We start from the raw sequence: 72,089 nt of genomic DNA on the forward strand, positions 1-72,089 counted from the left end.
GCATTGAGGGAAAATGGCACGTTGCCCACAAGGAACTATGCTCGGGTCGGGATTTTTGAAGCATTATAGATGGGGCCATACAGCATTGTGGACAAGGCAAGCCCGATGGTCTATGCCATAAAGCTTCCCCGCCGTACTAAGTGGTTCCACATCAACCAGTGCAAGCTGTACAACCCAGGGTCAGCCAACCACAGAGGCCAACCGGGAGGGGTGAACCGTCCTCAGGACAGGGACCCTCCGTTGGCCGCCCCCGATGGTGAAGGGCCCTCAGGGAATGTGGCAGGCTCAGAAACCGTGCCTATAGGGGCGGTGAATTGCAGTACTGGAGGGGCTATCTCACCCATCGTTTGGGATTCGGACGCACCCCCAGTAACCCAAGCCCTGAGAAGGACCCTCCATACACCACGGCCAAAGATACCGTGGTCACCGGCATCTGAACCTCAGCGATTCTACCCTAGGAGAAGGGCAGCCCGACAGGAAAGGCAGAAGGTCAGAAGTACAGAGGCCGCTCAGAGTAGGGACCACCAGCCAGCCGCCTCCAGCGGTGAGGGACTCACAGGAGCAGTAGCCACGAGCTGTCCCAGAGACAAGAGTCTCCAGCTCACCAGCTGCGGGGAAACCCTAGCACCCAGGCGGCTATCAGGCCGCACAAGGCATGGGCCTGACAGGGACTCACCAGGCCACCCGGAGACGGGTGGCGGTTGTACATAGCTCTAATTTTAGCTTAAGGATATTTTAAGGTTTAGTTTAGAATTGAGGGTAATATTGCAGTAATGTTTAGGTGATTATTTTGAGTTTGTCTTGTGTGTCAGCCAGCCTGAGAGCAGTTCTCAAGGGCAGGATCCAGACATTACCAGGAGACCAATTGATGTTGTTTAATTTTAATCTATGTTTTTTTCCTTCTGTAATGTGGTTGTACGTTGCCTATATGCTGGTGAATATAATGTAACTGAAATGAAATGTAACTGTGCTGAAATGCAATTGTAGTGATTGAACCCCCTCCAAGCTGGGAGGGTATAAATGTAAAAAGTTTGTACCTGTAAAGGGAAAAGTGTGCATCTGTGGTGATGTTGCATAAGTGTAATGCATTTTGGATATTAGTTTAGCTAATTTATGGGGAAGGTTATCTCTTGGGAGTCAGGAACTTTGCTCACCTCAAAGAATGATACCATAAGTGATATGGTATCACAAGGGGGAATGTAGAATTTACCAATATCTCGCAAAGATTCCAGGTATCTTTCCCCTACAGAGGAGAAGAATCCCTTTCTGGGCTTTTAAAATGAGTTTAAAGGGGCAGACGAAGCCTGCGGGGGATAAAAGGGGATGCATTCATGGAGACCCCCCCCAGTGTTTGGACTCATAGGAAAGGGAATTCAAAATGGACCTAAATTACAGAAGCTTGAGATCCCCTAAACATCTATTGGAAGGAGCATATCAATTTTAAGATTCTACAACATTTTGGCTGCAAAAAAAAATTTTACCAAATACAGGAGGTGGAGCCAAATTCGTGTATTAAAGACCCCAGACTGTCTGGGGGAACTATTCACCCTCTAAGAGATAATCGAATTACCCAATCAAGCACAATGGAAATCATGGTCAAGAAACTGGACAATTCTAAAACAATGCAAAACCACTGATAGCACATTCTCACACCCTAATCGAGTTACTGCTGACAAAGGAGACATTTGAAAATCAGTGGACAGAACAGTTCAAACAGAGCCCAAGAGATTTGATGGGAGATAACGGAGCTTTTTTTTTGGAATATATCTATCCCCCAGTTTTACAAGGAAAGACCAGCAAGGAGCAGCACGCAGAGGAGCAGAACTAAAAGCTAGCAGAACACAGGAAAACTAGCAGAACTCAAAACTAGCAGAACAAAAAGCTAGCAGAACACAGAAAGCAGGACACAGACTTGAACAGCAGAACACAGACTCAAACACAGACAGACACAAGCAGCCGGAGGTGGGGAGTGAAGAAATGGAGTGGTGAAGGAAACTACAAGAAATCATCAAGGACCGACCGAGCACAAGGCCCACGAAATGGAAGGTTGTCAGCAACCAAAGTGACAACCCGGGTCTCCACAACCAGCGAAACGACCAACCAAAACCAACTCAGCAAAAACCGAAGAATCGACACTTATTTCCACTCTACAATCTACTTCGGAACGACCAACGGATAAGAAATTACCAAAAGGGACTAACTAAAACTATTCCTAACCAAAGAAAGTGGGTACTTACCCCATATATCCAAAACGCAACTTACCGCATCAACGGACGCACCCCAACCGAAGACTACGCAGTCCGAAGTCCTCTCCTCCGACCGGGGTACGGCTCGCCTAGAAGGCCAAGTGCAGCAAACCCCGAAACCGCGATTCACCGGCAACTGTCAAAAGGGATTGGTGAGCATAGCCCCTGAACCCCCCAGAGCTATAACTTCGTTAGTTAGGGGAATTGGGAGGAGGGAGGCTGGGATAACTTGTGTAAATGTATCTGCATTCGCCTTTTTACCTCATTTAGAGTTTGAGCTGTATTCTTTTCCCCACAGACTGTAATTGGACAATTTATTCAATGTGTTGTACCCCTCAGTGTGTATTGGTTTGTGTGTGTTATTAAAGGTGTGCCTTTTACTTCTTTGTAAACACAATAAAGCCATACCTGCTTCCTACCTTGAAACCGATCGTCTGTCCAAGTCTGTCACAGTCCCTTCATAATTCCAGTGTCTAGAACCAAAGGTGTGGGAGCGATTCGGAACCGCTCATATAAGGTCAGAAGGGAAAGCTGACCCCCTGCAAACCACCCCTTACAGCAGCCCTGTAGGTTATGGCACTTTAAGTGCACATCCAAGTATTTTTTGAATGTGGTGAGGGTTTCTATCTCTACCACCCTTTCAGGCAGTGAGTTCCTGACCCCCACTAACCTCTGGGTTAAGAAATTTCCCCTTCTATCTCCTCCAAACCTCCCCCAATTACTTTAAATCTACGTCCCCTGGTTGTTGGCCCCTCTGCCAAGGGAAACAGGTCCATCCTATCCACTCTATCCAGGCCCCTCATAATTTTATACACCTCAATCAGGTCTCCCCTCAGCCTCCTCTGTTCCAAAGAAAACAGACGCAGCATCTCCAATCTTTCCTCATAGCCAAAATTCTCCAGTCCAGGCAACATTCTTGTAAATTCATGTTTATATAGTGACTCGGTTAGTTGTTCAAGGTGCTACTGTTGACTTGCTTAGTCGCTGGATCACCATGACACTTGGACCCCTCAGACAAAGATGGGTAAAGGGAGAGAACTGGACAAATTGAACAATTATGGGGCTAAATTCCAGTCGGAAGCTTCCTTCGGACAAACACCTCCGACCCAAAAATTCTTTGCGAAAGTACCTGTTGATCCCGGAAGCGCCTTCGATTCCGGTTGGAGGCCTTCATTCGATGTGCAGCTTACGGGAAGAGGACTTCCCCGTACGCACGAAAGAGTTGGAATCACGTGGGCCTGGACCACCAATCACTCTGCAGTATTCTCATTGATAATAATGGGAACTCCGTTTCTCTGAGTTCACATTATTATTAATGAGAATAAATCCCTAAGACAAGAAACACATCACAATAAATAAATAAAACGCCTCACAATTGTTAAAATTAATTGAAATTAAAGTTAATTAAATGTTTTAGAAAACGTTTTTTTTTTACTTTTTTTTTACATGTTTTAAGACATTTTAAAATAAACTTACCTTTAACGGACAGGTTTTTTAACATAAAAATGTGTTTTTAAATTTATTTTTTCTATGTTTTAAAACTCTTATGCTGCTTTCACCAGGCATACGAGTTTGAAGGACATTCACTGGGCAAATAGCCCAATCTCAGCCGTGTGAATGTCCTTCCTGCGGGGGTGTGTTTGATCTGTCAAGAGAAATCTTGACAGATCGGAAAAGCTGGTTTTCGGCACATGCGCATCACACCCCGAAAACTGACTTTTGAGAGACTTCACCGTGTCCGTCCACACTTCATACGGACCTGGTGAGGCCGGAATTTTAGCCTCGTATCTTTTGAGATTGCCGCAAATTCTAAAAGTAGGGGACACTGGCTCAAGCTTAGACAAGGAACAGTTTAGATTTAACTACTTTCCATAGTGGGTGGTGCTGTGGAATGGACTGCACAGGTAGACAAAGAGGTGGATAAAGTGGAAAAAATTTAGGGAGTGTTCAATGAATAAAAGAGTGGACAATTGATGGGCAAGTTTTGTGAGACCAGCCTATGTGTTTCTATTGACTGATATGTCTGAACCTCCGCCCACCCCACAAAAGTGCATAAGTTAATTGGTGGATGTGCAAACAGATTTTTTTGGAGCAGAGATGTCTGATTATCAGGAAAAGCAACATTTGTGATCACCAAGAATAACAAATTGTGCAACTCCATTTTAACTTTTTACAACCTTAAAATAAATTCATTATTTAAGCCAAAATGTGAGCTTGGCAATCCCAATGACAAACCTGTAGGTCAGGGATACTCCAGACCATTAAACTGAACCTGCCCACATGATCCCTGAGAGGGCGACAAAGCGTATGGCACAAATAGCCAATCACTATGAAGAATAGTGAAAGCTGCCAATGAGATGAGCCACGGCAAAACGAAAGCGCCAATCACCATTGTCCAGCTTGCAACAATCCAATCAGTAAAGGGGTACGTGGCATTGTGATTGCCGCATGCGTATGACCAGCTCACTTTTCATCGCTACGCATGCGTGGTGTCGATTCGGCGCCACGGCGTGACCGGGCAGGCGCATGCGTGCACGTTTCCTCCCCCGGCGAGGGTTGTATGCAGGCGCAGTAGAAGTGCCTGAGTTAAGATGGCAGTCGGCGAGTGGCTTCGTTATTTGGCGCTGCTGCAGTTCGCCACCACATTATGTTCCGGCCTTTACTTCCATATCGGCGAGACCGAGAAAAAATGCTTCATCGAGGAGATACCTGACGAGACCATGGTGATAGGTAAATGGGAGGGCGGGGACTGCTGGGACCCCCTTGATATGACACGTACACTCTCTCGGGGCAGACAACTGGCCGGGCCGGGCCCCGGGCCTCGGGCCTCGGTCCTGAGCTCTGCTGCCCTGGCCAGGCTCACATATGGTGCTGGCTTGTTAACCGAGCAAGCAGGCAGCATCTTCAGCAGAGGCGGAGGAAAGTTTGCCAAACACTTTTTCGTGAAACAATGAATCTTGTAATTGGATCTCGGAGGTCTGAGAGGTCATTAGGTTTCTGCATTTAACCTCTTTGTATTAGTTGCTGTCTACTAATGTTTTAAAAAAAGGTTTCCTGTAACGATTCACTTTTTGCTTTGGTTAGGTGTCGTGTCATTATTTGTATGGTTCCCTTTATGCTGAAAATGTTTGAAAACCAGTGCTATATATTTGTCACCCTTTATATTCCTGGTGGAGTTAGGAAGAAGCATGAATTCTGGATGGCCTAACGATGAGTGAGTGGAAGACCAGTTTTGGTCACCAAAACATAAAGGTTTAACCCCTGGAGGTGATCTAGAGCGAAGCCACCGGGTTTGCCCTTGACATCAGGGCTAGAATGGTCAAACTTACATTATTCAGATTAGAGATGGTGACCTTTGAGTACTTAAGATAATAGCCCTATTCTAGTCTCCTACCCACTCTAGGCTGGGGTTGCCAACTCTGGTTGGATGCATTCCTGCAAGTTTCATCAGATGACTTCCTGCCTCCAATTGCCCTGCCCAGTCAAAGAGCCTTTTCCCCCCATCTTCAATATTCTTTGAACTAATTGTACTTAATTGGCTATAAAGTGCTTTGAGATGTCCAGTTGTTGTGAAAGGCTCTATATACCCCATGCCTGATACTAGACTCTCAAAACAAGCACTCTACTTGGCTCTGACACGACAAGTCCCAGGTGGGCAGAGGAAATGCTTCAAGGACACAAAGCCTCTGGAAAAAGTGCAACATCCCCACCGGGGAATCCCTGGCCCAAGACTGCTCAAAATGGAGGAGAAGCATCCGGGGAAGTCTCTTCGCTGGGAGCAAGTGGAGGAGCGCGTGACAACCCAAACACCCCACCCACCCATCCCCTCGACCACTATCTGCTCCACCTATGACTGAGACTGTAGGTCCTGCATTGGACTCATCAGTCACCTGAGAACTCAGTGTGGAAGCAAGTCATCCTTGACTCTGAGGGACTGCCTAAGAAGAAAGATAAATCCAAGTTCGTCTTTTCTCTTTAATAAATGGAAGTGTTCAAAGAAAATGGGGGTGGGGAGGAAACACTTTTAATGACTGATTTTTCTCCTGGGTTGTTCACAAGAGATTAATCTTTAATTTTTGCAAACTGCAGAGAAATCCTGGAGGGTTGGCAACCAAACTCTAGCCCTCAACTTCAAAGTCTTATTTCTGCCCTTCTCCTCCCTCTTCCTTCCCCCCACTTCCCCCCATCTCCCACCTCCCCCCCCACCTTCCCACCCCCCACCCACCTTCCCACCCCCCCTTCTCTCCCCCCCCCTTCTCTCCCCCCCCCTTCTCTCCCCCCCCCTTCTCTCCCCCCCCCTTCTCTCCCCCCCCCTTCTCTCCCCCCCCCTTCTCTCCCCCCCCCTTCTCTCCCCCCCCCTTCTCTCCCCCCCCCTTCTCTCCCCCCCCCTTCTCTCCCCCCCCTTCTCTCTCCCCCCCCTTCTCTCCCCCCCCCCTTCTCTCCCCCCCCCTTCTCTCCCCCCCCCCTTCTCTCCCCCCCCCCCCTTCTCTCCCCCCCCTTCTCTCCCCCCCCCTCCCCCCCCCCCTCCCCCCTTCTCTCTCTCCCCCCCCCCTCCCCCCTTCTCTCCCCCCCCCCCCTTCTCTCCCCCCCCCCCCTTCTCTCCCCCCCCCTTCTCTCCCCCCCCCTTCTCTCCCCCCCCCTTCTCTCCCCCCCCCCTTCTCTCCCCCCCCTTCTCTCCCCCCCCCTTCTCCTCCCCCCCCCTTCTCCCCCCCCCCCCTTCTCCCCCCCCCCTTCTCCCCCCCCCCTTCTCCCCCCCCCCTTCTCCCCCCCCCCTTCTCCCCCCCCCCTTCTCCCCCCCCCCTTCTCCCCCCCCCCTTCTCCCCCCCCCCTTCTCCCCCCCCCCTTCTCCCCCCCCCCTTCTCCCCCCCCCCTTCTCCCCCCCCCTTCTCCCCCCCCCCTTCTCCCCCCCCCCTTCTCCCCCCCCCCTTCTCCCCCCCCCCTTCTCCCCCCCCCCTTCTCCCCCCCCCCTTCTCCCCCCCCCCTTCTCCCCCCCCCCCCCTTCTCTCCCCCCCCCCCCCTTCTCTCCCCCCCCCCCCCTTCTCTCCCCCCCCCCCCCTTCTCTCTCCCCCCCCCCCTTCTCTCTCCCCCCCCCCCTTCTCTCTCCCCCCCCCCCTTCTCTCTCCCCCCCCCCCTTCTCTCTCCCCCCCCCCCTTCTCTCTCCCCCCCCCCCTTCTCTCTCCCCCCCCCTCCCTCCCCTTCCCCCCCCCCCTCCGCTTGATTTCTGCATGCTCTTGGCGACGAGATTCGAGGTGCTCAGCGCCCTCCTGGATGCTCTTCCTCCACTTAGGGCGGTCTTTGGCTAGGGACTCCCAGGTGTTGGTGGGGATGTTGTATTTTATCAAGGAGGCTTTGAGGGTGTCCTTGAAACATTTCCTCTGCCCACCTGGGGCTCGCTTGCTGTGTAGGAGTTCTGAGTAGAGCGCTTGCTTTGGGAGGCATGTGACCCGCCCAATGGAGCTGGTCGAGTGTGGTCAGTGCTTCGATGTTGCGGATGTTGGCTTCAACGAGGACGCTAATGTTGGTGCGTCTGTCCTCCCAGGGAATTTGCAGGATCTTGCAGAGACATCGTTGGTGATATTTCTCCAGCGATTTGAGGTGTCTACTGTATATGGTCTGTACTGTTAACTACTTTTTCACTGCCCTGCCTTGGATTTTTCAATACTTCCTCCTGCCCAGTGAAAGAGCGAAGCCAGCATCTTTAGACGCTGTCAGAATCTCTGTTCTCTTGCCACTAACTCCATCCCCCCTTCCCATCGGGCACAGGCTTAGCTGGAATGTTTACAGTCTTCGTGTCTCTTTTGATCTTGAGCTGATTTTCAGACTCCATATCCTCTCCATCACAAAAACTGCCTACTTTTACTTCAATGTTGCCAGCCTCTGCCCATACCTCATCCACAACACTGTTTAAATCATGTCTTTATCACCTCCAACTTGACGACTCCAATACTTTCCTTGCTGGCCTCCACCCTCCCTAAGCTCCCAACTCATCCAAAACTCTGTTGCATGTCCTTATTTTAAAGTCCTAATCCCTGATTTCTGCCAGATGGGCAGTGATAAATTTGCCCCATTTGCCTTTAAATCTCTCCATGGCATTACGGCGCCCTATCTCTGCAATTTATATCACCCAAGTGCTCTTACTCTGAATCCAACCGTGAGCATTTTTTTCCCACTCGCCTTACTAGATTTTTAGCCAAACTTTCAGCCATTGAGGTCCTATTTTCTACCTTTCACCCTTCCACCTATCTGTTTAAAAGATCTCAAATCTCATTTCTTTGACGCCTCTCAATTTCTCCCTTCCTGGCTATGTGTTCCTTTTGCCTGTCTGTGAAGCACTGAGACTTTTTACATTTAAGGTGCTTTACCCCATTCAATGCAAGTATTTATAAAGGTAAATGTGAAACACTACCTCAAGTTGAACCATCACAGTAAGATAGGGAGGTGGTGGTGACAGTGGGATTGTTGAGTGCAGGTTCAAACTGGTGAACGGCATATTTAGAAACGGTTCCAGGAAGTTCTTCAAACGGGTGATAAACATGTGGAATTGGCCATCAAGCAGTGGTGGAATCATACAAGAAGCCATTAGATGCTGTGATGGGAGGATGTTCTGTTCTTTATGAATGGATGAGCTTAAATAGGTTTATTGACCTTCCTGTCTCTATCTACTGATCTTTAGGGCTGAGGCTTTTATTTGTATTGTTGCAGATGTGTTTCCCCGCAGATCTTAGTTTAGGTAGTAAACTTGCAGAATTGGCTTTATTTACAACTTTAAAAAAAAATGAAGTTGTGAAGAGTGAGGACGGTCCATTCAAAGACTGTATCCTTTCATTTGTGAGTCGTGGCTCAACAGGAAACAAATGATGAGATTACACTTATTGAACAAGAATGATGCTTAGATTCTGGTCAGTGTTCTTTTCCTCCCCTCCTTTTTTATAAAAAAAATACCAGTGTGATGTGTAAAATTCTGTGCTGGACACTTCAGCCTGTGCCTTTGGGGGGAAAAAGGCACGGGTTTGTTTAACTTAATGTGCTCCTCTTATCCCTTGATTATAAACTTGTCCATTGGTAGACTGTCCTGCTCGGACACATTTTTGAACTGTCAATTGATCTGGCCAATCTTCAATATTTGGCTTTGGATATGCTCCAAAAACTCCCTTTGGTCCAGTTTGCAGTGGAAAAATACTCTTTTTGGGGGGAGGGGGGTAGGGGGGTAGGGATTTGCTTTCACTTCAAAAATGCATAGGAGTTGGATGGAAGAAGAAACATGCTAGCTTTAGTTTTGAAATAAAATTCTCTAAACAGATAAACTGGAGAGAGCAAATTAAAATTAAAACTTCAAAAATAGAATGGGGAAGAGGCCGCGAATAGAAGTCTTGCTGCTAGTCTTTTATTCCTGTTGGAAATGTTGACATTTTTCCACGACAATTCTGCTGGTAGTGAACTCTGACTGGAGATTGAAAGTGTGTAACAAGTTTGCATGACTGATGATGGTGTTATATTGTGTTTTGTCACTTTGTAATCTTGTATTTTACAATCTCACAGTACATTAAAAAGAAAGACTTGTACTTGTCATCGTTGTCGTCATCATGGGCAGTCCCTTGGAATCGAGGAAGACTTGCTTCCACTCTTAGCATGAGTTCTTAGGTGGCTGTACAGTCCAATACAAGAACCACAGTCTCTGTCACAGGTGGGACAGATAGTGGTTGAGGGAAAGGGTGGGCAGGGAGCCTGGTTTGCCGCAGGCTCCTTCTGCCTGCGCTTGATTTCTGCATGCTCTGTGACGATACTCTGAGCTCAGCGCCTTCCCGGATGCACTTCCTCCACTTAGGGCGGTCTATGGCCAGGGGCTCCCAGGTGTCTATAGCACCTTTCACAATCTCTTTTCAGCAAATGAAGGACCTTTTTGAAGTGTAGTCACTGTTGTAATGTAGGAAATGCGGCAGCCAATTTGCACACAGCAAGCTCCCACAAACATCACTCTGATAAAGACCAGATAATGTGTTTCTTTAGTCAGGTATTCTCTGCCTGATGGTGAGTGCTGTAACCCTGAATGACCATCTATGTTTGCTTTTTTCAGTAAGCCACTTCCTGATGCTGCTGTTATCATAGCCCTGATCTATTGAGTATCATCTTCCTGTTGTACAGGCTGCACGATTTTCGCAGTGCATTTTATCCCCCACGGAGTTCCTGAAATTCTGCAAAGTTAGGGAAATCTGATCACTTGGATAGAAGCTTCCATAATCTGTAGAGCACTTTTGCATAAATCATCGGTTCGTGCAGTTTTGGTGCAGAGTCTAGAACTCCTGGGGGAACAACACGCAAACGTTTAGCTCTAGTAGTGATGCAAAGCTCAGGTGGGTGTAAAGGTGGTTTGCAACAACTGGAGGTAATGAGCTCTGCAGCAAGGTTTTAAACAGGAAAGCTGGTCTATTCTTTTCTGGTTCATTATCGGCCCTGGATTAGGTTCTGTTCAGTTACAAAAGAGCTGTGCTGCTGTTGGTCTAATGTTGGGGAAAGTGCTTGTGATTCCAGCAAACTTCTGGACACCTCCCAACAGAGATGCAAGTCTCCTTTTTAAAATTAAAAATAAAATACTAGCCCCTCCAAATGGTCCAGAACAGGGTTGGATAATTATTTGGGCTGGAGAGCCACTTAACAAGTTTTGTGAGCTGTTGAGGGCTGCACTCCAATGTTCCCATTAAGCTGTGCCGTCGTGCAGTGGTCTGGAGGTCCTGTGCAGGCTGCTCAGCGGCTTTTAATTTAATAGCTGTGTTAATACAGTAATAGCGCAATTAAATTGGTCACCAATTACCTAACGGGCAGAGAATGTTAGTGAATAAATCTGTTAACTAACTTACTAATTACCAGTTGGTATAAATAATCAGTGTTAAATAAATAAATTTGAGATAATTAAAATGCTAATTGGTAAACATCAGTTTTGCATTAATTAGTTCTTTGGTAGCTAATAACTGGTTAACAGGTATCATCCATCAGTCACCCCATTACTGGAGGTTGGGCCTGGCCGTGGGAGACGGGCTTGCACCCTCCCTGCTCATGCACTTACCACTCTCCCCCGGTTTAGGGGCTGCATTGCCGTTGGTAAAAAGGCCTTACCCAGTGGAGCCGTGGCCTAATCCGCGACTCCTGACCACCTCAGCCACCCGTCTCCGTATCTTCGCCTCCCGTCCGCAAGTGGGAACATAGAGGCAACATAGCTTTTTGCTATGTTGGCTCCCCTGCTGCCTTGGAGACAGACCCGCCTCCTGACGTCACATGGGACAGGGTCAGGCTAGGAGTCGGGTATGGCGGACGTTCGGCTTCGAAGCCAGGCCTTGGCGGGCCGGATAGAATCCATTAGTGTGTCGAATACTGTTTGTGGGCCATATATTGCCTGCCACTGGTCAAGAAGGGTGAAACCGCCACCTGGTGTAATGCTAAGCTGTGCAAAGCAGAATAGTCTCTGGTTCAGTTCCTCCTCTGTGCCCAGTTAGCTGATCTCCTGAGCTATAAAGTGGGAAAGTGATCAGTCTGCTTTTGTATAAGTCCTGATCAGTATCCAGTGATGTCTGGTGGCAAGGCCGTCTCTTTTTCTCTCTAACCCTCCCCCCAAACCATCCTGTTTGAATAGCCTGTAGGACTTCTGATTTAAGCTCGCATGTGAAGGCTGGTCATCTGAGCGAGTTACTGGAGGGCCTGTAAACCTTCGTCCCAGCAGCAGTTGGAGCCTTCAGGAGAGGGGAGAAAAATGCTCTTGTACAGTCTAAAATGACCATGCTCTGATTCTGCCTCCTTTTCCTCCCCCTCCTTTGAGACCATTGTGGTTTGAATATTTTAATAAGATGCTGTCCAAATATTACTGGTTAAAAGCTGAAAATGTTTTGGTTTAGTTTAATAAGTTAGTAATTCACATTTAAATTTTACTTTTATAACTCTGCTTCAATTTCCACACCCCTCCTCTCCCAAACATCCTTAGGTTGGAGGGTGGTGTAAGGATTGTGCTTATTTACATGACCAAGATCAGCGGTTGGTCAGCAGGAGGCTTGTTTAAGCAATGAATGTGTCTTTGACCACTTTCCGTTTCTTCCTCTTATCCCACCTGATGGCTGCTGCCTATTGAAAAGTTGGTGTGTAATTTAGCAATTGATAGGATTAACGCTCAGTTTGTTTCAATTGATATTTTCAGGCAATTACAAAACTCTAATGTATGACAAACAGAGGGAGGAGTACCTGCCTTCTCCTCCAGGACTAGGAATGTTTGTGGAAGTGAAGGATCCCGATGAAAAGGTACAATATATTCAAGCTGAGAAAGCCAAACCTGTTTGGTCACTTCAAGAGAACTATCTACTGGTTTTAAGAGATTTTCTCTCTAATCTTAAATGACTTTTTCAAGTGATTTTTGTGCTCTAGGTGAAAGATGTTCGTACTGGGAAATTTAATATTTTTGTACTTTATTTCCTTCCAAGTCGGGTTTGATGCAGCATAAAACCGTTGGCTATTGTGGGGTGAGATTTCCATTTGCTATATCAGATAAACTAATTTTTTCAAGAACAAGATTAACGAAACAAAACAAAAATAACCCCACGGTTGTGAGATTGTGTCATTAGATAATAAATGGGAAGATTATCATTTAGTTTTCAATGACAGGCCAGATGCGAGATTGTTGGTTCACAGTGCATGGGGCCCCCAAAGCTACAGGAGCTCACCAGTCCTTTTAATGAAAGGGCTGTGAAGCATTTTCTATTATATATGCTGCCTCTAGTACCCACAGCACTCTGCTGTCATTATACAATCATCCAGAAATGATTCCAAATACTGTGTACCCACAACCTTTTTTAGGTTTTATCAGCAGAACAATGTTTAAAAGGGGAAGAATGGACCTAAAATCAAATGCAGGACTAAAGATTTAATGTCTCTTTTACTCTCTATAGGTCATTCTCTCAAGACAGTATGCTTCTGAGGGAAGATTCACATTCACCTCCCATATTCCGGGAGAGCATCAGATCTGCTTGCACTCCAATTCCACCAAACTCTCCCTGTTTGCATCGGGAATGCTGGTAAGGAAAGAGCTTGTAAGAATAATACAGCTTCATGGGCGAAGAGTAGGATAAAATGAGTAATAAATATTGATTGAAACTTTTATATAGAATTTACAGCACAAGAACAAGTCTTTTGGTCCAACTGATCTGTGCCAGTATTTATGCTCTACACAAGTCTTCACCCACCCCACTTCATCTAATCCTATCTGCATATCCTTTTATTCTTTTTTCACTCATTTACTTATCTAGCGTCCCCTTGAAGTGAATAGCATAGATGCATTTAACAACTCCATGTGGTAGTAAGCTTCACATTCTAGCCACTCTTGAGTAAAGAAGTTTCTCCTGAATTCTTTATTGGGTTTATTAGTGCCTATCTTGTATTTATGGTGCTTGGGTTTGGACTCCCCATTAGAGAGAAAGGAAGGTGTGCATTTATATAGCACCTTTCAGGCCCTCAGGACATCCCAAAGCGCTTTACAGCTATTGAAGTACTTAAGTGGAAACGTCTTCTCTGTGTTTAACCTATCGAATCCCATCATAATTTTAAAGACCTCTAATGGTCACCCCTCAGCCTTACCATTTCTAGGGAAAAGTCCCAGCCCATTCAGTCTTTCTTGGTTGTTATAACCCCTTATTTCTGATATCCTTGTAAATCTTTTTTGTACCTTCCTTCATACCTCTCTATCCTTGTAATATGGAGACCAGAACTGTACACATTACTATTAAGTGTTGCCTCACCAAGGTTCTATAAAGTTTAACATAAAAGGTAAAGGCCTTTTTTCCAATGTTTTCCCCCGCCCAATAATGGGTAAGATCTGTACTGATTTCAGTGTTGTAACCATGACTAAATACGTTGGTGTGAGTTGGAGTCTCTGCTTTCCTTACCATGGAGACACATCCAATGCATTCTGTAATAATAGTTATACTCCAACAAAAATGTTACTGATAATTTTTATCTCTTACTCAGTTCTACATCGGTCCCTTTACCCAGAAGAAATCTTTGGGCTCCTTGTAGTTGGGTTGGGGGAGGGGGAATGACTATGATTTTACTTAGATATATCATGCATTGCCTTCAAATGTATACAATCCGATACAGTGGGACAGAATGGCCTTGGACCCCTCTGGCTATGAAAATATTTTGTAACCGTATTTGATTACCAGTTAAGCTACCTAGTTTAAAATAGCTTTTATCCAGTGCTGTCAGTGTGAGCCACAATTGTTCATTTAAAAAAAATATATAAAATTCCCCCCCCCCCCCCCCCCCCCCCCTTGAAATGTTTGTCAGAGATGGGCAACGTCTTAATTTTTGTGGGAGTTAAAGGTATCTTGGGAAATTTTATTCTTGTATAACATAAGAAATAGGAGCAGGAGTAGGCCATACAGCCCCTCGAGCCTGCTCCGCCATTTAATACGATCATGGCTGATCCGATTATGGACTCGGATACACTTCCTTGCCCGCTGCCCATAACCCCTTATTCCCTTATCGGTTAAGAAACTGACTGTTTCTGTCTTAAACTTATTCAATGACCCAGCTTCCACAGCTCTGAGGCAGCGAATTCCACAGATTTACAACCTTCAGAGAAGAAATTCCTCCTCATCTCTGTTTTAAATGGGCAGCCCCTTATTCTAAGACTATGACCCCTAGTTCTAGTCTCCTCTATCAGTGGAAAAATCCTCTCTGCATCCACCTTGTCAAGCCCCCTCAATCTTGTATGTTTCAATAAGATCACCTCTCCATTCTTCTGAATTCCAATGAGTAGAGGCTCAACCTTTCCTCATAAGTCAATGCCCCCCCCCATCTCTGGAATCAACCTAGTGAATCTTCTCTGAACTGTCTCCAAAGCAAGTATATCCATTCTTAAATATGGAAACCAAAACTACATGCAGTATTCCAGGTGTGGCCTCACCTATACCCTGTATAAACTGTAGCAAGACTTCCCTGCTTTTATACTCCATCCCCTTTGCAATAAAAGCCAAGATTCCATTGGCCTTCCTGATCACTTGCTGTACCTGCACACTATCCTTTTGTGTTTCATGCACCAGGACCCTCTAGGGGTCAGTCTCTCAAATTCAGGCTGATGTCCCTCACTCATAGAATAGAACAACATAAAAGGAGGCCAATTAGCCTATCGCATCTGCGCTGGCTCATTCAATGAACAATCCAGTTAGTCTGACTCCCCTGCTCTGTCCCTGTATGCCTACAATTATTTTCTCCCAAGTATTTATACAATTCACTTTTGAAGGCTGCTGTTGAATCTGTATCTATCAGCCAGTGCATTCTAAATCCTAATCACTCATGTAAAAATGTTTTTCGTCGTGTCGTCTCTGGTTCTTTTGCTAATCACCTTAAATGTGTGCACCCTCATTATCGACCCTCCAGCCATTGGCAACAGTTTCTTTTTATTTACTCGACCTAAACCTGTCATGATTTTAAACACTATCAAATCTCCTCTGCTCTAAGGAGAACAACCCCAGCTTCTACCGTCTTTTCACCTCCTCCCTCTGCCACCCGCTGCCAATCCTAACCCACTGTTCAGTAAAATAACCAGAGCACGGTTGAATCATATTAAAGAGGCATTGAAAAGTAGCTGTGGGCTCCTAAATGCCTATGTAATTCCCTCCCTATCAATGGTACTGAGCCATACAAACCAGGAAGCTCCCAGCTTTATTTGCATTTCTGATGAGTTAATTGATCGTTGCACTGAGGGCACCTTCAGTAATGTTTTTTCTCCCTGCAGCGGGTTCATTTGGACATCCAGGTTGGTGAACATGCCAATGATTATGTTGAGATTGCAGCAAAGGACAAGCTCTCAGAGCTCCAGCTCCGTGTGAGGCAACTGATTGAACAGGTGGAGCAAATCCAGAAAGAGCAGAACTACCAACGGGTATGTGAGAGGGGCGAGGGCTAAAACATAACTATAGGGGGAGTAAGTAAGGGAGCAGGGGCATAACTATAGGGGGTACGTGAGGGGGGCAGGGACATAACTATAGGGGGTACGTGAGGGGGGCAGGGACATAACTATAGGGGGTACGTGACGGGGGCAGGGACATGGCAACAACCAAAGTAGAAAGTGAGGGCAGGAGTACAATGACCTGAAAGGGAGGGAAGTAAACCTCAAACAGTAATTATGAAGAAAGAGATGGATATGAGGCAGCAATAAAATTGGACAGAAAAGTAGTAGCCTGTGCATCGTGGGAGCGGGAAGGGGTCAGTAAGTTTAGTACCACAAGGCATGGTGCATTTAATCACTAAACTGTTGGGCAAGCTGATCAGTACTAAAACAAAGTAATAAGGAACTGCTAATTTAGCAGTAAATATACAGATGTCTCCAGCATTTAGGATTGTGACAGTTCAGTGCCCCTGTAATAACTTATTGTAGGGAGTGGTGTATGAGGAACACCAGAATGAAAAACGAGGAAATAAATATTATTCCTTTTAGCCAGGGGGCACTTGCTTAATTTGTGTGTTGGTACCCTCAAAAAAAAAACAAGGATATTTGTTTGAAAGTTTCTGTTTGTGCTCCCCCCCCCCCCCCACCCCCTTAATCAGGGGGCATTTGAGTTAACGATTTATGTTTTACAGATTACAACAAATAGTTGAGCCTTTCATGGGGAGTGAAACATTTCAAGAACATTGGATGAAGTTAGAGTTTTATTTCCTATTGCAATCACACTTGCAATTTATTTTTGTATATTTGAGTCTATAACACAAACTGGTTAAGACGTAATAGGGTTTCTGGCGGGAAGTAATGATAGAATCTGACCATGAGGTAGTTGGATTCATATCAGTAGAGCTATAGAACACAGTGCTTCCGAGATTGTAATATTAGTTCTCTGCACATTTCAAATGTGGATGTGGGACTCAAACCTCTCGAGTTACTTTCCCTGCTTATTGTTCAACAAAATATTCAAAAATGTTTGAGTTGCCTTTTTTTGTTTTAAATGCTTTTTTTTTAAGAATGCTTTGTTCTTTTGATGTTTGATTACATCTGTTGTAATGACCTGATCTATAGAGTAGTGTCCTACTTTTGGAAAAAGCTGAAGATGTATTCGTGCAGCTGTGAGGCTTTATTATAAAATGGCTGCCTAGACCCTGCATTTGTTAAACCTGGGATAATGTAATGGACACTGTAAAATATGGCCTCCTGTGCTATAAGTATGTGATTCTATATCCTGAATTTTTTTTTTCTGTTCCAGTATCGTGAGGAGCGTTTCCGGGTGACTAGTGAGAGCACTAACCAGCGTGTCCTGTGGTGGTCAATCGTGCAAACACTGATCCTCATTCTGACTGGAATCTGGCAGATGAAGCATCTGAAAAGCTTCTTTGAGGCCAAGAAACTGGTGTAGGTCATGATTGCAATGACCTGTATTTAATTTGGTTTAAATGCAATACAAAGCTGATCGGCCAAAGGCACGTTTTCAATTACACAATTCAAGTCGTGGCTCATTGGATTTTGCCCAATTCCGTCCCCCTTCCCCCCCCCCCCCCCCCCCCATCCCCCAACCTTCATGACATGCAGTGCCTCCTAATAATGGATCCTGGCAAGTAATGGATATTGTTACCAGTTGGGTTTTTGGAAAGAAGCTTTGACTGCCAAAAAGGCAGCTCTGTCCAACCTACATCAAACGGTTGGAGTTGAACATGCTTTGTTGCTTCTGGGCCCCCAGTATCTTGTTGTCAAGCCACTGTACATCTATTTTTTCATCTGACCAAAACTTTGCTGCAATAATGGAGTATTCAAAGTGGAGTTTTGCAGTACTTTAATGTGCTATGGTGTGTATTCCTTTCCCCATCCACTGCAGCAGTTGAGTTTGTTAAATCCATTGACTAATCTTAACAATTTTTGAAACTATTAAGCGCTAAACAATGTCCTGTGAACTTCCCTTTAAGGCTTAAATAGTCCCTCTCTTGTGTGACCTTTTTCAGTTAAACTATCCCTATATATTGTGCAGTGGCAGCCTCAGTGTGATCATGGAGGTATGATAGTTTTAAGTGTTACCAGACTGGGCCTGTCTGTATGACTAAGCAACAATTAGATTATTTATAATTCTCTGGTTGGAATTGAATTCCTCTGACTTTTTAAGTAGGGTTAGGGCAACACTGCTGAGCAATTTTGTGCTCTGGTTTGCTTGTAATGTTCTCAAATATAATTTATTGAACTGCCATTTGTCTTTGTAATTGGAAATATTGTTTTTGGTCATGTGTAAATCATTGAGGGATAAAGATGTAGGAACCACTGTGGGGATGTCTGTTTGAACTTTGGTAGGAAAGGGCTGGTAACATTTATGGAGCTGCACTTGATTCAGATTGTGTGTAGGCAACTGTAAATATTTGTAGCCAGTCTGCTGGTGATCAGGGATCCAGTAGCACACTGGCAGGATTAGAAATTGGAGATGTTCCTCTCACCCTGACTGCATTCAAGTTGTTAACATTTGGAGCACAACTGCATTAACCCAATAAGCATTTGTACTGTAGGCTTGTAAAGTTTTGAACTTTGCTTTTTATGGATTGATAGAGGTTGGGTGGAAATTTCATTAGATTGGTAGGGGCTTTTCTTTTTCTTCATGGAATGTTTTCTCTACTCTTCCCTCTTTTTTTTTTTTATTGGGGTAGATGAATGAGTGTGGTGGTTACTACTTTCTGATGTTGTCAACAGGAGGTGCCTTCACTATGATAAGCTGACCCCATTGGGTTGCATTCATCAGGTTTTCCAGTTTGAGATTCTGTTTGGCAGAATAGCAGACAGGGAGCTGAGATCTGTACATACTAATCCAGTAGACTAAGGTTCTCCATATGATGTAGGGCATCCTGCTGAGTCTCTGTCAATTGATTCACACACTTGAGTACACCCCATCATTAAACTGTGCTTGATGGGAAACCAATTTGATTGCTCTGGCCCAGATAAAATATCCCAGCTTGCTCGTTTATCATTTCCTTGAATGTCTGGGCATCCATGATCCACTGCCGCTGGCACCTTGGTATCTTGTCGGCAGATTGCTCTAGGAGAAGTGCCAGAAATATAACTCCGTGCAAACTGCTCCAAAAGCTGAGGTAATAGTCCCATCTCTGAGGACTAGTTTCTTTAGGTTGCTTGGCATGATTCCCACTGCTTCCAAACCAAATGCCATGCTGTATTATAAATCATGCCTGATGACTTTTGAGCCCTGTATTTAGTTTGTCGTTCCTACACTCTCAACCTTTTCAACCGTACTGACAGATTGAAAAAATTGAATGTTAATAAATAGATGTGATGCCTCCCCTTTCAAAGAAATAATTTTCCACTCATTATTTTGGAAGAATACCACATTGGGTGGCTAAATCAGTTTGTATTAATCCAATAGAGCAAGGCACTCTAGATAATGTAAAAGCAAAATACTGCGGATGCTGGAATCTGGAGTAAAAACAGAAAATGCTGGAAATCTCAGCGGGTCAGGCAGCATCTGTGGAGCGAAAGCAGAGTTAAAGTTTCGGGTTGACGAAACGTTATCTCCACAAATGCCTGACTGAGATTTCCAGAATTTTCTGTTTTTACTCCAGATAATGTGGTGCTTACTGCTGAATATTGACGTGAACCAATTCACAGTAGTCACGATCATCTCTTAAGTCCTCAGTGCTGGTTTTCTCAACTGCCTCTAGGCAGGACTATCAACTGTGCGCTGCTCCATGGCAACTTTGGTGCTGCAGTGTAACCAGCAGTCCATTAGCATGCAGCAAACTGAGCTGATTGCAGTAGTGCTTATGGGGGATAGAGGGAATGAGTGAAGAAAAGGCTTCATCCTAGAGGTCTACCTAAGTCTGAAACAGTGATGGGCACACTGATGACTTGGACCAGCAGTTGCGTTGAAAAGTGGGTTTGCCTGGGTTGCAGACTTTTACTCTGCTGACTAATTAATTTGCCAGGAAAGATGCTATTGTGTTGCTGCAGGTTAATGGCATTTCATACAATACCTTTTCTCTCTTCAAAAGCATCTGTAAAGGAGCTGTGGATTGTAGAGTGCAAGTTACATGGCGCTGTTCTTAAGTTGTGCTAAAGGCTGGAAAATAGATTGTTTAATCCATTACTTGCACCCTTGATATCTTTAGATAAGAGGTTTTCCTGTAAATAACAGCATATATTTAAGGATTGTTATGGGTGTAGTGTGTTAAAAGTGAAAACAAATTGAGAGCCAAAGTGTGCACTGCTTGGAAACAATCCTAATCTGTTAAATCAGGTAAAGGGTTGGAACATGGACCAGGGGCGACCACTGCAATTGAGCAATGCGCCTGCCTCGGACAGATATCTCTAGAGACCTCTGTTGTAATAACGCACTAGAGCCAGTTCATTGATTACACGTGTTGAAGAAATATAGTGCCTCGGAATGTAAATTTCTGCTTGTTACTTTTTCTTCAAGTTAATGCTTTCAGTTCTTTTATTCCATCCCCTTAATTTCTTTTTTTGGAATTTGTGGACATTGCATAGAGATTACATTGCTTAATGAGATTTGCTCCTCTGTATGTTGCAGTAATTGACATGTACAAGTTCTCTTCGTTACTGCTACCATGGACCACTTTTCATAAGTTCTCATTTTTGAAATAAACTATTTCCACCTTTTTTGTTTTTTTTTAAAGTTTCTCATTCATGCTGACTACCTCTGAACTAGGCACATAAAATCTGTGCGTCTAAAAACAAAACTCTGAATTGCTGCGAGATCATTGTAACTGGGAATACTTTCACGTATGCCAATTGCCTAAATACCCTGCTTGAACTGAGTCCTTACACATGCAGAATAGTCTTTGTTATAGTAGATCCGGGTTTGTCTTAATGGAGAGGTGCAAGTAACACCACTCACTGGGCTTTTTGTTTTGACTGCCCCAGACCTATACATGTTGTGGCTAGTTTTATTGCAGTGCCAGGACATGTGTGCAGGCTGCCCTCTGAACTGTGGTGTTGGGACAGTGCAATTGGATGATGAGAAAATAACTTGCATGATATCAGCAAAAGGAATCTTGGTTGGAAGTCAATTAGCCACTTGCACCGTTGCCCATTTCATCATTTGTTGGGTACATCTATACATTGGATTAATCAAAAGCACATTGTAGCCCAGTGACTGCATTAAACTACGACTGTGTGTTCCCCAATGGCTTACTGCTGAGTCCTGTGATATTGAGCCATACAGACCAAGTACTCCTAGTCAGATCCCTGATCAGAAGTGAATTACCGGACCTTGGCTGGAGTGCATATGAACATGTGAACAATGATGGACAGGTAAAGAGCATCTGGTCCATCGAGCCTGTCCCACACAATTGCAATATCTTGTATATCCCAACAGAAGTGGCCTCAGCACCCCGGGCTACGAAAGGAGGAGCAAAATGTAGCCACGGTTTTTGACTGCTGTCCACTCTTTGCTGGATCCTGCATGTGAATTTTGAGAGGACAGGATCGGGCTCAGCTTCGACGTGTTCAAGTAAATAGCCTCCTGATCCATGCTTTCTAGGTTCACGAATGCAGAACGACTACTTGATTGAGGTAGTGGAGGGCTGTGAACACTCGTGTATCTCTAGAGAGAGGTGGGCAGAAAACTGGGAGGAAAGAAAAGCTGTGATTTGAATTTAAAGTCAAAGTTCATTGATTATTAATACACTGGAATTTAAAAAAAGCAAGTAGATGTGGATTGTATTCTGATTTGGTTTATGTTTGGATGAGGGATTCTGTACAACAGGACGCAGTGGGACCCAGGTGGGTATGTTGGACTTGTGTATCTGCATTTGATACTCATTTCTTGAGCTGACTGCACTCTGATTTGGATGTCTGTTCAGTATTTAAACTTTGCAGTCGGAATTGCTGTATGAGTTTTTAAAAAGCAATAAGATGGCATTTGTAAGAATCATTTTTAAACTGATTTTATTTTTCACTTAATATTTAATAAAAGTGTTCATATATCCATCCTCCATTGTCCTTTTTGTGCCTGCAGACTCCAGTTTTTCAGTATTGCCCTGAAAGCCTGGCTGGAATTGGGGTCCTAAAGTTTACACTGGCTGAGTCCTCGGACCCAACCCTGTTCCCATCAGGAAATGATTGTGGATACTTCTGGTTCCGGGTTTGTTTTTTTTTTAAATGGAGATGCTGGCAAAATGCTTTTGTGTATTGCTGTATGAGACTTGGTTTAGGGAAGTGGGAAGAGTTTAAAATTTAGCCCAAACTTAAGGGAAAAAAAAATCTCCTGTCCCTATAATGCCTTTTACATAAAAATCCTTTTGAGTAATCTTAACCCATTTCCTAATGAGTGCACAACACACAATTGACCCTAAATTAGCATTAACCCGACAATAACTGACTTGGGAGCAATTAATAGTACTGGGTCTGAAAATGGAAGTGTTCCATTCCTCCGGAATGACTGCTTGACTTTAATGAACCTAAAAAAACATCACCAGAATATTGACCACAGGCTAAGAGATTTTAAACTGGTGGTGCTCATAATACAGCACCTGGGCTATTGTGGCCTATCTTGTGAAGATTTGCTGCTTTATGTACATTTGGGCCTTCATTCATAGACTATCTGTCTGTGAGTTGATTGAATTTGGGTGTGGTGCTGTTCACCTTCCTTGCTCACCAGTAAAAGGTTAAAGAAAGGCTATTAGACAAGGTTATTCTAGCTTCAAATAGGCCCTATTGAAACAGAACGATTAGGCATAGCACTTTTTTTCCCTGAAGCAGCACTGGGCATTTGCTTGCCAACTACCCACAGTCATGGTCAAAATCAGGAGTTCACCATTTGGGGCTTGCAGTTTCAGACCTGCTGCATCTCACTTTTTTTTAAAAAAAGTATTTGCAAGTGGCCCTTCAAGTAAGACATCAATTGGGATTGTGGCCTTTATCAAAAAGCCAGTGTGTAATCCTGACTTAAACCATCAAGGGACACATGAGTACGAGTTAGCTGTAACAGTCCAATAATTTGACAGCAAGTGATAGTTGAAATTCTGGTTTAATTTGATTAAACATCTCGGGCTGATCTACAACCATCGAATTAACAGCTTCCCAGAAAGATGCATCCTTTACAAATAATTAGCAAGTATAATTTATTACCATTGAGCCAAATCTAGAACAGTGCTTGTATTGACAGGCAGGTTCACAAATGGCAAGAGACTCGTTCAAATGTGAAGGTAGTGTTTCCATAAGGTGCACTGCAGTTGGCCATGTGTCTTGAGAAGATGTCCTCAGTGTATTCTCTTTATTCTGAAGTTGTGCAGGTTCAAGGAGGGCCCCAAAAAAAAATCCGTCCACTGAACCTGAACCCTTAAAGCTGATGGTGTCTTAATGTACTTTGTATGGGGAGCTTGTGTGTAAGTACATAAAATTTACAGCACAAACAGGCCATGCCCATGCAGCACAACAGATCAATGCCATTGTTTGTGCTGCACAAGAACCTCTCATCAATAACTATCAACAGTAATATTAGATGAAGTGATTTACATATAGACCTGTAAAATTCCATTTAAGTGAAGGTGCAGTCAATTGTAAGCAAAAACCAAGGCAGATAACAGCACAGATAATAACAGCACAAAGGCACAATATCTCATTTATTTTGGATGATCCCTCAGACTTGATGCAGTTTTTGTATCTTGCGTAATCGACTTCTTTAATTGCACAAACGTGATCGGTTCGGCACCATTCATTACACTCCCCCAAGTCATAACTGACCGAATTATATTTGTAATACTTCTGCAGGTGACTCTTGTCCCGGCTCAATTTATCCAGCACGGTCTGCATGGATTCAACTGTGCCATCAGGTACCTGGAATGCCTCTGTTAAGCAGTATTCCTTTTCCCAACGTGGAGCCCAGGTGTTAGCGAAGGTTAAGTTTAAATAATAGGTCGTCATGTCCTAAAATGGAAGGAGGGTGAAAAGAATTGCAGGATAAGGCCAAAGAGTCAGAGTTTTAAAAAAAAAAACCTATTCCATTTCAAGCACAGAAATGCATCATAGCTGCCTTAGTGAGTAAATGCAGCACATTATGCAGTAATAAATGAAACATTGGCCAGAAGCTCCAAGACTCAATCCCTGGTCTGTGCTCACTTGAGATGGGCATTATAACACTACAATTGGTTTCTGTACCCTGGCCTAAGGAGGGCAGGTTTTTAAATTAAAAAGGCAGTGAGGGGTTCCCACTCCAAATTACTATCCAGTGATTCTTGCTGGAGAGTGCATGTGGGTGGAGGTTGGAATCAGGCTTGGCCTTCATGCCGCTCTCTGCTAATGCTCAGTATCTGGACGTGGTTGGGGTTCTGGGCCTGAGAGAACTACCGAACAGAATTCAATGGTCTAGGTGAGAAAATTGGAATGTAAATATAAGCATAGTCAACTGATGGTTCAAATTTATTTTTTTTCAAAGCCTGCGTGGGCCAATAGAAGTGATTCACAAAAGCTAATGAACACTAAAGCAAATGTGGAGATTGGAAATGGAGATTATAGGCAACTGCTGGTCTGGTGCGGTACTAGAACTTGCTTTAATGGATGTTGAATGGAACTGCTACTGCATGAGGAAGGTTTCCCTGTTTGGGAACCTTGGACACCCTCACCAGATGAAAAGCAGTGCAGCATGCCTGTCAGGCAAAGGCAACCATGATCAGTGCCGTGCAGAGTAACTGCAGGATCCGGAAATAGGTATGGAAGAAGGTGAAGGACCTTAAAGCTTTTATTTGTAAACACACATATCTGTATTCCAGCAGGCACACATGCTAGTTGCAACTTGCAACTGAAACCTTTAGCACGCTGACAACTTACATGGGCTTAATGCAGCAAATCATTTTAACACAACCCATATGATCAGTTATTGACACACAGGATGGGCTGCAGATTAGGGATATGTCCATCTTCAATTTACAATATCTCAAGACTACTCTGCTTGTGTGACAAGGTAGAACCTAGTACAAGTGAACAGACCCAAACTGGAGGAGGACCCACACAATACAGGTTGAACCTCTCTGATCTGGAAACATCCGTGTTTCAGCATTAGTTTGTGGAATTGCCACTTTGCGTGGGTGGTGTCCTGATTTCCCGCGCTTCCGCAAAGTTTGTTTACGTTTGGCCGGCGGTCCTTGCTCTGTGTTCTGTGCTATTATTTAGCACAAGAAGATAGCCTAGGAGAGCGGTGAGCAGTACTTGCATAGGGATGGAGTACAAAAGCAGGGAGGTCTTGCTGCAACTGTATAAGGTATTGGTAAGGCCACACCTGGAGTACTGCGTGCAGTTTTGGTCACCTTACTTAAGGATATACTAGCTTTGGAAGGGGTACAGAGACGATTCACTAGGCTGATTCCGGAGATGAGGGGGTTACCTTATGATGATAGATTGAGTAGACTGGGTCTTTACTCGTTGGAGTTCAGAAGGATGAGGGGTGATCTTATAGAAACATTTAAAATCATGAAAGGGATAAACAAGATAGAGGCAGAGAGGTTGTTTCCACTGGTAAGGGAGACTAGAACTAGGGGGCACAGCCTCAAAATACGGAGGAGCCAATTTAAAACCGAGTTGAGAAAGAATTTCTTCTCCCAGAGGGTTGTGAATCTGTGGACTTCTCTGCCCAAGGAAGCAGTTGAGGCTAGCTCATTGAATGTTTTCAAGTCAAAGATAGATAGATTTTTAAGCAATAAGGGAATTAAGGGTTACGGGGAGGGCGGGTAAGTGGAGCTGAGTCCACGACCAGATCAGCCATGATCTTATTGAATGGCGGAGCAGGCTCGAGGGGCTAGATGGCCTACTCCTGTTCCTAATTCTTATGTTCTTATGTTCTTATACTTATGTAGCATGTATCGGTACAGTCATACTGACTTTCCGTGCTTCGGAAAATTCTCTGTTTCGGCACCGGTCGGATCCCAGAGGGCGCCAGACCACAGAGGTCCAACCTGTACTAGGCTTTACTCCCTTTCAGAAGGCCATTGTGGACATCCTTTTTTACAAGAGCCCTGAGGGAAAAGGTGAAACTAGACATTAGTACCATCCTGCTAGGAATCAGTCTTGTGATTTGTCTCTGCACTGCTTCCAGGGCTTGAATGCTTCTCTTGTTCCTGGATGGCCAAAACAAGACATAGTGCTCTGACCAGGTGGCCTGGTCAGCATGGTTTTCTCTAAATTGCACTCATTTTGTTTTGCTATGTAGTTCATTATTCTATTTGCTTTTGTGATTGCTGCTCCACAGTCCTACAACTTTTGAGTGTAGGATACAGGATATATAGACTGGAGCAGGAGATTATTTCCATCCAAGGATATCCAAGAACATAAGAAATAGGAGCAGGAGTAGGCCATTTGGCCCCTTGAGCCTGCTCCGCCATGCAATAAGATCATGGCTCCTCTGATCCTGGCCTCAACTCCACTTCCCCGCTCACTCCCCATAACCCTTGACTCCCTTATCATTTAAAAATCTGTTTATCTCCACCTTAAATATATTCAAAGACCCAGCCTCCACAGCTCTCTGAGGTAGAGAATTCCAAAAATTCACGATCCTCAGAAAAGAAATTCATCTTCATTTCTGTTTTAAATGGGTGACCCCTTATTCTGAAACTATGCCCCCTAGTTCTAGATTCTCCTATGAGGGGAAACATTCTCTCTGCATCTACCCTATCAAGCCCCCTCAGAATCTTATCTGTTTCAATAAGATCATCTCTCATTCTTTTAAACTCCAAGGAGTATAGGACCAACCTGCTCAACCTTTCTTCATATGACAACCCCTTCATCTCAGGAATCAACCTCGTGAACCTTCACTGAACTGCCTCCAATGCAATTATATCCTTCCTTAAATAAGGAGACCAAAATTGTACGCAGTACTCCAGGTGTGGTGTGGTCTTACCAACGCCCTGTACAGTTGGAGCAGGACTTCCCTACTTTTATACTCCATCCCCTTTGCAATAAGGGCCAGCATTCCATTTGCCTTCCTGATTACTTGCTGTACCTGCATGCTAACTTTTTGCGTTTCATGCACAAGAACCCCCAGATCAAGAATGACAGGTAAAACATGTGAACGTACGTTTGAAATGCTCAACTAATCTTTCTTCTAGACATTGATTGTTTCCTGTTCTCCATCTCCTACCAATGTCTCTTTCTCGTGGTAGGAAAGGAAGTACCCATTTTAACCGTACCGTGTTTGACTTTAACTTAACCAGCTTATGGATGTATGGGTAAAATCTTCTCAGCTTCATGCTACAATTCCAGGAAGTCCTTGAGGTGCTGATTACTTTTACGTGATTTGCAAAATAGTATGTGATGTAAATGAGGAAGCCTGTCACTAGGAAAGGTAAAGTTTTTTCTACAGAGCAAAAGGTGTCAAAGAATGTATCCTATGACATGGATGGATTGTTTAGCGGTGACATGTTGCCGAATGATACTTGCAGCAGTTGTTGTTCATTTTGATGAGCTACTATCTTCCTCTTGACTGTTGCCATCTGCGGACAACATGAACCATTCTGACTTCGCTGCTGCAAGAACCAAAAGAACCAATTTCTAGGACATTGAGGCTATTTCTCCACACCGGGATCACTTACTCGTGTCCTCCTATAAGCCTATATCTTGGTAATATTGAAGCCAGAAAACATTTACTTAAATGGACTAGTTGGATGGATGATTATGCAAAGAGGCAGATTATGTTCAATTAAAAAATCTAGGGAAAGCACCTCTGCTTTACTGACGGTGATTATTATGACAACAGAACTGTTGGTAGTTGCTCAGGTGTTGCTGTTGCTGGATTAAGAGTAATGGATCGAGAGAGAGAGACCTGGGACTAATTGTCGATCACTCAATAAAAGTACAGAAGCAGTGTGAGGTGGCTATAGGGAAAGCAAAGAAAGTTTTAGGATTGTATATCTATGACAATTGAGTATAAAGCAATGAACACTACATTTAGTTTATATATCTATACTGTATAAGACTTTGGTACGTCTGCACATAGAGTACTTTATCTAGTTTTGGCACATAGTGAAGGGTAAAGAATATCAAGCTTTTGGGGAAAGTCAAGAGGCGGGCAACCAAAATAATACCTAGCCTAAGGACTCTTAAGTTATGAGGATAGCTTCAAAGTTAAGGTTTTACGAAAAATTATTTTGGTGTTTAAAAATATTGAAAGGATTGGACTTAGGTTGGATAATTTATTTGAGATAAATAGAGATGGTAGAACTATAGGGCATGTGTGTAAAATACACAGGCAAAAAGTGGGGAGGGTGAGTGAGGGTGTCAGTGAAAGGATGAGTGGGTTGGGGAGGGCGAGTGGGTGGGGGAGTGAGGGAAGGTGGGTGAGAGTGAGTGGGTGGGGGAGTGAGGGAAGGTGGGTGAGAGTGAGTAGGTGAGTGCGGAGGGGGAGTGATGGAAGGTGGGTGAGTGAGTAGGTGAGCACTGAGGGTGGTGAGTGGGAGGGGGAGTGAGGTAAGGTGGTTGAGTGAGTAGGTGAGCGCTGAGGGTGGTGATCACCACAGTCTGGTGTGTGTCCCCTGGATTATGATGGTTATTATTGCTCACACTGACTCGCACCATTTTCCTGTACACATTCATTAACACACACTCACTCTTTCACTGATTCACACTCTCTCCCAAATTCCCACTCTTACTCAATCACTCAAATTTCTCACTCAGTCACTCTATCATACACTTACTCTCACTCAGTCTCACTCCCTCAGTCTTTTTCTCAATCACACTTCCCTCACTTTCTGACTCATTTGCACTCACTCTCACTGATTCATTCGCTCTCTCACTCAGTAACTCACCCCCTTTATTCGATTCGAGATCGAGGTACCCCGATCGCAGGGCGAGAGACAATTGTAACCCGACCGGAGGGGGTGCGCGGGGATTGTACTCCTTTTAATTTTCTTTCTCTCTCTCTCTCACGGACTTGATTGCACCCGCACCCCCCGCCTACCCCTTGCCCTTTTGTTCTATGGGATGCCAGAGACAGACTCATACACTCACCAGCAGCACAGCATCAGCAGCCCAAGGTGAAAGTCTGTCCCTTGAATCGGCACTTAAAGTTCAGCCAGGAACTGAAGACCAGGCCTCCCTCCTGCCTGGGACAGACACCCACTAACATCTGCTGCTGGACCAAGTGCTCTTTCCTTTAACAGAAGCAAATAGTTTTATTTAAAAAACAATATAAAGGCAGGTTACCTATTTAATATATGAAAAATTATAACAACTGCCCTGATTATGCTTGGTGCTATATTGCATGCCAATGTGTCCCATGGGGTGTAGTAGGTGTCCTTTCACTGATCTGTTCAGGGCCCTGTGCAATTGCACGGTCCTAACACTGCCCCTGGATTGACTATCTAGTCAAATCAGGGATTCTATTGGTAAAGTCTGAAAACTAGTGGATAAAATGTTTTTCTGGTTTGCTGACAGAAAATCGCCACCAGCTTTTACACAGTGCAGAGAAATGGTGGGATTTATTTGCTACACTAATCATTCGATTTTGTTTGAATCGGACATTAGATATCAGGTGTTTTGATTTCATAAAGAAAAGAAAGACTTGTATTTATATACAGGTAGCATCTTTCATGACCACCAGACATCTCAAAGGATTTTACACCTAATCAAATATCTTTGGAGTGTAGTCACTGTTTTAATGTGGGAAACACGGCAGCCAATTTGTGCACCGCAAGCTCTCACAAATTTACGTTCACCTGAGAGGGCAGACGGGGCCTCGGTTTAACATCTCATCCGAAAGACTGGACCTCCGACAGTGCAGCACTCCCTCAGCACTGCACTGGAATGTCAGCCTAGATTTAAGTGCTCAAGTTCCTGGAGTGGGACTTGAACCCACAACCTTCTGGGTTCAAGTCCCACTCCAGGAACTTGAGCATATAAATCTATGCTCAGGAAATTCTGCAACGCCTGTAGTTTTTTTTTTCTCCCTCTTTTGAAGGCGCGGAGCCTTCCAAGAACGTGGTTTAACACCACCAGCCCTATGGCACCTTACACAAGTCGCCAACCATCAGCCCAAGTAAGTCAGTGTTGGCTGTCCATTCAACTGTTCAAACCGATGTTCAAATGCCTTCATGGCCTCTTCCCTCCTTATTAAAATAGCCCCCTCCAACCCTACAAACCTCCTCCATCTCTACCTCCCTCATACTCTGACTTTTTGTGCATCCCCCAATCCTTTTGCCCCACAGTTGGCGGCTGTGCCTTCAGCCGACTAAGCCCGAAACTTTGGAATTCCCTCCCTAAATCTCTCAGCCTCTGTATCTCACTCCTTTAAGACACTCCTTAAAACCTACCTCTATGAAGAAGCTTTGGGTCGCCTGTCCTAATATCTCTTTATGTAGTTTTGTGTCAAATTTTGTCTGATAACGCTCCTGTGAAGTGCCTTGGGAGGTTTTATGATGTCAACGCTGCTATATAAATGCAAATTGTTGTTGTTGCATTGCTTCTCAGCCTAGTTCTGTTCTTATAATGCACATTTTGCAGCAGGAGTTACTGCGTAGTAACCAGGAGCAGAAACCATAGCTAACCTTTCCCATTGCAAGCCCAGGGACACTGAGCCAAATCGTGGTGCCCCAACCACAATCAGCAAAGGGAAGAATAATCAAAGACAAATCGGGGGCCTTCAGGTCTGTACAGTGCAGCAAATGCCACCCACCAATACAGCTAGGGACCTGTAGTTCTTTACAGATTTCTATCAGTTAATATAAATAGGTTCTAATATCAATATCAGGCCAGATTTCGAATCAAACCAACATTGGTCCCTTAATCTGAACATATCCAGTGAAGTACTTACAGGAACAGTGACCACCTTTTAATGCCAGCCCATAACCTGCTCAACATGAAGTATCCAGCTAGGCCCAAAGATCAGGACACTACATTAGGAGAAAAGAGAAGGTAATTCAGGAAGCAGTTATTAAGGGAAAGAATTTTCATGGGGTTCTCCTGCCACAACTTCAGCGGTAACTCTGGAGAAACAGCGGAAGCAACCACTAATGCTGTTTCACCAGATCATGCTGATCAGCCAAAGTTACAACAGGAGATGAGGAGAACTGTCCCCTTTGTGTAAATTCCAGGTGTAGGTGATGCCAGACTTGAGCTTTACAAAGAGTGAAGGTAATAGTAGGAAGGGAAATGGGTGGGGGGGAGGGGGGTGGTAAGGGAGTTCCACATTTCCAGACTGCAGTACATTATTTCAAAGAACATAGAGATGACATTACAGGTGCTGACCCAGAAAGTTAGTACGTATGAATTCTTACCAAGATCTGGAGAGTGTCTGTATTGTATTCAAAGAGGCGAATCCCAGGGTTTTGTGATCCGTCCTGTAAGCCAGCTAATGTGGTTTTCCAAGGGGTCACCGCAGGGGCAATAAACATGGCACTGACTGGAGAACCTGCAATGAGATACTTCTGCGATTTATTAGTCTACAAGGCCAATAGTAGATTGGACACATATGAAATTTAATGTGAAGAAATCTGAGGAAGAAAGAATAAGGGGGGTCATAAACATTCAATAGCAACATTTTAAAAAGGAATAGAAGAGCATTGAGAGTAAGGGTTCAAATCCTCAAAAGTGAGAGGACAAGGTGATAATACTGTTAAAATAAAACTGGGGTGTAGAGTAAAAAACCACAGTAGTAATGCTGAACCCATACAAATTATTGGTCAGGCTGGAATTAGAATTAGTGTCCAGTATTAGATACTTAACTTTAGGAAGGATGTCAAACCCATGGATACGGTGCAGAAGTGATGATTTTAACAACATCAACAGTTGTTGTCAGAGGTATGTAGCTTATATCATGTACCGAAGAACTCATGTTCTTCATACAGTACTTCTTGTCTTTGTTCTGGATGTAGCAGTTTTGATTAAGATAATATTGCAGTGCTAGAAACAGAGAATGTCCTTGTGGGAACAAAAACAATCTATTTGGTTGAAGTTAAGAAATAATAGAGGAGTTATTATGCTACTTGGTGTATTTTATGTGAAGGAGATAGAGGAGCAGATTTGCAGGGAAATTACTAAGAGGTACATGAAGTATAGAGTAATGATAATGGGAGATTTAATTACACCAATATTAAATGGAGAAGTCATTGTGTTACGGGCAGAGAGTGGGTGGAATTTCTGAAGTATGTTCAGGAGGACTTTCTTGATCAGTATGTTTCCTGCCCAATGAGGAAGGAGGCATTGCTGGATCAAGTCCTGGGGAATGAGGTGGAAAATTTCATAGTGGGGGAGCATCTCGGGAATAGTGATCATAGTATCATAAGGTTTAGATTAGTTATGGAGAAGGACAAGGAGCAATCTAGAATAAAAATGCTTAATTGGAGGAGGGCTAATTTCAGCGAACTGAAGGAGGATCTGGCCCAGGTAAATTGGAGTCAAAGACTGGTAGGCAGAAATGTAATGGAGCAATGGGCAGCCTTTAAAGAGGAGATGGTTCAGATATACTCTAGGTACATTCTCACAAGGAGGAAAGCGAGGGCAACCAAAGCTAGATTTCAGGTTAATAATACAAGGGAGAATAAGAGAATCAGGCTGAATATAAAAAATACAGAGGAGAGGTGGAAAAGGAAATAAGAGGTGCAAAGAGACAGTACGAGAATAGATTAGTGGCTAACATAAAAGGGAATCCAAAGATCTTCTATAGGTATATTAACAGTAAAGGTTGTAAGAGGAGTGGTCGAACTGATTAGGGACCCAAATGGAGATCTATTGGTGAAGGCAGAAGGCATAGCTGAGATACTAAATTAGTTCTTTGCATCGGTGTTTACCAAGGAAGAGGACTTTGCTAAAGCTACATTAAACGAGGAGGTTGTCGGGATATTGGATGGAATAAAAATAGATAAGAGGGGGTACTAGAATAAATTAAAAATAAAGCTTTTTTAGGAAAAATATTGGTAAATATTGGACATGATCTTCCAGGTAAGGTAACAGAGGCAATGGCATTAGTGGAGTTCAAAATACAGCTGGGAGAGTTAAGTACCAGAGTGTTTGCTACTGCTGTTGGGGAGGGGTTAAACAAAATGGCAGGGCGATGGGAACCTATGCAGGGAGACAGAGGGAAATAAAATGAGGGCAGAAGCAAAAGATAGAAAGGAGAATAGTAAAAGTGGAGGGCAGAGAAACCCAAGGCAAAAATCAAAAAGGGCCACATTACAGCAAAATTCTAAAAGGGACAAAGAGTATTAAAAAGACAAGCCTGAAGGCTCTGTGCCTCAATGCAAGGATTATTCGTAATAAGGTGGATGAATTAACTGCATAGGCAGCTATTAACGATTATGATATAATTGGGATTACGGAGACATGGCTCCAGGGTGACCAAGGCTGGGAACTTAATATCCATGGTTATTCAACATTCAGGAAGGATAGACAGAAAGGAAAAGGACGTGAGTTGGCGTTGCTGGTTAAAGAGGAAATTAACACAATAGTAAAAAAGGACATGAGCTTGGATGATGTGGAATCTGTATGGGTAGAGCTGCGGAATACCAAAGGGCAGAAAACGCTAGTGGGAGTTGTGTACGGACCACCAAACAGTAGTAGTGAGGTTGGGGATGGCATCAAACAAGAAATTAGGGATGCGTGCAATAAAGGTACAGCAGTTATCATAGGCAACTTTAATCTACATATAGATTGGGTTCACGAAGTTGGTAGCAATGCGGTGGAGGAGGATTTCCTGGAGTGTATTAGGGATGGCTTTCTAGACCAATATGTCAAGGAACCAACTAGAGAGCTAGTCATCCTAGACTGGGTGTTGTGTAATGAGAGAGGACTAATTAGCAATCTTGTGCGAAGCCCCCTGGGGAAGAGTGACCATAATATGGTAGAATTCTTTATTAAGATGGAGAGTGACAGTGTTAATTCAGAGACTAGGGTCCTGAACTTAAGCAAAGGTAACTTCGATGGTATGAGACATGAATTGGCTAGGATAGACTGGGAAATGATACTTAAAGAGTTGACAGTGGATAGGCAATGGCAGACATTTATAGATTACATGGATGAACTTCAACAATTGTACATCCCTGTCTGGAGTAAAAATAAAAAGAGGAAGGTAGCTCAACTGTGGCTAACAAGAGAAATTAGGGATAGTGTTAAATTCAAGGAAGAGGCATATAAATTGGTGAGAAAAAGCAGCAAACCTGAGGACTGGGAGAAATTTAGAATTCAGCAGAGGAGGACAAAGGGTCTAATTAGGAGGAGGAAAATAAAGTACGAGAGGAAGCTTGCAGGGAACATAAAAACTGAATGCAAAAGCTTCTATAGATATGCGAAGAGAAAAAGATTAGTGAAGACAAATGTAGGTCCCTTGCAGTCAGAATCAGGTGCATTTATGATGGGGAATAAATAAATGGCAGACCAATTGAACAAATACTTTGGATCTGTCTTCACTAAGAAAAACACAAATAACCTTCCGGAAATACTAGGGGTTCGAGGGTGTAGTGAAAAGGAGGAACTGAAGGAAGTCCTTATTAGTCAGGAAATTGTGTTAGGGAAATTGATGGGATTAAAGGCCGATAAATCCCCAGGGACCGATAGGCTGCATCCCAGAGTACTTAAGGAAGTGGCCCTAGAAATAATGGATGCATTGGTGATCATTTTCCAACATTCTATTGACTCTGGATCAGTTCCTATGAACTGGAGGATAGCTAATGTAACACCACTTTTAAAAAAAGGAGGGAGAGAGAAAACAGGGAATTATAGACTGGTTAGCCTGACATCGGTGGTGGGGAAAATGTTGGAATCAATTATTAAAGATGAAATAGCAACGCATTTGGAAAGCAGTGACAGGATCGGTCCAAGTCAGCATGGATTTATGAAAGGGAAATCATGCTTGACAAATCTTCTAGAATTTTTTGAGGATGTAACTAGTAGAGTGGACAAGGGAGAACCAGTGGATGTGGTGTATTTGGACTTGCAAAAGGCTTTTGACAAGGTCCCACACAAGGGATTAGTGTGCAAAATTAAAGCACATGGTATTGGGGGTAGTGTATTGACGTGGATAGAGAACTGGTTGGCAGACAGGAAGCAGAGAGTTGGAATAAACGGGTCCTTTTCAGAATGGCAGGCAGTGACCAGTGGGGTGCCGCAGGGTTCTGTGCTGGGATCCCAGCTATTTACAATATACATCAATGATTTAGATGAAGGAATTGAATGTAATATCTACAAGTTTGCAGATGACACTAAGCTGGGTGGCGGTATGAGCTGTGAGGAGGATACTAAGAAATTTCAGGGTGACTTGGACAGGTTAGGTGAGTGGGCAAATGCATGGCAGATGCAGTATAATGTGGATAAATGTGAGGTTATGCACTTTGGTGGCAAAAACAGGAAGACAGATTATCATCTGAATGGTGACAGATTAGGAAAAGGGGAGGTGCAATGGGACCTGGGTGTCATGGTACATCAGTCATTGAAGTTTGGCATGCAGGTACAGCAGGCGGTGAAGAAGGCAAATGGCATGTTGGCCTTCATAGCTCGAGGATTTGAGTATAGGAGCAGGGAGGTCTTACTGCAGTTGTACAGAGCCTTGGTGAGGCCACACCTGGAATATTGTGTTCAGTTTTGGTTCCCTAATCTGAGGAAGGACGTTCTTGCTATTGAGGGAGTACAGCGAAGGTTCACCAGATTGATTCCCGGGATGGCAGGACTGACATATGAGGAGAGACTGGATCAACTGGGCTTATATCCACTGGAGTTTAGAAGAATGAGAGGGGATCTCATAGAAACATATAAAATTCTGACGGGATTGGACAGGTTAGAGGCAGGAAGAGTGTTCCCGTTGCTGGGGAGTTCCAGAACCAGGGGTCACAGTCTAAGGATAAGGTGCAAGCCATTTAGGACTGAGATGAGAAGAAACTTCTTCACTCAAGAGAGTGGTTAACCTGTGGAATTTTCTACCTCAGGAAGTTGTTGAGGCCAGTTCGTTAGATATATTCAAAAGGGAGTTAGATATGGCCCTTACGGCCAAAGGAATCAAGGGGTATGGAGAGAAAGCAGGAAAGGGGTACTGAGGTTGAATGATCAGCCATGATCTTATTGAATGGCGGTGCAGGCTCGAAGGGCCTGCTCCTGCACCTAATTTCTATCTTTTTATGTTTCTAAGAATCTGATGGACAAATGGCCTTTCCTCATCCTAGACTACTCCCATGTTCTTACAGTTAGAATCTAATGTAACCTGGGACTAGGCCATTAATCCAGCCCATCTTGATGGGATCCAAGTCTCCCCTCTCATCCTGTCTGAAAGGAGCTTGAGGTTATTCTTAACTAAACTTCCTGTGATTGCACAGCTCAGAATTGTCACAGTGTCGCTATGAGAGGCCACAACGATGGCTGGAGTAGGAAATGCAATTGCCATGCCAGTGTATTTGGTGGTTACCCTGATGGTGTAATGTAGAGTGAGCTTTACTCTGCATCCATCACATAACGTACTTGACCTGGGAGTGCTTGATGCTGATACTGGGTGACAAAATAGAAGTGTTCCATTGCTCTTGTGTTCACATTGTGTTCTTCTTAATAAACACAAAACTACACCAAAACAGTAAAGCAAGGAGTGCTGGAAAGCCTTGAATTAAGAATAGCTCCAGTAGTCTCTATGAAAGGCCTTGAATCAGTACTTCACTTACAACAGCTAAATGTTGCATCTTTTGTGTGAGTAGCACAAAATGCTTCAGGATCAAGGTGAATTGTTCATGGTGATCTCAAGGGTTGAGCGGCAGAGTAGCTGGACTGTACAGCCTATATGCTTGCCATTTGTTTTGACTTGTTCCATATAAAAATCTAATTATGTATTGATCATGGTGTAATTTTTATTAAAAAAGAGACTAATCTTACTGTACCATTGTTGTAGAAGATTTTAAAGCTGTCACGATGTTGATGTCCAAAAAATTGTCCCGCTATCGCTTGGCTGTGCTTTTGGATGATTTCGATATACCTTTTGTTGAAATGTTCCTGGAACCAATGTGTTCCCCTTTTCTTTTCAAAGAATCCTGGAGGGATGTGCCCAATGATGTAAACCTGTCACACAGGGTTTCAAATATTAGGTCCAATTGCCTCTCCTCCTTTTCTGAAGGCTCAAACTATCCTGATAGCCCTCAGATTCCTTTTTCCAGTGGCAACCCATCATGCACGGGCCTCGGAAGCAACTATTGACCAGCTACTTAACTTGATGTCCCCACATATAACCTTTTACAAAAGAAGGTCATTGGATAGTGATCAGGAGTCGGAATCTTGGCATAATTTGTCTGCTCCGTAGTGCTCCCACTGCTGTGCCATCCAAGATCGGCTAATTCAGCACAGACCAGGGATTTAATCTGGAAGCTGGTCTATATGGCTCAGTATCACAGCATGTGCCTTCAGGGTTGTCCTTTCAGTTGTTATTTTATTGAGTGCCTAGTTTAGGATATTATCTTTTCAATTATGATATGTTTTAGTTTTAATGAGACTCAGGATCAATGTAAATATGTCACAAACACAAGAACACTGCCCTTCACTTCTGATTTATAGAGTTCCAATGGACCAAACCGTTTCCATGCACTGTACAGAATCACAATGAAGCAAGTCCCTTCCCGGGCATTTCCATTGTACAAAATCCCATTGAACCAAACCTTCTTTCCATGGATGGCCTTTGTATAGAATCCATGGACAATTGGCAAATCCCACAACTGACTTAAAGTCAATTTGGCAGCGAGACTGTATGAACTCTGAGATGTATGTTTGCTTCTGTCATTTATCTCATTGCTGTTTGAAGGAGCTTGCTGTGCGCAAATTGGTAGCCGCGTTTCCTACATTACAATGGTGACTACACTTCAAAAGTAATTCATTGACTGTAAAGTGCTTTGGGATGTCCTGAGGTGGTGAAAGGAACTGTATAAATGCAAGTCTTTCTTTTCTTTCTCAACACTGTGGGTTTCAGTGCATCATTCTGCGGCGAGACCGCAACATCCTATTGAGACAATCTCTTACTTTCTCTCCTGCTGTTGAAGCTCTGGAGAGGATGTCATCAAACCACTGGAATTGGCCGGCAGGGTCACTCAGGTCTGCAGTCAGTGCATTCTTGTTGTAGTAGAAGTTTGTGTTCAGGATGATCATTCGCTGTCCCTCCCGATTCAGCAGCGGCTCCATGTAAAAGGCACCTACACATTAACGTGGCAAGCAAACGGTTCCTGGAATCATCATGTACATCAGAGAAAATGTAAAGGGGCCGAATTTCAGCCACGCTACTGGCGCACCAACTATTTCTTACATGGTTTTACCGCCAGGAGCAACTTTGGATCAATTTTAAGCACATTGAAATATTTTTGATGTCGAACTGGAAGTCGATCATAGTGGGGGTGGAAGTGCGGCGTTATGTCCTGCTGAGGGGCGGAAGTTGGGGCGGGATCAAGTCTCCGCCGCTGTCACTCAGCGGTGGAGCGGTGGTGACATCACTGCGCGTGTGTGTCACCACGCTCTCTCCCCTCCGTTACAGGGGAGAGAATCGGGGATTTTTTAGCTTCGGCCTCTGGGCCACCAGGGAGGGTTTCAGCCGGGCCAGCAGCCTGGCACCCAAGAGGGGCCACCTCGTTGTAGTCAATAGGCCTCGCCAATCCAAATTTAGCTCCGGGATTTTTTTGGCCTGTTCCCACTTCCGCCCCGTTGCTGCCGACCGCCGCAAGTGTGTCATCAAAATGCGCACTGCCGCTCTCCTGCACCTCCAGAACACTCCGACCCAAATTCACATGGTGCCCCCGACACACGGTGCCTCTGTCAGTGCACCTTCTCCTGACAAGGGAGGGCGCACTCCCGTGGCTGCAGGCAAATTATTGCCCCGGGTTCGGCCGGGCCGCAAACAGGCGGTAACGGACCTTATTCGGACCCTGAATTTCAGTCCCAAAGAGTTTCACAGGAAACAGACAAGGGTTCACATAGGTCAGTGATGAACTCCATCAACCCGCAGACAGTAGATTGCCATTATTCAGTATGCTTAAAACCCGCCCTCCTGGAGGCACAGACTCTTGCTGAGTTATGGTTCCCAGGGCACCAGTAGCCCTCTTGGTACCTCACCCGAGTGACCATTTTTTTCATGCGTGAGCCTAGATAAAGTGTCCTTGCAGGCTATTTGGCTCTGGAGAGAATCAGAGCTAAGTCTGATTTTGCATTCATCTGATGGCCATCTGCAGGAGTCACCGCAGAGCAGTCAAGAGTAGAAACGCCGACCTATTTTTCTTTCTCTTCCCTAGCTGAGATGCCGAGTCCAAATAAAGTGCCCCACGGACATCGTCCTGGTGTGCATGGCTTAATTTAAGAACATAAGAATTAGGAGCAGGAGTTTGCCATATGGCCCCTTGAGACTGTTCCACCATTCAATATCATGACTGATCTTCTACCCCAACTCCACTTTCTCACCAGATCCCCATATCCCTTAATTCCTCTGGAGTCCAAAAATCTACCTTTCCTCAGCCTTGAATATACTCAAGCACTGAGCATTCACAGCACTTTGGGGTAGAGAATTCCAAGATTCACAACTATCTGAATGAAGAAATTCCTCCTCATCTCATTCTTAAAAGGCCGTCACCTTATCCTGAGACTACGCCCTCTAGTTCTAGACTCTCCAGCCAAGGGAAACAATCTCTCAGCGTCTACCTGTCAATCCCCCTCAGAATCTTATATGTTTCAATGAGATCACCTCTTATTCTTCTAGTATAGACCCAATGTACTCAATCTCTCCTCATAGGACAATGCTCTCATCCCAGTTTCTCCCTGGGCTAACCATTTCAAGGAGTGGAGGGGGAAGTTAGGGGCAAAGCTTAATCCCATCCCATGTTTATCCTGAGACTTGTTATTGCAAAACACACCCAGCAACAAAGGCTGTGCAGGTAAATAGTTTGGCTCATAGGAATTGCTAGAGCAAGAAAGACCAGGTCCATCCAGTTTGCATTCTTACCATCCTGGTAGTCGCATCATTCAACCATAATTGGAATTGTTGACTACTCATAGCAATCAATTATAGCAATAATCGATTAATTAGTCTAAAACAGAGCCAGCCATGCCACGAGGAAACCCCCAGTGGTGGAGAGCTAGGGGAACCATGGGGGCAAAATTGTCCCTTTTTATAGCCCAGTTAGTGGCTCTGGGGGGCGCTAACGGAGCGCAAGACAGTTTTCGCCCGGGGGAGAGGGGTGCTACCATCTTCCGGGAAATTGCCCGGGAGGTTGCGGAGGCACTGGAACAACAGTACCCCCGGCCACTGCGCAAGAGGCAATGACATCAGTGCCATGTACGCCGACCCCTTAACGCCCCATGTGGGAAACTGCCCCAAGAGGACGCGAGGTTTGCGCGAGCGAATGGCAATGCCAGCTATGCAGGTTGCGAAGCTGGCGGACATCTGGTCTCGGGGCGGTGATTAAAGAGCAGGGTGCCAGTGCCGCAGGCTGCCATCTTTTATTGTCGGCTTGACCACGGCAACCCTAGCATGGACCGGGGCCTCTTATCGTGCAGCCCACCACTCCGTCATGGGTGCCAGGCTGATGGCCCGGTCGCACACTGCCCTGGTGGCCCAGTGGTGGCCATCAGAAGTCGTGCAGAGTACGTAGCGGCCCTCCCCTTTAATTGAAGAGCATCCACATAACGCTGAACAATTCGCCCCAGTAGCACCCCAGGACCTGCCCCCAAAGGAAGTGGAACGCCGGAGATAGCGCTCAGCTTCCTTTGATGGGAGGTAAGCCCAGTTCAGCGAGATTTCCACACCAGGCGCTAAAGCCCCGGCCCTGGAAAGATACCGGCTCCAATCGGGACGTGGGGCAATTTCGGCCCCCATCGTCCAAAGTTACTTGTTCTTCCTAAGCATGCTACAGTTACCACGTCATGTCTCAAAGTACTCATATACTGCATCCCAAGTGTTATTTTCTGAAAGAAAGCCAACAAATTTGCATTTAAATGAATAAATATGAACTATTTCCACCACCTCCCAGGGAGTTTGTTCCATAGATTGACCACTCACTTACTGAAATATTGTTTCCGCAGATGAGTTTTGAATTGACCCAGTTCAAGTGCAGGCCATGTCTTCTGGTTCTAATGTTCTGGACCAGGTGAAACAGTTTGTCGGTCTACATTATCTAGTCCTTTAGAATCCTAAAATTGATAATCACATCACCTCTCAACCTTCTCTTTTCCAATGAGAACATGCCCAATTTACATATTCACTCCTGATAATCCAAATGCCCCTCAATCATTCTGGTTGTTCTCTTCCGTAACTTTTCAATAGCTGCAATATCCTTCTTGTACTGCGGCGACCAGAACTGTGCACAGTATTCTAAGTGCGGTCGCACCAATGATTTATAGAGTAGCAGGATTACCTCACTATGTCAACTCAAAATTGACCTTTTAATACATCTCAACATCTGATCGGTTTTACTCACTGTCACCGAGCATTGTTGTGATAGCTTCAATTTATGTCAATCTGGAGTCCTCCCCCCAGACCTCTTTCATTTTCCTTGCACCTTATTTTCTTTCCAATTAAGTGAAATGGCCTGTTTTTACTGGTGGTCCATTCCACTAGGCTTCTTTTAAAATGAAGTGTAGCACGTGTGCCTGCTCACAATCTGTATGCATCATATCTGTGCAAGTAAACAGACATTTGACAAAAAATTATTTTGCGACCACCTTTTTTTTTTACATCCTGGTAGCAATTGAGAGTTGAACTATGGGAGCTATGGGAAGGCTGGCAGATAGGAAGCTGTGAGCAGGAGGAAGTTGCAGAGCTCGAGGCAAGTGGTTCACAAATATTTTGGCTCACGACTGTTGGTCCATTTTTACACAGTGACACCGCAGTCAAAGTGATGTCATGACTTTTTCTGGATGATGCAAATGACGTTTTAAGCAGAGGTTAAAAAAATAACATTTGTAACAAGTTGGCAGTGGATGCACCCCCTTTAAATGTGCAAACTATACCTTTCAGGAAGGTGTGAATTGATCTTCCATCCAACCATGGGGTCCACAGCTCCGCAGTTCGATTATAAATCACGTGGCCAGTGGCAGGAAACTGGCTCTTTGGATGGATGTCATGGTTTCCCATTGCAGCGTAAACCTTAGTACCTGAATGAGGAATAAAAAACAAAATAATTATCTTCCAGATGTTGTACAGTAGGCTCTAGCAATTTGCATCTCTGGGACAGATTTATTTTTTTCTCTCCTGAAGGCACGGTTAGGGTGTATGGCTCCACAGATAGGAGGCACCCTCAAGTACCTCATCCAAATGGCAATCCTTCATGTGTGGGCCCAGACAGTGAGTGTCAGTAGCCTAGATGAGCACAGAAAGGGGCGGTGGGGGGAAGGGGCTATCACAGTCACACCTCATTCAATCTTTAGCCAACATCCACATATGTGTACGTTGCAGGAGTCACTGGATAGCATTCAGCATGTTAGGCCAAGTGGGGTTTGAAACAAAGCAGGTCTGTGCTGAATTAGCTGAGCTCAGACAAAATGGCAATTGTGATGCTACAGTTGACTTCAGTACCTTTGGGCTAGGGAGGAGAAGGAAAATGGCCAGGACTTTACTCGTGATTGTTTTCTGATAACTCCTGCTGGAACTGGTGGGTTTTTGTGGCCATCAAGTCAAAGCAAAATCAGACTCGGCTGTGATGTCTGCTACAGTTAGTTTCGGCCAACAGTTGGCACTGCCACTGCTGCGATCACTACCGATTGACTCCCATTAATGTACTTTATTTTTATTGGCGTAACCACTTTGTACTTGTTGGTATTTTGTAGTCCATTGCTTTCTGCTTCTGCTGGATTCATTGGTGTGCTGTCTCAGCAGAGATCACTGCCTCCTAGTGCCAGGCTGCAGAGGGGCAGAATCAGTGGAGGGGGCTGGCAGCAGTCAAACCCGTCCGCCATTTAAAAGAGGCTGACAAAAAGCAGGAAACTATAGACCAGTTAGCCTAACATCTGTTGTTGGGAAAATGTTGGAGTCCATTATTAAGGAAGTAGTAGCAGGACATTTGGAAAAGCATGATTCAATCAAGCAAAGTCAGCATGGTTTTATGAAAGGGAAATCATGTTTGACAAATTTGCTGGAATTCTTTGAGGATGTAACGAGCAGGGTGGATAAAGGGGGAACATAAGCACATAAGAAATAGGAGCAGGAGTAGGCCATTTAGCCCCTCGAGCCATATTTATATTTAAGGTGGATATAGACAGATTTTTGAGTGATAAGGGAGTAAAGGGTTATGGGGAGCGGGCAGGGAAGTGGAGCTGAGTCCATGAATAGATCAACCATGATCTTATTGAATGGTGGAGCAGACTCAAGGGGCCAAATGGCCTACTCCTGCTCTTATTTCTTATGTTCTTATGTTCACCTCAATGAAGCCTGCCCATCACAGGCTGTGCCAGTGCTCTCCCTCACCTGGGAACACGTGCTGTATGAGCTGCGACACATTTCCAATCATCCGCAGCACTGCTTTATTGCCGAGTTTCTCATTGGGAACATGCGGAGTGTCATCCCTGTAGAAGAAGGGAAGGAAGGGAATAAAGCTGGGACATTAATCCAATTGGACAGAAGGAAGATTCTGGCTAATTCCTGATCTAATCAAATTTCTTATCAGGTCTCAGTGTGTCTCCACTTTGGTCTTGCTGTACGTCTTACGATGAAAATAAACAGAATAAAGTAAACCCAGAACAATACTTTCAGATATGCCTGGCAGCGAGACAAGATGTCACAGGCTCAGGGTTATAAAGGACACACTTAGAACAGATGCCAAGAAATAGTTTTATACAGAGCTCAACAGCTGCTACGATTTACCAAGAAGGGCGAGTCAGGACACTGGACTCGAGAAGGCAACTAGATGCTGTAATGAAGAGGTTGATATTCTGGACGGGCCATTTTATCTGAACCCATCTTGTGAAATGACAGACTTAAACCAAAGCTGTAGCATATACAAGATTGTATTGCTGTGCTATGCTGAGCCTGTGAGGGAGCAAATCCCTGCACAGAGGGTTTATGTTACTTAAATATTGATATTAAATACAATCTCAGGACAAACAGACATGTTTGTAGGTGTATGGTGATACACAGGGTTCCATTACCTCTCAAGTCTGGGATCTAGATTCAAATCCAGCCCAGTCCCAGATTTTTAAGAACTGTGCTCTTGCATGTTACATAGGATCATAGGAACAGGAATAGGCCATTCAGCCCTTCGAGCCTGTGCTACCATTCAATTAGATCATGGCTGATCTGTATCTTCACTCGATCTACCCACCTTAATTCAGTTACCCTTAATACCCTTGCCCAACCAAAATCTATCAATCTCAGTTTTGACATTTTCAATTCACCTAACCTCAGCAGCTTTTTTGGGGAAAGAGAGTTCCAGAAGTGCTTTCTGACATCAGCCCTGAACGGCTTAGCTTTAAGTTTAAGGTTAAGTCCCCTCGTTCTGGATTCTCACCAGAGGAAATAGTTTCTCTCTGTCTATCATATCAAATCCTTTAATCATCTTAAACACCTGAATTAGATCATCCCTTAATCTTCTATACTCAAGGAAATACCAGCCTAGTCTATGCAACCTGTCCTCATAATTTAACCCTTTTAGCCACAGTATCATTCTGGTGAATCTGCACCCCCTACAAGGCCAATATATCCTTCCTGAGCTGTGGTGCCCAGAACTGAATGCATTATTCCAGGTGGATTCTAACCAGAGCTCAGCACAACTGTAGCATCACTTCCATCTCTTTGTATTCCAGCCCCCTGGAGATAAAGACCAACATTCCATTAGCTTTTTAAATTATTTTTTGTAACAGACCACTAGCTTTTAGTAATTTCTGTACATGGAGCTCATAATCTCTTTGCTCTTCTACAGCTTCAAGCTTCTAACCATTTATAAGATACTCTAATCTATCTTTCTCAGGTCTAAGTGGATGACACACTTTCCCATGTTTAACTCTATCGGTCACTGTTTTGTCTCCTCACTTCATCTATCATCGTCCATTTTCAACTTCCTGCTCCCATCTACACTACTTATTTGCTACCTAACTTGATGTCATCAGCAAACGTGGATATACAGCTCGCTGTTCCTTCACCCAAATCATTTTAAAATATAGTGAAAAGCCGAGGCCCCGGTATAAATCCCTGGGGTTGAAATTTCTGATTACTGCAAGGGTCCTATATGAAAAGAGATTAGGCAGGCTCACTCCAGTACTGAATGTTTAGGCCACTGAGATAGAAGACCAAAGGACAATGCAAAGGGTTATTGATAAGATAGGGGAAATGGCTAAATAGGAGAAGATGGAAATCAATGGCATTAATAGGGAGGTGATGCATTTTGATTTTTTTTAAAACAGCCATAATTATACTTTGAATGGTAGTAGACTCGGTATTGGAAGAACAGACGGCTGTGGTGGGGATAGGTTCACAGGACATTAAATCAGCACCACCGGTTGTTAAGACTGTAAAAAACGTTAATAAAATTCTATGTTTTATCTCAAGAGGTATAGGATATCAGGTAGTGATGAGCTGATATAAAACTTTGCTCAGACTTCAGTTGGAGTACTGTAGCAGTATTGGGCTCCACACTATAAATGATATTCAGATTTGAAGGTACAAAGCAGATTCACTAGGATTCTGTCTGGTATGAGGAAATACAAAGAAACACTAAAAAATTGGGTCTTTTTTATTGGAACAAAAGAGATTACTGGGTGATATAATAGAAGTGTCTAAAGTTATGAATGGATGGGTAGATTGAAGCAGACTGTTCTCAGCAGCTGAAGGGTCAAGAACAAGGGGCCACAGATACAAAATTAAATGTAAGAGAATTAAAACAGAAGGCAGGGAAAACTTCTTCACAGAGTTGTGAGACTGTGGAATTCACTTCCAGGGTTAGTGGTTGAAGCAGAAACAATGTCAACATTAAAGATTAGATTGGAAAGGTGGATGAACTAAAAAGGGGTTGAAGGGTTTTTGGAACCTGGTTGGTAAATGTGATTAGAGCGATTTGCTTGTGTGAAGGTTAAAGACCGACACTGACTGGGTGCCACAGTTTTGCTCATTCACTCGCTCTATTAATTTCTCGTCGTAATTTTATGCTTCCAACTACACAGCTTACAATGTTGCCCATCTTTGTGACATCAGCAAACTTGGATATATGGCTCTCTATCCCATCATCTAAGTCATTAATAAATAAGTGAATAGTTGTAATAATAATTTCAGGCACCCATGTTATCCTAACACCATCATTCTCTGCAGGGAGGCATTTCAAATGGGGATATCAATCAAAAGAGGTTAAATAGACAACAAAAACACACCACCACACCTGGAGTAGATACTTACCACCCTATCCCCTTTTATATATATATATTCTTCAAAAATCTTCTGAGAGATTAATTTAGATGTATAATTTGGTCCAATCACATTCAGGAATGCAACTCAAGAGGCGACATACATAAGTAACATGGGAGATGGGAATGGTAGGCTGTCTGTTGAGAGGATACTGAAAGTTAAGGCTCACTGACAGCATAAAGGGAGCCCTAACACACAATGCAAGAACAGCAAAGGGAAACTGAACAATTTTCCAGTTTAGCATTGTTGTGTGTTATGGATATACTGACTGGGAATGAAGATAAAAAAACAACTTTGCATTTAACAATGGTTACCCCTCACCTCACTATGTAGACCGTGACAAGCTATTTCACCTTGAAGGGGGAGAAATTCAAAACTAATCTGCGGAAACAATATTTCAGTGAGTGAGTGGTCAAATTATGTTACAGGCTCCCCAAGGAAACGGCGGAAGTAGTTAGTATGGATTCATTCAAATGCAAATTAAATAGATTTCTTTCAGAGAATAACATTTTGGGTAAATGAGTAATTTGAGACATGACATGTGGTAAGTGTAGCATGTTTGGAAGTAATAGATGACTATCGACCTATGGTTCCTTATGTTTTGCAAAGCTCTTCATCCTTCAATTCCTATTGTTTCTATACAGGCATGCATTCACATGTCAAGCATTCACACAAGCCTACCCTGTCCAAATGATGAAGTTCGGATTCGGGGAGATATCCTTCATGGCATAGATCGATGAATTGATCAGAGCCCAAGGAGAGTCACAAAGGTAACTACCCCATTTCCCAGGATTCCTTACGGGTTCCGAAGCAGAAGGACACACTGCCCATGGATTGTCGGTTACTTTGTAATCAGGATCCCAATGCACGTCTGTGATGTGCCAGAAATAACCTGAATGCAAAAAAGAAGTACACCTCATGACTGAAGGGGCAACAATATCTCTGTGTTTCTGGCCCAGAGCCAGTATGTGCCAAAAATGACTGAAGATGGCTTAATGTCATTAATCCAGATACGTTAATTCAATAATGTTAGACAGCATGATTGGTTCACACCCTCTGTGTAACACACTCCCCCACCCCCACCCCCACCCCCCCGCCCCCCTCTTTGCTACTCCAGAGATTTAAGCACATAAATCCAGGCTGACACTCCATTGCAGTACTGAGGGAGTGCTGCACAGTCGCAGGTGCTGTCTTTAGGATGAGATGTTGAGGTCCTGTCTGCCATTTCAGGTGGACGTAAAATATGCCATGCCACTATGTCAAAGAGCAGTGGCGTTCTCCCTGGTGTCCTGGCCAATAGTTATCATTCATCAACATCGCTAAAACAGATTATTTGGTCATTAACTCATTGCTGTTCGTAGGACCTTGTTGTGAGCAATTTTGGCTGCCACATTTCCTACGTTACAACAGTGACAGCACTTCAAAAGTACTTAATTGGCTGTAAAGTGCTTTGGGACATCCTGAAGTTGTGAAAGGCGTTAAACAAATGCAAGTCTCTCTATTCTTTTTACAATGTATAACACCCTCAATGTCTCTCTATTACATTTTGTATACATACGAACATAAGAAATAGGAGCAGGAGTAGGCCATTTGGGTCCTCGAACCAGCTCCGCCATTCAATAAGATCATGGCTGATCTGATTCTGGCCTCAACTCCACTTCCTCGCCTGCTCCTCATAACCCTTGACTCCATTATCGTTCAAAAATCTGTCTATTTCCACCTTAAATACATTCAATAACCCAGCCCTCACAGCTCTCTGGGGCAGAGAATTCCAAAGATTCACGGCCCTCAGAGAAGAAATTCCTCCTCATTTCCATTTTAAATGGGCAACCCCTTATTCTGAAACTATGCCTCCTAGTTCTACATTCCCCTATGAGGGGAAACATCCTCTCTGCATCTACTCTGTTAATTCCCCTCAGAATCCTGTATGTTTCAATAAGATCACCTCTCAGTCTTCTAAACTCTAATCAGTATAGGCCAAACCTGCTCAACCTTTCTTCATATGACAATCCCTTCATCTCAGGAATCAACCTCGTGAATCTTCTCTGAACTGCCTCCAATGCAAGTATATCCTTCCTTAAATAAGGCGACCTAAACTGTACACAGTATTCCAAGTGTGGTCTTACCAACGCCCTGTAAAGTTGAAGCAGGACTTCCCTACTTTTATACTCCATTCCCTTTGCAATACTTGCTTCCTAATTATTTGCTGTACCTGCATGCTAACTTTTTGTGTTTCATGTACAAGGACCCCCAGATCTCTCTGTATCGCAGCATTTTGTAATCTCTCCCCATTTAAATAATAATGTTTTTTTATTTTTCCTACCAAAGTGGATAACCTCACATTTTCCCACATTATACTGCATCTGCCAAATTTTGTGCTCACTCACTTAGCCTATCTATATCCCTTTGCAAATTCTTTGTCTTCCTCACAATTTTGTATCATGAGCAAACTTGGCTACATTACACAAGTCATTAATATAGATTGTAAATCGTTGAGGCCCCTGCACTGATCCCTGTGACACCCCACTAGTTACTGTTTGCCAAATGGAAAATGACCCATTTAGCACGACTCTCTGTTTTCTGTTAGTTAGCTAATCCTCTATCCATGCTCATATATTACCCCCAACTCATGAGCTCTTATCTTGTGCAGTAACCTTTTATGTGGCACCTTATCGAATGCTTTCTGGAAATCTAAATACACGACACCTACTGGTTCCCCCTTATCCACCCTGCTCCAGCAAATTTGTCAAACATGATTTCCCTTTCATAAAACAATGATTCTGCTTGACTGCATTATGATTTTCTAAATGTCCTACTACTACTTCCTTAATGATGGACTCCAATGGCAGATGTTAGGCTAACTGCTTTCTGTTTCCCTCCTTTCTTAAATAGGGGCGTTACATTTGTGGTTTTCCAGTACGTTGGGACCTCTCCAGTAGCCAGGGAATTTTAGTAGATTACAACCAATGCATTCACTATCTCTGAAGCCACCTTTTTTAAAACCCTAGGATGCAGGCCATCAGGTCCAGGGTACTTGTCCACCTTTAGTCCCATTAGTTTGCCTAGTACTTTTTCTCTAGTGATAGTGATTGTTTTAAGTCCCCCCCCCCCCATAGCCCCTTGATTATCAATTATTGAGATGCTTTTAGTGTCTTCTACCGTGAAGACTGATATAAAATATTTGTTCAAAGTCTCTGCCATTTCCCTGTTTCCCATTATTAATTTCTCAGTCTCATCCTCTAAGGAACCAACGTTTATTTTAGCGACTTGCTTTCTTTTTATAACACATTGTCTGTCTCTCATTTGTGTTTTGCAACTCTCTCCCACACACTCTGTTCCACTGTGTTACAGGTTATGCTAAACTAGTGAAGTTATGCTAAACTTGCATTGAACCTTGGTTAGACCATACTAGTAGTACTGTGTGCAATTCTGGTCGCCATATTATAGAAAGGATATAGAGGCACTGGAGAGGGTGCAGAGAAGATTTACAAGGATGATACCAGAAATGTAAGGGTACACTTAACAGGAAAGGATGAACAAGCTGGGTCTCTTTTCTCTTGAAAAGAGAAGGCTGAGAGGTGACCTAATAGAGGTCTTTAAAATCATGAAAGGTTTTGATCGAGTTGATACAGAGAGTGTGTATCCACCTGTGGGAAGAGCAAAACTAGAGGTCATCAATATAAGATAGTTTCCAAGAAATCAAAGAGAGAAACTGCTTTACCCAGAGAGTGGTTAGAATACAGCACTTGCTGCCACGGAGTGGTTGAAGCGAATAGTATAGATGCATTTAAGGGGCGATTAGATAAGCATATCAGGGAGAAGGGAATAAAGGGTTATGCTGATAGGGTTAGATGAGGAAAGATGGGAGAAGGCTTGAGTGGAGCATAAACACTGGCATAGACTGAATGGGTCGATTGGCCTATTTCTGTGCTATTTATCCTATGTAACACATTCCTTTTCTTTCTCTCGCTCTCTGTGTAATACTATCTGCCTCTCACTATTACACTGTGTGCAACACATTTCATTGTCTCTCTTACCCTCTGTGTAGCCACTTTAACTCCTGGTACAGCCTTCATATCCGTTCTCTTAAGTCCAAGGGACACAGACTTGAACAGATATGGCAGACAACTGGTTTAACCATTCACCGCCAGATCTGGCTGGATCTTATAAAGCATTATCGGGTCCTGCTCTCGTCTGCCAAAATTGCTCAATAATCCAGGATCATCCTGGAATGCAAAGATAACCCTTAACTTCTTTTCTCTACCGTAAACCTTCTTCTATATCCCTTCTCCCCTGTCTCCTCCACCCTTACCTCAAGTGCGAGGAGCTCATGGACTTCTTTGTCACTAAGATTGAGACCATCAGCTGCCTCTGCCAACTTTCATCCCTTTCTCTAGCCCAATGGGCCAAACTTCCTCGAAGGTTCCCACCTGCCCTCGCCTGAACTCGCATCTTTCTCGAGTTTCTCTCCTGTTTCCTCTCATGCCCTCTCTATGGTCATCTTGTCCATGACACCCACTTCCTGCTCCCTCGACCCTATTCTCACTAAACCTCCGACACCCCCAACTTCCCTTCCTGGCTCCCATGTTAGCTAATATCTTTAACAGTTCTCTCTCCTCAGGTACTGACCCCTCTCCTTCAAACCTGTCGTCATCACCCCATCCTCAAAAAAACAACCTTTGACCTCTCCATCCTTGCAAACTACCTCCCCATCTCCAACCTCCCTTTCTTCTCAAGTCTTTGAAAATGCTCATGCCTTCCAAATCCATGCCCATCTTTCCCGGAACTCCATGTTTGAATCCCTCTGATCAGGTTCCGTCCCTGCCACAGTACCAAAACAGCTCTTAACAAAGTCACAAATGAGACCCTTTGCAATTTTGGCAAAGGTAAACTATTCCTTCTTGACCTGTCTGCAGCCTTTGACACAGTTGACCACACCATCCTCTTCAAACACCTCTCCTCCGTCGTGCAGCTGGGTGGGACTGCACTCGACAGGTTCCAGTCTTATCCATCCAGTCGTAGCCAGAGAATCAACTGGAACGGCTTCTCTTCCTGCTCCTACACCTTTACCTCTGGTGTCCCCCAAGGATCTATCCTTGGCCCCCTCCTATTTCTCATCTACATGCTACCCTTCGGCGACATCATCCAAAAACACAGCATTGCCACATGTACGCTGACAGCACTCAGCTCTACCTCAACATCACCTCTCTCGACCCCTCCATTATCTCTAAATTGTCAGACTGTTTGTCGTACATTCAGTACTGGATGAGCAGATTATGATGTTCAGAATAAATCCACAGGAACTATATCGCAAGCTCAAACAGTTGTGACCTTGATCTCTTTATTTCAGACTCCAGAGTGAGGGAGCATCATGGTGAATCACCTTTTATACCTGCTTGCCCCAGGGTGCACAGGTGAACCTTAGGTCTCCCACAAGTGTGCCCCTAGTGGCAAGTCTTACATTTGGGTAAGGTCTACATACATACATAATACAGATATTTCCTCCAATTGAATATTGGGAAGACCGAAGCCATTGTCTCCGAAGTCATTGTCTTCGGTCTCCACCACAAACTCCATTCCCAAGCCCCTGACTCCATCCCCCTCCCTGGCAACTGTCTGAGGCTGAACCAGACTGTTTGCAACCTTGGTGTCATATTTGACCCCGAGATGAGCTTCCGACCACATATCTCACTAAGATCGCCTATTTCTACCTCCGTAACATTGCTTGACTCTGCCCCTGCCTCAGTTCATCTGCTGCTGAAACCCTCATCCATGCCTTTGATAACTCTAGACATGATTACTCCAATGCACTTCTGGCTGACCTTCCACATTCTGCCCTCTGTAAACTTAGTCTGTGTCCTAACTCGCACAAAAGTCCCGTTCACCCATCACCCCTGTGTTTGCTGACCTGCATTGGCTCTCAGTTAAGTAATGCCTTGATTTGAAAATTCCCATCCTTGTTTTCCAATCCCTCCATGGCCCACCCCTCCCTATTTCTGTAATCTCCTCCAGCCCCACAACCCCCAAAGGTATCCTTGCTCCTCCAATTCTGGCCTCTTGAGCATCCCCGATTTTAATTGCTCCACCACTGGTGGCTGGGCTTTCAGCTGCCAAGACACTAAACTCTGGAATCCCCTCCCTAAATCTTTCTGCCTCTCTGTCCCTCCTCTTTTAAGATGCTCTTTAAAACCTACCTCTTTGACTAAGTTTTTGATCATCTGCCCTAGTCTTCCCTTATGTGGCTCGGTGTCAAATTTTGTCTGATAACACTCCACTGAAACACCTTGGGACGTTTTACTATGCTAAAAGGCGCTATATAAATACAAGTTGTTGTTGTTGCTGCTGCTGCTCTTGGCATCACACTCCCTGACTCTCTCTTACCCTCCGTATCGCACACTTCCAGCTGTCTATTATCCTGCCTATCCCAATCCCTGTCTCTTATCCTTCATGTAACACACATCCAGCTCCCTGGCACATTCTGAGTAATGTACTGCCCTCTATGAGACACACTTGGAATTCTATTTTTCCTTGCATTGCAAAAAAAACAACAGGGGCTGCACTTCAAAAGTAACGAATTGATTGTAAACTGCTGAGGAAAGCCATGTGAGGACACATCAGAAGCACTTCATTCAAATGGCCCACCATCACCTTCTCAAGGGCAACTGGGGATAGGCAACACTAGGCGCAAGCTGGTGACACCCACATGCCAAGAATGAACATTTAGTAAATCTGCTGTGAAGCACTTTGGGACGTCCCGAGGATGTGAAAAGGGTGCTATATGAATGAAATCCTCTCCATCTGGCATTGAGCAGGAGACCCTGGATGGTGATGGGGAACAGCGAGCTCTGGCTTACTTTCCCCCCCAGTGCTGGGGCCACTGAGCCAGCCGCTGTGTCCCGGGTGGTGCTCACTGCCGGTGAAAAGTGTCATGCTTACCTGTCTGGGATGCGGCAGCACCAGAGCTCGCCAACAGCACAAAGAAATGGAGGGAAGTCATGGTGAAGCAGGAAGTGCTTTCACAGCAGCCAGTGACTCTTGGACAAGCTTCCCCTCCAGGGGCATTGCTTGTGACCGAGGAGAGTTTAAATGTATAAACCAGAAACTGGAAGTTCCAGAAAGTGCACTGAACTTCTCCCACGACGGCGATCTCCAAAGGTCGCTGACATGTTCCCTGGAGTGCAGCCAGGCTGCCACAGGGTGACATGGGACATTTGGGGAGTGCTTTCAACAGATCCCAGGTTCAGAGGTTGCACAGGGCGGGATTTTCTGGCAATGAGCGAGCAATTTAATTCGTTCACTTTATTCCGACTGCGCGAATCGGTAAAAACCTGGAGCTATTTCTACGAACTGAAGATTTACTGCTCGAACATTGGAGCATAAGGACAGAGAAAGAAAGACTGAAACACATACAGCAGATACAGAGAGAGACATACACACACTAACACAGAGACACACAAACACAAGGAGACAGACGCATACACAGAACCTCTGATAGAGGGATACACACAGAGAGAAAAAGAGACATAGAATCACAGAAATTTACAGCACAGAAGGAGGCCATTCAGTCCAACGTGTCCTGCCAGGCCGACAAAGAGCTATCCAGCCTAATCTCACTTTCCAGCTCTTGGTCAGTAACCCTGCAGATTCCCGCACTTCAGGTGCACATCCAAGTACGTTTTAAATGTGGGGAGGGTTTCTGCCTCTACCGCCCTTTCAGGCAGTAAGTTCCAGACTCCCACTATGCTCTGAGTGATAAACTTTCCCCTCAAATCCCCTTTAAACCTTCTACCAGTTACTTTAAATCTATGCCCCCTGGTTGTCAACCCATCTGCTAAGCGAAATGGGTCCTTCCTATCCACTCTATCCAGGCCCCTCATAATTTTATACACCTCAATCAGGCCTCCCCTCAGCCTCCTCTGTTCCAAAAACAATCTTTCCTCATAGCTAAAATTCTCCAGTCAGGCAACATCCTCGTAAATCTCCTCTGTACTCTCTCTAGTGCAATCACATCTTTCCTATAACGTGGTGACCAGAACTGCACACACTACTCCAATGCCTAATTAATGTTTTATACAGTTCAAGCATAATCCCCCTGCTCTTGTATTCTATGCCTCGGCTAATAAAGGCAAGTATTCCATATGCCTTCTTGACCACCTTATCTACCTGGCCTGCTACCTTCAGGGATCTGTGGACATGCACTCCAAGATCCCTTTGTTCCTCTTCACTTCTCAGTGTCATACAATTTAATGTTTATTCCCTTGTCTTGTTAGCCCTCCCCAAATGCATTATCTCATACTTCTCCAGATTGAATTCCATTTGCCATTGTTCTGCTCACCTGATAACTTCCTGCAATCTACAGCTTTCTTCTTCATTATCAACCACACGGCCAATTTTTGTTTCATCTGTAAACCTCTTAATCATACCCACTACATTCAAGTCTAAATCATTGATATATACCACAAAAAGCAAGGGACCTAGTACTAAGCCCTGCGGAACCCCACTGGAGAAGCCTTCCAATCACAAAAACACTCATCAACCATTACCCTTTGCTTCCTGCCTCTGAGCCAATTTTGGATCCAACTGGCCACTTTGCCTTGGATCCCATGGGCTTTTATTTTCGTGACCAGTCTGCCACCTTATCAAAAGCCTTGCTAAAATCCATATACACTACATCAAACACACTACCCTCATTGACCCTCCTTGTTACCTCCTCAAAAAAATTTATTCAAGTTAGTCAGACACATCCTTCCCCTAACAAATCCACGCTGACTGGCCTTGATTAATCCATGTCTTTCTAAATGTAAATTTATCCTGTCCCTCAGAATTTTTTCCAATAATTTTCTACCACCATGGTTAGGCTGACTGGCCTATAATTAGTCTATCCTTTCTCCCTTTTTAAACAGAGGTACAAAGTTAGCAGTCCTCTGGCACCACACCTGTAGCTAGAGAGGATTGGAAAATGATGGTCAGAGCCTCTGCTATTTCCTCATTTGCTTCTCAACAGCCTGGGATACATTTCATCTGGGCCTGGGGATTTATCCACTTTCAATGCTGCTAAACCCCTTAATACGTCCTCTCTCACTATGTTTATTTCATCTAATATTTCACACTCCTCCTCTCCGACTGCAATGTCTGCATCGCCCCACTCTTTTGTGGAAACAGCCGCAAAGTATTCATTAAGAACCATACCCACATCTTCCGCCTCCACACACAGATTACCTTTATGGTCTCTAATAGGCCCTACTCTTTCCTTAGTTATCCTCTAGCTCTTAATCTATTTATAGAACATATTTGGCTTTTCCTTGATTTTATTTGCCAAAATGTTTTCATGCTCTCTCTTTGCTTTCCTAATTTCCTTTTTAATTTCACCCCTGCACTTTCTGTACTCCGCTAGGGTTTCTGCAGTATTGAGCCCTCGGTATCTGCCATAAGCCTCCCTTTTTTACTTTATCCAACCTGTATGCCCCTTGACATCCAGGGGGCTCTTGATTTGTTAGTCCCACCCTTTTTCTTTAAGGGAACATACTTGCTCTGAAACCTCAGGATCTCCTCCTTGAATGCCTCCACTGCCCTGACACTGATTTATCTTCAAGTAGCTCGTTCCAGTCCACTTTGGCTAAATCACATCTCAGCTCAGTAAAATTGGCTTTTCCACAACTGAGGACTTGTATTCCTGTTCTATCTTTGTCCTTTTCCATAACTACCCTAAATCTAACTGAATTATGGTCACCAGCACCAATGCTCTCCCACTGATACCCTTTCCACCTGCCCAGCTTCATTCCCTAAAACTAAGTCCAGAACCACCCCCTCCCTTGTTGGGCTTGCTACATACTGGCTAGAAGTTTTCCTAAATGCATTTTAGGAACTATGCACCCTCTATATCTTTCACACTAATGTTATCCCAGTTAACATTAGGATAGTTGAAATCCCCTACTATTACTGCCCGATAGTTTTTGCACTTCTCAGAAATGTGCCTTCATATTTGCTCTTCTATCTCCCTCTCACTTTTTAGGGATTACCCCTTTTTTGTTCTTCAATTCAATCTATATGGCTTCATTTGATGACCCCTCTAACATATCATCCCTCCTCACAGCTGCAATTGTTTCTTTAATCAATACTGCGACACCCCTCCTTTTTTACCCTCCTCTCTATTCTGTTTGAAAACCCTGTAACCAGGAATGTTGAGCTGCCATACCTGCCCTTCTTTCAGCTATGTCTCAGTAATAGATATAATATCAAATTTCCAAGTGTCTATCTGTGTTCTCAGCTCATTTTCCTTATTCCTTGGATTCCTCGCATTGAAGTATATACCATTTAGCACTGCCGAACTCCCTTGTTGTCTATTTTCTAGCCTTTGTTTCCTCGGCCTTCCAAATTCACTTTCTAATTTTCTACTTTCCAATTCCAGCTTTTCTTTTCCCTTCTGAATCTACTCTCAGGTTCCCATACCCCTACCAAGCTAGTTTAAACCCTCCCCAACAGCACTAGCAACGTCCCCCCCACCCCCACCCCGCCCACAAGGATATTGGTACCAGCTCTGTTGAGGTGCAACCCGTCCGGCTTGCATAGGTCCCACCTCCCCCAGAAACAGTCCCAATGCCTCAGGAATCAAAAGCCCTCCCTCCTGCACCATCTCTCCAGCCAAAATTCATCTGCTCTATCTTCCTATTTCTGTACTCACTAGCACGTGGCACCGGGAGTAATCCAGAGATGACAACCTTCGAGGTCCTGCTTTTTAATCTCTCTCCTAGCTCCCTAAAATCTGCCTGCAGGACCTCATCCCTCTTTCCAGCTATCCCCCCCCACCCCTCAGAATTGCCTGCAGCCGTTCAGTGACAACCTTGGCCCTGGCACCAGAGAGGCGACATACCATCCTGGAGTCATGTCTGGGACCGCAGAAATGCCTGTCTGTTCCCCTAACTAATGAATCCCTAGCAAAGGAGGACAAAGGGTTTAATTAGGAGGGGGAAAATAGAGTATGAGAGGAAGCTTGCCTGGAACATAAAAACTGACTGCAAAAACTTCTATAGATATGTGAAGAGAAAAAGATTAGTGAAGACAAATGTAGGTCCCTTGCAGTCAGATTCAGGTGAATTTATAATGGGGAACAAAGAAATGGCAGACCAGTTGAACAAATACTTTAATTCTGTCTTCACGAAGGAAGACACAAATAATCTTCCGGAAGTACTAGGGGACCGAGGGTCTAGTAAGAAGGAGGAACTAAAGGATATCCTTATTAGGTGGGAAATTGTGTTAGGGAAATTGATGGGATTGAAGGTCGATAAATCCCTGGGGCTTGATAGTCTGCATCCCAGAGTACTTAAGGAAGTGGCCCTAGAAATAGTGGATGCATTGGTGATCATTTTCCAACAGTCTATTGACTCTGGATCAATTCCTATGGACTGAAGGGAAGCTAATGTAATACCACTTTTTAAAAAAGGAGGGAGAAAGAAAACGGATAATTATAGACCGGTTAGCCTGACATCAGTAGTGGGGAAAATGTTGGAATTAATTATTAAAGATGAAATAACAGCGCATTTGGAAAGCAGTGACAGGATTGGTCCAAGTCAACATGGATTTATGAAAGGGAAATCATGCTTGACAAATCTTCTGGAATTTTTTGAGGATGTAACTAGTAGAGTGGACAAGAGAAAACCAGTGGATGTGGTGTATTTGGACTTTCAAAAGGCTTTTGACAAGATCCCACACAAGAGATTGGTGTGCAAAATTAAAGCACATGGTATTGGGGGTAATGTACTGATGTGGATAGAGAACTGATTGACAGACAGGAAGCAGAGAGTCGGGATAAACGGGTCCTTTTCAGAATGGCAGGCTGTGACTAGTGGAGTGCCGCAGGGCTCAGTGCTGGGCCCCCAGCTATTTACAATATACATTAATGATTTGGATTGTTAGATCTCTTAATTTCCAATGAAATACGAACTCCGATTGTAGTTTTAATGTCACTTTATTTTTGGCAGCAGTAACAAGCTATTGGCTTTAAGCCAGGTCTTTGTCCTTCTGAGACCACATGGTCAAAATGGCTGTACTTATACCTGGATCAATTTACAGAAAAGAACTCACCTTCTTTGACCTTATTGGCTCAATTAATAGTCTTTTAACCTTTTAATTGGCTCGCTACCCAAGGTCCTAAAATGTCAAGTTGATTGATGACTTAATGCAACATGCTCCCACTCACGTGGCATCTCTGACTTGGTGTCTGTGAATTTTCACAGCCTGTCTAAATGCAGCCTGTTTGAATTCTCTATCAGGATAAAGGAATTGAGTGTAATATCTCCAAGTTTGCAGATGACACTAAACTGGGTGGCGGTGTGAGCTGTGAGGAGGACGCTAAGAGACTGCAGCGTGACTTGGACAGGTTAGATGAGTGGGCAAATGCATGGCAAATGCAGTACAATGTGGATAAATATGAGATTATCCACTTTGGGAGCAAAAACACAAAGGCAGAATATTAGCTGAATGGCGGCAGATTAGGAAAAGGGGAGGTGCAACGAGATCTGGGTGTCATGTTACATCAATCATTGAAAGTTGGCATGCAGGTACAGCAGGCGGTGAAGAAGGCAAATGTTATGTTGGCTTTCATAGCTAGGGGTTTTGAGTATAGGAGCAGGGAGGTCTTACTGCAGTTGTACAGGGTCTTGGTGAGGCCTCACCTGGAATATTGTGCTCAGTTTTGGTCTCCTAATCTGAGGAAGGACGTTCTTGCTATTGAGGGAGTGCAGCGAAGGTTCACCAGACTGATTCCCGGGATGGCTGGACTGACATATCAGGAGAAACCGGATCAACTGGGCCTTTATTCACTGGAGTTTAGAAGGATGAGAGGGGATCTCATAGAAACGTATAAGATTCTGACGGGACTGGACAGGTTAGATGCAGGAAGAATGTTCCCGATGTTGGGGAAGTCCAGAACCAGGTGACACAGTCTAAGGATAAGGAGTAAGCCATTTAGGACTGAAATGAGGAGAAACTTCTTCACTCAGAGAGTTTTTAACCTGTGGAATTCCCTGCCACAGAGAGTTGTTGATGCCAGTTCATTGGATATATTCAAGAGGGAGTTAGATATGGCCCTTACGGCTAAAGGGATCAAGGGGTATGGAGAGAAAGCAGGAAAAGGGTACTGAGGTGAATGATCAGCCATGATCTTATTGAATGGTGGTGTAGGCTCGAAGGGCCGAATGGCCTACTCCTGTACCTATTTTTTATGTTTCTATGTTTCTACCACTATTGCTCTTCCACCCTTCTTCCTCCCTCCCTGTGCAGCTGAGCCACCCATGGTGCCGTGGACTTGGCTCTGGCTGCATTCCCCAGAGGAACCATCGGCCTCACCAGTATCCAGAATTGAAAACCAGTTAGCGAGCGAGATGCACTCTGTGGACTCCTGCACTGCCTGCCTGGTTCCACTCTTCTGTCTGGCGATCACCCATTCCCTCTCCGCCTGCACACTCTTAAGTTGCGAGATGACCAACTTCAGGAACGCACTACCATGAAGTTCTCGGCCTCGCAGATGCACTGCAGTGACTTCAGTCGTCCCTCAAGCTCCAAAACCCGGAGCTCAAGCTGCTATCGCTGGCGACACGTCCTGCACACGTGGTCGTTCAGGCCACGAAAAGCGACCAGGACTTCCCACATGGCACAGGATGTGCATTCCATGGAATTGAGCTGACCAAACATGCCTCTATTTAATAGACAAAAACTAACTTAGCAGAAATAAACTTAAAACTTTTAAAAAACCACTCATGAGCTACTCACCAATCAGTTCCTTCACTTATGCAGACGTCACTTTTTAAAGTCTGACGTCACTCTTTCGAATTCTGCCTCTGTTGAGTCACTGCCACTCTGGTCCCATTCAGATCACTGAAACATTGAAACACAGACACTGAAACAGGGAGAGACTGAAACACAGACACTCAAACAGGAAGAGATACTCAAACATGGAGACACTCAAACAGGGAGAGACAGACACACACTGGAACATGGTGCTGAAACAGGGAGACACACAGAGACACTGGAATACAGACGCTGAAACAGGGAGACACACAGAGACACTGGAATACAGACGCTGAAACAGGGAATGACACAGAGAAAGACACTGAAACACAGACACTCAAACTGGGAGAGAGGCACACACTGAAACACAGAGAAACTCGAACAGGGGGAGGCACACACACATTGAAGCACCTGGAGACTATGGCCATACTGAAATACACGAGAGAGTGAGACACACCTGGGAGAGACACAGACAGAGAAATACACTGGGGGAGGAGAGACACAAATATCTGGAGAGAAACATACGCACTAAAGAAGGAGACACATACACTGAAGTGCACAGTTAGAGAGACACCCTGAAACTAAGAGAGGGAGAGGCACACACATGCATTCGAACACATGGAGAGTGATGCATTCAAAACAGAGAGATGTACATCTTGACTGGGTACACAATAGGCCTGAATCTGCTGTCAAAATAACAGCAAGACTAAAGCCCTGTGCACTTGGGTCCCAGATGCCCTGTTTCCCAGCTGCGCTGTAATCAGCTTGTACTTTCAGCAACTTTGTGGGAATTTTTCTTTGAGCAGAAAGGTGCAGGGGGCACGTCATAAATTATATTAGGTGCTTTGGACCAAATTGTGTTTGGAAACTTGGGTGGGTGGGGAGAGAAGAAATCAATTGTGGGGCAGAAAACTGTTTCTGCCCCACCGATAGTGCCATGAGATCATTTACATTCACCTGAGAGCAAGGACTGGGCTTCAATAACATCTTATCTGAAATACGGTACCTCTGACAGTGCAGCACTTCCTCAGCACTGCACTGGGAGTGTCAGCCTAGAATTTGTGCACAAGTCTCTGGAGTGGGACTTGAACCCACAACCTTCTGATTCAGAGATGAAGGAGCTAGGGCTCTACCTATTTAGGTAGAAAGCACTCAGTTCACTTGTATATTAGAGACGTCAGCACACTGATGTGGAATGGAAACACCTGTATAGGACCAGCAACAGAATGCCTAGACACCACAAACTGTTGTACAATGAAGCGATACTGCTGGTCCCGTGGTACCTGTCACTCCAACTGACCCAGAGACAGGCTGAGGACAGTGAGACCTGGCTGAATGGGTCCTACTTTATCTTATAAAATTAGAATAAAGTTTTTACAATGTATGAACTTGCAAGGGTACAGTGCCTTCAATTTAAAAAGATGAGCTTTTTTAGAAAACATACAATTTTTAAAGTGAATCTTTTCACTATTATTGGACTACAATGGGTTATAACTGCAGTCTGAATCTCGACTGTTACCTGTGATTTTACACACTGTAGCTGAACGCTGCCACCTGGTGGTAGGAAGTGGGATAACGCCTGCCATTCCCCACATTGAAAGAAAGAACTTAGATTTATATAGCGCCTTTCATGACCACAGGATGTCCCAAAGTGCTTTACAGTCAATGAAATACTTTTGAAGTGTAGTCACTGTTGTAATGTGGGAAGCACGGCAGCCAATGTGCACACAGCAAGGTCCAGAAACAGCAATGTGATAATGGCCAAATGTTTTAGTGATGTTGGTTGATGGTTAAATCGTGACCAGGACACCGCGGTGGTCTAACTTCCTTGCTCGTCTTTGAAATAGTGCCACAGGATCTTTTACATCCACTTGATAGGGCAGATGGAGTCTCAGTTTAACGTCTCATCTGAAAAACAGAACCTCCGACAGTGCAATGATCCCTCCATACTGCACACGAGTGAACAGCTAGATTTTGTGCTCAAGTCTCTGGAGTGGGACTTGAATCCACAACATTCTGACTCAGAGGCGAGAGTGCTGCCAACTTGGCCATGGCTAGCGCATATTTTATACGCACAAAAAAAACATTTCAGTTGGTCGAATACTGCAGCAATATTCACTTTAAATATGGGCGAGGTGACAGAGAGCTGCCAGTGCATGGCTCGGTCCCTTCAGGAATTGAGCACGCAATCTAGGCCGACTCTCCATAAGATCACAAATTAATTACAGTCTGGAAACGACCCCTGCCCCCCTCTCCCCCACCCTCTCCTCCCCACCCCATTCTGCATTGCAGCATCCAATTGGTTCTTCAATGATTCCGGGATTTTCAGCACTGCTCTATCCTGAAGTCCTTTCCATGTGTCGGTCACTCTTTGTGTGAAAAAGAATTTCCCATTATCAGTCGTAAAATTACCGTTTACATGTTTCACCCAGTGGCTCTTTGTCCAACTCTCACAATTTAGTTTAAATTAATTTTACAGATTTACCTTTTCCATATCAATTACTATTTTATAAACCTGTATAAGATCACCCCTCTGCTGCCTCCTTCTTTCAAGGCGGGAAAGGCGCACGTTTCCCCAGCCTTTCCTCATAACTCAGGCCAGGGATCAGCCTTGTAGCTCTCTCTCCACTGCCTCCAATATATGAAGCGCATGCAGTTCAGTGACTAGATCTGGATCATTGCTCAAGCTGAGTTCTGACTTGATCATGACTTTCCCTGACTTGTATTCTACAGTTTTGATGATGCAGTTCAACATTCTATTAGCTTTGATGATTTCTGTTCTGCATTAGTTGTACATGTTGAGTGTCAAGTCTACTAAGATTCCTCAGTCTTTTTCAATTTTATCCATAACCATTTCAGCATCATTCCTGGAGTATGTGTGTTGCTCATTTTTCCTTCCATTGCTCTGCTCATTTACATATTTTGTCCCAACTCATTCTGTAATTTTTGAGCTTCATTTTCTAATTCCATTGTCCCTCCTTGTTTGATATTATTTGTAACTTTGAATTGGGTTTCTGAAACTGTGTCATTGATGTAAACAGTGGTAGGACACTAATACAAAAGCAAAATACTACGGATGCTGGAAATCTGAAATAAGAACAGAAAATGCTGGAAATACTCAGCATGTCAGGCAGCATCTGTGGAGAGAGCAACAGAGTTATCGGCCCCAAGTTTCGGCCCGCGCCGAAAACGGCGCACCTCCGAGCTGGACGCCTGTTCTTCGCGTCTAAAAGTGCTCTAGAAAAAAACTTCGATATTCTCCGGCTCCTCGGAGCTCGATCTCAGCTTGGCGCGGCGCGCTCTTCACAGCGGGGGACGGAGCCAAACACTCGCGCCGATTCTGTAAGTAGTGGGGGGTGGGTCCAATTTAAATGAGCCAACGTGGTGCCGGCAACCCTGCGCGTGCGCGTTGGAGCGTGCGCGCACGTGCAGTGTCAAACAAACATTGGCACTCGGCCATTTTTAAAAGGACTCGGCTGCCGCCGAGCCACTGACACCGCCCCTTAAGCGTGGGCCGAATGGCCTCAACCCCCTTGAAAAGCTGCGTGCGTCCGGTGTTAATCCTTCGGCTGCTGGCCAGCCGCTGACGCCGCTCCTATCCCATGGCCGAATGGCCTCAACCCCCTTGAAAAGCTGCGTGCGTCCGGTGTTAATCCTTCGGCTGCTGGCCAGCCGCTGACGCCGCTCCTATCCCATGGCCGAATGGCCTCAACCCCCTTGAAAAGCTGCGTGCGTCCGGTGTTGATCCTTCGGCTGCTGGCCAGCCACTAACAGAATGAAGGCCTGCCTGCAGCACAGCAGCTCAGCTCGAAGGCTGCTTGCTGCCGCTGTTGGGGCTGCCGTCGAGACACTGACGCCACACCCCTGCCTGTCTCCAACATGAAAGGCCTGCCTGAAGCACAGCAGCTCGAAGGCTGCTGCTGTTTCACACAGGTAGGAACATGGTTTATTTAATCTTTTCTTTGCTTATAAATTTTTATTCAGGTTGGATTTATTTGTATAATATTTATATAAGTATAACTAAGGATTGATTGTAGAATTTAATGACTTCCCTTCCCCCCCTCCCCCCCCCCCCCACCTCGTTCCCTATGCCTAATTTGTAACCTACGCCTGATTTTCTAAAGTGTAGACAAGGTTTTTTCGAGCGTACAAAAATCTTCACTTACTCCATTCTAAGTTAGTTTGGAGTAAGTTTTCACTGCCGAAACTTTGAAAACAGGCGTAAGTGGCCAGACACGCCCCCTTTTGAAAAGAAAATTCTGTTCCAAAGTGAAACTGTTCTAACTAACTAGAACTGGAGCAAACTAAATGCCGAGAATTTGAATTTCTAAGATACTCCGTTCTACACCGGTTGCTCCAAAAAATCAGGAGCAACTGAGGCCGAAACTTGGGCCCAATGTTTCTGGTCGATGACCCTCTTCCGAACTGGAAAAAGTTAGCGATGTAACGGATTTTTAAGCACGTGCAGGGGTGGACAAAGGGGGAGGGGAGGAAAGAAGGGGAGGTCTGTGATAGGGTGGAAGGCATTAAATGACAAACGGTATGATTTTACAAAGCAAAAGGACCATGATAATGGGACAAGTAAAGAAACAAAATATGGGTCTAGAAGGTGGTGAAAATGGGAATAGCAGAATCCTCAACAGTAGTAAGACACTCTCTCAATGATTTCCCAACCCTGATGTAACTCTTCTAACAAGTACCTGTTGTTTTGTACCTTTTAGCATTCTTGTTCATACCCTGAATCCCCAGATGCTTTCTGGAAGTCCACATAGAATGAAGAGACTTGATGTAACACATAATCTAGGCTGACACTCCAACACAGCACTGAGGGAGGTGCTGTCTTTTGGATGAGACGTTAAACTGTCTGCCCTCTCAGGTGGACGTAAAAGATCCCATGGCACTGTGCAAAGAAGAGCAGGAGAGTTCGTTCCAGTTACCTGACCAATATTATCCCTCAACTAACATCACTAAAACAGATTATCTGGTCATCATCACCTGTTATGTAAGGAGAATGAGTCAGACTGAACACTGTGAGCTCAAAGTAAAGTGTGACCTTAGTCTTTTATTGCAGGTCTCCAGAGTGCCTCTCCAACCTATGAGGCCTCCTTAAATACCTGTGTTCCCAAGAGATTATGGGATCCCTTGGGACTCCAGGGGATGAGCCCTCTGGTGGTTGCACAGAATAAATACAAGTCCACATATATAACAACACTCCCCCGCCCCCAAAGTCAATAGTGTAACTATTTACAATGTGAGACGACCTGGGGCCCTTCTTGCCCTGGTTGATCGTCTCGGTGTGAAAGCTGGTATTGTTAAATCATTTGTTGGGCTCTCGCTGGGCTGCTGTGCAGCTGGCCTGGCTGGGCTGCCTGGTGTGTTGGGTCCACCAGGGCTGCTGTGGATGATCGGTTCTGCTTCGTGGTCAACCGTGGTGCCGGTTGCCACTGGTGTGTGTGTTGGGGGATCAAAAAAGGTAGGGTCCAAGGTGGGTTGCTCAGGATAGTCCGTGAATCTGAGTTTCATTTGGTCCAAGTGTTTCCGGTGAATGAGTCCATTTGAAAGTTTGACCCGAAACACCCTGCTCCCCTCTTTGGCCATGACAGTGCCGGGAAGCCACTTGGGACCGTGTCCATAATTTAATACAAATACAGGATCATTGATTTCAATCTCACGTGACACATTTGCACTATCACGGTATGTACTTTGTTGAAGTCGCCTGCTCTCTACCTGTTCATGTAGATCAGGGTAAACTAACGAGAGCCTTGTCTTAAGTGCTCTTTTCATGAGCAGTTCAGCAGGTGGGATCCCAGTGAGTGAGTGGAGTCTCGTGCGGTAGCTAAGCAGGACTCGGGATAGGCGAGTCTGCAGTGAGCCTTCAGTTATCCTCTTCAAGCCTTGCTTGATGGTTTGCACTGCTCTCTCTGCCTGACGATTGGACGCTGGTTTAAACGGGGCAGATGTGACATGTTTGATCCCATTACGGGTCATGAATTCTTTGAACTCAGCACTGATAAAACATGGCCCGTTGTCGCTCACCAGGACATCGGGTAAGCCGTGAGTGGAAAACATGGCCCGGAGGCTTTCAGTTGTGGCAGCGGACGTGCTAGCCAACATTATCTCACATTCAATCCACTTGGAATACGCGTCTACAACCACAAGGAACATTTTACCCAAAAACGGGCCTACATAGTCGACGTGTACCCTAGATCACGGTTTGGAGGGCCAAGACCATAAACTTAGCGACACCTCCCTGTGTACATTGCTGAACTGCGAGCATGTATTACATCTGTGAACACAGGATTCTAAATCTGCATCGATATTGGGCCACCACACGTGGAATCTGGCTATCGCTTTAATCATTACAACGCCTGGGTGGGTACTGTGGAGGTCATTGATGAAGGTGTCTCTGCCCTTCTTGGGGACCACCACTCGATTGCCCCACAGAAGGAAGTCTGCTTGTATAGACATTTCATCTTTGTGCCACTGGAACGGCTTTATCTCTTCCTGCATTTCCACTAGAGATAATAAGAGGTCCTGGATCGTCCAGGTTTTGATCTGCCGGGCAGTGAAGGGTGATTGCTCACTCTCAAATGCTTCCATAACCATGGCTAGATCTGAGGGCTGCGCCATTTCCACCCCCGTGGTGGGCAATGGTAGCCTACTGAGAGCATCGGCGCAGTTTTCTGTGCCTGGCCTGTGGTGGATGGCATAGTTGTATGCGGACAACGTGAGCGCCCATCTCTGGATGTGAGCCGATGCATTGGTATTTATCCCTTTATTCTCGGAAAACAGGGATATAAGTGACAATTTGTTTGAGCATACCAATTTTCTCGCTTTTACAAAGGCATTTTCTTGGCTTTTGCCCCAAACCCATTCGCCCCCTTTTCGTAGTAAGACATGTAATGGTTCTAACAGTGTGCTAAGACCCGGTAAGAAGTTACCAAAGTAGTTCAGGAGTCCCAGTTCAGGAGTCTCCGTCACATTCTGTGGCCTTGGTGCGTTCTCGATTGGCTCCATCTTCACGGCCTGATGCCGTCCGCCGCAATCCTCCTTCCCAAGAACTCCACTTCAGGTGCCAGGAAAACACTCTTCGAGCGTTTTAACCTGAGCCCCAAGTGGTTGAGTCGACTAAGAACCTCCTCCAGGTGCTGCAGATGCTTGACTATGTTTTGGCCTGTGACCAAGATGTCGTCCTGGAAGACCACAGAGTGCGGGACCGACTTCAGTAAGCTTTCCATGTTTCTCTGGAATATCGCCGCCGCTGATCTGATTCCAAATGGGCATCTGTTATAAACAAAAAGACCTTTGTGCGTGTTGATGCAGGTGAGAGCCTCCGATGATTCCTCCAGTTCCTGCATCATGTAGGCTGAGGTCAGATCCAGCTTCTTGAACATCTTTCCTCCCGCCAGCGTTGCAAAGAGGTCGTCGGCCTTTGGTAGTGGGTATTGGTCCCGCAGGGAGAAACGATTGATAGTTACTTTGTGATCGCCACAGATCCTGATGGTGCCATCTCCCTTGAGGACAGGAATGATCGGACTGGCCCACTCGTTGAACTCGATTGGTGAAATGATGCCCTTTCTTTGCAGCCAGTCTAACTTGATCTCTACCCTTTCTCTCATCATGTACAGCTCTCGGCTTGTGATGGATGGATCGCGCCCCCGGAATTAGGTGGATCTGTACTTTTGCTCCTTGGAATTTCCCGATGCCTGGTTCGAACAGCGAAGGAAATCTGTTTAAGACCTGGGCACATGAAGTGTTATCAGCAGGCGATAGCGCTCGGATGCCGTCCCAGTTCCAGCGTGTCTTTCCCAGCCAGCTCCTGCCGAGCAGCGTGGGACCATCGCCCGGTACCGCCCAGAGTGGTAGTTTGTGCACCTTTACGGTAGCACTGCCGATTACAGGAATCAGTTCTTTTGTGTAAGTTCTTAGTTTCATGTGAACTGAAGTTAAGACTGGCCTTGAGGCCTTGTTGCATCACAATCTTTTGAAAGTCTTTTTGCCCATGATGGACTGGCTTGCACCCATGTCCAGCTCCATTGACACTGGGAGTTCATTTAGTTCAACATTCAGCATTATCGGGGGACAATTTGTGGTGAATGTGTGCACCCCATGTACCTCTGCCTCCTCGGTCTGAGGCTCTGATTCGTTGTGATCCTCCGTGAATCTGTCCTCCTCTGCAACATGGTGGTTTGCAGGTTTAACAGGATTTGCAGCTCGCCTGCACACTCGTTGGAGGTGTCCCATTGTTCCACAGCCCTTGCAAATGTACCCTTTGAATCGGCATGAATGGAAACGATGATCACCCCCACAACGGCAACAAGGTGTTAATGGCCTTGCATTCATCACCCTTGATGATGGACTCTGAGTCATCTGCGGATGTGTAGCTGCAGGTATCTGTGACCAGCCCTGCACATTACGATTCGAAAACAATATCACTTTGTTCACAGTACTTGTAGCAACACTTGTGTGCTGAGAGATTTGCTTAGTATTGTCACTGATGGCAATGAATGCCTGGGCTATCGCTATGGCCTTACTCAAGGTTGGGATCTCTACAGTCAAAAGTTTGTGAAGTATGGTTTCGTGGCCAATACCAAGTACGAAAAAGTCTCTGAGCATGTGCTCCAAATATCCTTCAATTTCGCAATGTCCTGCAAAGCGTCTTAGCTCGGCGATATAACTCGCCACTTCCTGGCCTTTAGATCTTTTGTAGGTGTAGAACCGGTACCTCGCCATCAGAACGCTTTCCTTCGGGTTCAAATGTTCTCGGACCAGTGTGCATAAATCGTCATATGATTTCTCTGTGGGTTTCGCTGGAGTAAGCAGATTCTTCATGAGGCCATACGTTGGTGCCCCACAGACAGTGAGGAGGATCACCCTTCGTTTGGCAGCGTTCTCTTCCCCATCTAGCTCATTGGCTACAAAGTATTGGTTGAGTCGCTCCACAAAAGTTTCCCAATCATCTCCCTCTGATAATTTCTCCAGGATGCCCACTGTTCTCTGCATCTTTGGGTTTGCTATCTGTATCTCGTTGCCAGTTGTTATGTATGGAGAAAGAGTCAGACTGAACACTGTGAGCTCAAAGTAAAGTGTGCACTTAGTCTTTTATTGCAGGTCTCCAGAGTGCCTCTCCAACCTGTGAGGCCTCCTAAAATTATGGGATCCCTTGGGACTCCAGTGGATGAGCCCTCTGGTGGCTGTACAGAGTAAATACAAGTTCACATATATAACAACTACATTGCTGTTTGTGGGAGCTTGCTTTTTATATTCATTCATGGGATGTGGGCATCGCTGGCAAGGCCGGCATTTATTGGCCATCCCTAATTGCCCTTGAGAAGGTGGTGGTGAGGCGCCGCCTTGAACCTCTGCAGTCCGTGTGGTGAAGGTACTCCCACAGTGCTGTTAGGGAGGGAGTTCCAGGATTCTGACCCAGCGATGATGAAGGAATGGCGATATATTTCCAAGTCAGGATGGCTTGTGACTTGGAGGGGAACGTGGAGGTGATGGTGTTCCCATGTGCCTGCTATCCTTGTCCTTCTAGGTGGTTGCGGTTGCGGCTTTGGGAAGTGCTGCCGAAGAAGCCTTGGTGAGTTGCTGTAGTGCATTTTCAAGATGGTACACACTGCAGCCATTGGGGTGGGGGGAGCGAATGTTTAAGATGGTCGATTAGTGGATGGGATTCTGATAAAGCAGGGCTGCTTTGTCCTGGATGGTGTTGAGATTCTTGAGGGTTGTTGGAGCTGCACTCATCCAGGCAAATGGAAAGTATTCCATCACACCCCTGACTTGTGCCTTGTAGATGGTGGAAAGGCTTTGGGGAGTCAGGAGGTGAGACACGCACTGCTGAATACCCAGTCTCTGACCCGCTCTTCTAGTCACAGTGTTTACGTGGCTGTTAAGTTTCTGGTCAATGGTGACCCCCAGGATATTGATGGTGGGGGATTCAACGATGGTGGTTTCTCTACATCACAATAGTGACTGCACTTCGAAAGTATGCCATTGACTGTAAAGTGCTTTGGGAGGTCCTGCGGTTGTGTAATGCGCTATATAAATGCAAGCCTTTCTTTATTAAACACAGACTGGGGCCCAAACCTCGGCCTATCATCACTTGACTACTCACTGGGTAAACCCGCTGAGCTGACAGGCACGTTAGCTTTGACTAGACGGCATTATGCGTGTTAGGGGTCAATTCAAATCACATGACTGTGGGAGCAATTTCCTGACATTAATGAAGTGCTGCTCACACTGACAGTATTAAAAAAAAAACCCTTTCCATGTAGCCAGGAGCAGGAAACTCACTCATTTCACTCTTTCCTGCACTGTGGAACTTCCGAATGACTTCACTGGCTGCCCTGGTACAATAGGGCTTGTGTTCTCTGCTAATATTAATAGACTCCACTTCCTCCCACATCCGTTTGCCAGCCATTCAAATACAAGCGGCCCAACACACGCTTGCTGTTTAAGAACAGCCAGTGATTCGAGGTTTACAGTTTCCACATCTGCCAATACAGTCGCAGACTTTGACCTTGCTGTGGCCTCTGAGCAGCACGTTAAATGTTCCTAAACCGAGCGACACTCAAAATTTTACTGTTTCTTTAAACCTGTTGGTTTAAGCAGGAAATTTAACCTCTCATGGAACTTAACGACAGGACCCTCAGAAACCATTAAATATCGACTGGAGCCACAAACCCCGGTCACTTCCCCACCTTCCTCCCTCCCCAAAAACCATTTGTCTGTTAAAAGTAGGTCAGAGTTCACCCACACTGCTTCCCACAAGAGGTGATGAAATAGGTCAGTCAATCAGCAGCCGATCGGTCAGGATGATGGATTGATCTCCTCAGCTTTCCCCCGCTCCCACCACTCCCCTCACTCTTCCTTTCTGTTGAGAATGATCCCATTTTAAAAGCGAGCAGTAACATCACCACATCCACCCCACCGCGTCCCCCCCTCCCCCCATTACAGAAAATGTCAATATGGCTCCAGTTCCACATAGTCGCAGCTTTAATTTGTGCTCGTTTCCCCCTCAGTCTCCCAAAGGTGCTGGCTCTCCCTGAGGACAGTTCTGTGAGCATCAGGCACCCTCTGACACTTCTTCCAAGTGGCCATTTTTCAGGTGTGAGCCTGAACCGTGAGTGTTGGCAGCCTGTTCAACTGCATGGGGCATCATTGCCAAGTTTGATTTTCTGCCTCCCGACATCCACAAAGGCCAAAGGAGGCAGGTCAGGACAGGTCTGAAGCCCGCGAACACCGAGGTCCATTTCCCAAGCATTTGTGATTGGCAACAGATATTTCTAAACGCGCAATGCGACAATATCCCTCATGGACAACAGCTGGAGTTATCTCCAGCCACCACCACTGTCCACCCTGAATCAGATCAGCAAAGCCAGCACAGGGATTGTAGTTGTTTTTAAAATGACCAAAGGATTCGATGGGAAAAAGTTTTCTCTGGTGGGGGAATCCAAAACAAGGGGGCATCGCCTTAAAATTAGAACCAGACCATTCAGGGGTGAAATCAAGAAGTACGTATTCACATAAAGGGTAATGGAAATCAGGAATTCTCTCCCCCAAAAGGCTGTGGATGCTGGAGGTCAATTGGAGCTTTCAAGACGGAGATCGATAGATTTTTGTTGGGTAAGGGTATCAAGGGATATGGAGCAAAGGTGGGTAAATGGAGTTAAGATCGGCCACGATCTCATTGCATGACGGAACAGGTTGGAGGGGCTGAATGGCCTACTCCTGTTCCTATGTATCCGGGTCTTTCCTAGCCTGTGCAGCTAAGTACCACACAGGGCGG

General features: G+C 44.8%; 2 protein-coding genes across 2 annotated transcripts; one reads left to right on the plus strand and one right to left on the minus strand.

Moving 5' to 3' along the window:
* The first annotated feature begins 4,759 nt into the window (after positions 1 to 4,759).
* On the plus strand, positions 4,760 to 20,871 carry LOC139263047 (transmembrane emp24 domain-containing protein 9-like). Its single transcript, XM_070878556.1, has 5 exons — positions 4,760 to 4,976; positions 12,427 to 12,527; positions 13,172 to 13,297; positions 16,018 to 16,164; positions 17,477 to 20,871. The coding sequence occupies exons 1-5, from the start codon at positions 4,838 to 4,840 to the stop codon at positions 17,624 to 17,626; spliced, it is 663 nt and encodes a 220-aa protein (XP_070734657.1). The 5' UTR covers positions 4,760 to 4,837; the 3' UTR covers positions 17,627 to 20,871.
* A 2,358-nt stretch (positions 20,872 to 23,229) lies between these two features.
* On the minus strand, positions 23,230 to 53,745 carry LOC139263046 (acid sphingomyelinase-like phosphodiesterase 3b). Its single transcript, XM_070878555.1, is given in 9 exon segments — positions 23,230 to 23,822; positions 23,824 to 24,141; positions 31,473 to 31,606; positions 37,044 to 37,221; positions 38,170 to 38,339; positions 42,136 to 42,279; positions 43,589 to 43,686; positions 47,195 to 47,405; positions 53,450 to 53,745. Coding segments are annotated over 9 exon segments (1,575 nt in total). The 5' UTR covers positions 53,718 to 53,745; the 3' UTR covers positions 23,230 to 23,768.
* Between the last annotated feature and the right edge of the window lie 18,344 nt (positions 53,746 to 72,089).

This window comes from Pristiophorus japonicus, chromosome 4 (genome assembly GCF_044704955.1).
Source record: "Pristiophorus japonicus isolate sPriJap1 chromosome 4, sPriJap1.hap1, whole genome shotgun sequence".
NCBI classification, from domain to species: Eukaryota; Metazoa; Chordata; class Chondrichthyes; family Pristiophoridae; genus Pristiophorus; species Pristiophorus japonicus.

Excerpts from the sequence above, each read along its gene's own strand:
- LOC139263047 (XM_070878556.1), top strand. The coding sequence starts at position 4,838 with ATGGCAGTCGGCGAGTGGCTTCGTTATTTGGCGCTGCTGCAGTTCGCC. Across the intron at positions 12,528-13,171 it reads TGAAGGATCCCGATGAAAAG|GTCATTCTCTCAAGACAGTA; the intron begins GTACAATATATT and ends TACTCTCTATAG. Across the intron at positions 13,298-16,017 it reads TGTTTGCATCGGGAATGCTG|CGGGTTCATTTGGACATCCA; the intron begins GTAAGGAAAGAG and ends TTCTCCCTGCAG.